The sequence below is a fragment of the Barbus barbus genome (genome assembly GCF_936440315.1).
Source record: "Barbus barbus genome assembly, chromosome: 29".
Taxonomy (NCBI): Eukaryota; Metazoa; Chordata; class Actinopteri; order Cypriniformes; family Cyprinidae; genus Barbus; species Barbus barbus.
In genome coordinates, this window is record NC_136757.1 from 12398331 (window position 1) to 12468629 (window position 70299).

The 70299-nt window shown below is 37.7% G+C and overlaps 3 protein-coding genes and 2 pseudogenes across 5 annotated transcripts in view; 2 read left to right on the top strand and 3 right to left on the bottom strand.

Annotated features, from left to right (window-relative positions):
• LOC306849070 (DLA class I histocompatibility antigen, A9/A9 alpha chain-like) overlaps positions 1–2243 on the top strand; it is a gene marked incomplete at both ends in the record, with an annotated part of 10638 nt that extends 8395 nt beyond the window's left edge. The window contains 5 exons of the mRNA XM_079383930.1: positions 1039–1311; positions 1422–1712; positions 1834–1956; positions 2073–2117; positions 2227–2243. Of these exons, the coding sequence (XP_079240056.1) occupies positions 1039–1311; positions 1422–1712; positions 1834–1956; positions 2073–2117; positions 2227–2243 (749 nt within the window). The remainder of the gene's footprint in view (positions 1–1038; positions 1312–1421; positions 1713–1833; positions 1957–2072; positions 2118–2226) is intronic.
• Positions 2244–11281: 9038 nt separating this feature from the next.
• LOC306849071 (DLA class I histocompatibility antigen, A9/A9 alpha chain-like) lies at positions 11282–23746 on the bottom strand (the record flags this gene model as incomplete). Its single annotated transcript, XM_079383931.1, has 5 exons — positions 23497–23746; positions 14611–14889; positions 14128–14418; positions 11454–11576; positions 11282–11331 (listed from the first exon to the last, which is right to left on the bottom strand). The coding sequence occupies exons 1-5, from the start codon at positions 23735–23737 to the stop codon at positions 11282–11284; spliced, it is 984 nt and encodes a 327-aa protein (XP_079240057.1). The 5' UTR covers positions 23738–23746.
• Positions 23747–32431: 8685 nt separating this feature from the next.
• On the bottom strand, positions 32432–38461 carry LOC306848895 (uncharacterized protein). The gene is made up of 3 exons (XM_079383686.1): positions 38413–38461; positions 37816–37925; positions 32432–35777 (listed from the first exon to the last, which is right to left on the bottom strand). Exons 2-3 carry the CDS (start codon positions 37898–37900, stop codon positions 34942–34944), a joined length of 921 nt encoding a protein of 306 aa, XP_079239812.1. The 5' UTR covers positions 37901–37925; positions 38413–38461; the 3' UTR covers positions 32432–34941.
• Positions 38462–48694: 10233 nt separating this feature from the next.
• Positions 48695–60462, top strand: LOC306849072 (histone-lysine N-methyltransferase SETD1B-A-like; annotated as a pseudogene). The gene is made up of 18 exons (XR_013786025.1): positions 48695–48737; positions 48871–49013; positions 49194–49292; positions 50058–50322; positions 50497–50618; positions 50726–52736; positions 52851–53006; positions 53190–53271; positions 53662–53717; positions 53840–53921; positions 54454–54876; positions 55283–55501; positions 56233–57405; positions 57545–57711; positions 58018–58143; positions 58304–58423; positions 59390–59527; positions 59899–60462. The product of XR_013786025.1 is annotated as a histone-lysine N-methyltransferase SETD1B-A-like (transcript).
• Positions 60463–63530: 3068 nt separating this feature from the next.
• On the bottom strand, positions 63531–69492 carry LOC306849073 (4-hydroxyphenylpyruvate dioxygenase-like; annotated as a pseudogene). Its single transcript has 13 exons — positions 69481–69492; positions 68395–68421; positions 68121–68182; positions 67662–67776; positions 67521–67535; positions 67350–67432; positions 67174–67251; positions 66690–66791; positions 66425–66502; positions 64742–64904; positions 64578–64649; positions 64327–64449; positions 63531–63584 (listed from the first exon to the last, which is right to left on the bottom strand). The product of its transcript is annotated as a 4-hydroxyphenylpyruvate dioxygenase-like (transcript).
• Between the last annotated feature and the right edge of the window lie 807 nt (positions 69493–70299).

A 70299-nucleotide genomic window follows, 5' to 3' on the forward strand; every position in this document is an offset into this window, starting at 1 on the left:
ACTCACTCGTTGCTGTTCTTGTGCCCGAGTCTCATTTGATTCAGTCTTGATCTTGATCTTACACTTAGTCTCTGACCTTGCTGCTTAACCTAAGCTGATGAATTTGGATCTTTTTGTATCAGCAGTCAATGAGCTAGCTGCTCAACATTCAAATACTTGGCTAATGCTTGCTGTAGCAATTGCAGTGAGCTTCAGAAACCCTCCACCTTCCCCAGCTCCACCTGTATAGATCTGCTACGGGGTGATTCATGTATGCTATTTATAGCGGTTATTTCATATATGTTATATGTGCACCAGAAGTATTTTTTGCATGCTCACAGCAGCATGTTATGGATGTACTGGCTGTAGGAAGTATCGGTACTTGCTCTACCGCAGCAGCATAGCCGATCTCTTCCGCCAATACCACACACATAAACATTGTCATGTACATTATGCCAAACCCTCCGAGAGCTGTCATGATAGAAATATATATACAGTATGGTTATTATTAATTCTTGATATTAGAACATGTCTAGACATTTTGTACGTTTTTTGCATTTATCCACAGGTTCTCACTCACTGATGGCGTTTGCAACATATATAGTTGGACAAACACCATTTCCTGAGTTCAGTGTTGTGCTGATGTTGGATGATGTGCAAATAGCATATTATGACTCAAACACATGGAGGGTTATACGTCGCATTCCAAGTGATTCAAAGTACCAAAATGAAGAGAAAAGCGATGCTGATATTGTATTTCTCAATATGTATAACAACATGAAAGAGCGAGCAATTTTTTTTAAGAAAGATCGAAATCAAACAAATGGTGAGAGCTGGCCAACACATTGATTATATTACATATAACTTTAATAACAAATGCAGAGTTTGTACATCATATTTTGTTATTTCTTAAAGAGATTTCGATGTATAAGTGTGAAAAGTACATTTGCTAGAGACATTTATGATTACAAGTATTTTCAGTCTACATCTTGTATGTATATTGTCAGTGCAGACTAGTGAGTCTTTTAGGAAACTAATTTTCTTTCTATTCATTTGAAGGTGTACATGTTCAACAGAGACTTGCTGGATGTGAACTGCTGAATGATGATAAACCAGGTCTACTGCAGAGATGGGATTCTTTTAATGGACAAGAAATAGGAGAATACACATTTGACACAGAAAAAAATGTCCAGACAAAAATAAAATGGGGGCCATGGGGCCAATTAACAAAACTTCATATGAAGTTTCTGATTGAAAATATTTATCAACCTATTTGCATTAAAGTTTTGCGTAGGTGCTTGAATATGAAAAAGAACCGTATAATGAGAAAAGGTGAGAGAATCAACCCAAATAACATAAGTATAATTACTTACTCATGCAATGAACCCAGCTATTTAATGTTAACACATAAACAGTAACACTTCCCATTTTTCTCTGTATAGTTAAACCCAGAGTCAGACTCATGAAAAAGCCCCTCTCAGACTCTCAGGGGCTTCAGATCAGCTGTCTGGCCACTGGTTTTTACCCCCGTCACATTAACCTGACCCTGTTCAGAGATGGTCAGCCTGTGGATGATGATCAGATCACAGGAGGAGAGATTCTGCCCAACGGAGACGGAACTTACCAGATGAAGAAGACTTTGGTGATCAGTAAAGAAGAACTACATGAGGAACATAAATACAACTGCACAATGAAGCGCCTCAATCTGGACAACAAACTGGACATTACATTTGGTAAAGAAAAATTAATAATCAAAAATGAAACAGGTTTAATGAAAATAAAAAACATTTATCTGTCCATTATCTTACTGTTCTTTTTTTCTGTTATTACTTTTTTAATTCACCACATTGTGAGATGTGGCTGAATATGAGCCAGGATCATCTACTCAGTCTGTAGTTATCAGTGTGCTGGTGTTCGTGTGTGTGGCTGTTCTCGTCATAGCTGCACTCATCATATGGAGGAAGATACGTACTGCTGGTAAATGTTCTGTACAGACCTCTTTCAAAGTTCACTGTAGGCAGTTTTATATGTTCCTATAATTTGTTATTCTGTATTCATCATGGACATTGTTTAACTGTGTCATTCTTATTCAGTACAAGGATTCAAGAAGTCACAAAGTGATTACTCTCTTACTGCTTGTGAGTACCCTTTTTTTAAATAAAGTAATATGAATGCAGCATGTTAATTCTTTGGGTAATTTTGGAAACTTTCTGGAAATGACTACCATTTTTTTTTTCTTCATTTCAGTTTCCACCCATGATTAAATATGACAAGTAAGTCTATGGTCCTACATTAAAGTCAAGACATGCAAAACATAAAAATCTGGCCTGAAAATCATATTGGTTAAAGTGCCCCTATTATAAAATTTTTAAGGTTCCTAATATTGTTTTGGGGGTCTCCTACAATAGGTTTTCATGCATCAAGTAAAAAAAAAATGCTTTAATTTTCTCAAAATATGCATTTAATACCACCTCGTTTTCCAGCAATTCTCAAACGATTCTCATTCTTCCAACAGTTCCAAGATTCAGTCTCTCTAAACACGTCCTTTACATGAGCCTATACTGATTGATCAGATGGCCCAGTCTGGTTTGATTTTTCTTCCACATAGAGCATGTCGGAAACAATATGCTAATTGCCTTAAAGGGTTAGTTCACCCAAAAATGAAAATTCTGTCATTAATTACTCACCCTCATGTCGTTTCAAACCTATGAGACCTCCATTCATCTTCAAAACACAAATTAAGATATTTTTGATGGAATCTGTGAATAAGGTGATGCGGAGGAGACGAATTTGAATAACATTTTTTTTTCTTTTGCACACAAAAAGTATTCTCAAAGCTTCGTAAACGGACGGTGGAACCCCTGATGTCACATGGATTATTTTACTTATCTCCTTGCTATGTTTCTGGACCTTGATCGTGTAAGGACCCTTGCTCTCTATGGAGGGTCTGAGAGCTCTCAGATTTCATAAAAAATATTTTTTAAAAGATATTTTTTATGAAATCTGAGAGCTCTCAGACCCTCCATAGAGAGCAAGGGTCCTTACACGATCAAGGTTTTTGGGTTTTTCATTTTTGGGTGAACTATGCCTTTAATTCCATATTTTGAACGCTCAATAGAAAATATAAACATCTCTTATTTATCATACTCAAAGGTTGTGATTTACTGGAGCCAGCTGGTCCAAATAAACTACTGAGCCATCTTTCAAAAGCAAACGTTTTGTGAATCCCGCATTGAACTCACCGAGAGTCACAGTCGTCAGTAAAATGACGGGAATACAAAAAAAGGTTGGGATTGTACTGCTGTAGTACAGTGAAAAGAAAAAAAAATGGAGAGTGGAAACTCACCCCATGCTGGATTACTGTAATGCTCTTTATACTGAAATTAGCCAGTCCTTACTGTCATGTCTACAACTGGTACAGAACGCCGCAGCTCATTTTTTGTCAGAGACAACAAGGAGGGAGCATATTACACCTGTTTTAGCAAAGTACAGAGTTGATTTTAAGGTTTTAGTATTTGTATTTAAAGACTGCATGGTCTCGCTCCTACCTACATCTCAGATCTTCTTCATCCTTAGTCTTCCCAGAGAATGCTCAGATCATCTTCTTAGTTGTTATTAACGTTTCTAAAATCTCGATTTATAACTAAAGGTGACAGGGCTTTCTCAGTTCAGGCTCCAACGTTTTGGAACAATTTACCTATGTATATTAGATCAACCTCTACGTTATCTGTATTCAAATAATCTCTTAAAACATTTGTATCTTCTTAGGCTTATATGTAATTTGTTTACACCTTCAGAAGATTTTGTTATATGTGTTTTATGCTTGTTTGATGTTTTGTGAATTTCATCAGTTTTTATAAGGCTTTCTTTTGTATGGTGATATGTCATGTTTTGTCTGTTGTGCAGCACTTTTGTCAGCACTCACACTGCTTTTAAGGTGCCATATAAATAAATAAACCTGACCCTGACCTTGACACAAAACTATTGTATTCTGTCACAGGACTGTGACTGCAATGCATCGTCTTTTGGACAACTTTTTGTACTGCTTTTGACATTTTTACAATGAATAAATTGTGATTGTACTATAAATTGTGACTGTATGTCATGTTTTTTTTAATTGTACATATTTTTAAGATACCTTTTACAATTTTCTGCAAATTGGTGTCACACCAAATACCAGATGGAAGCAAAAGTTTTCACTTTTACAATGCACAAATATATAACAATGAATCATTTTTCTCAAGAAATAATGAGTTGACTGTTCCTGTAACATTATACTTTATCACTTTGCTTTGCAATGCATGTGCGAGCATTGGGCGTCCTGCACCAGAATGGTGAGTAAAATGCTCCCAAACACCTATCATTCATATTAATGAACAATATCAGAATATCAGAACAATGAAAAAATATCAATTATATAAAAAGTGCCCTCTAGCGCATGATTACCTGTTAAGCCATTGTTTTCAACTAGAAACCTAAATGTTCTTATATTCTCATATTTAAGAAAAATAACATTTTAGAACTGGACCAACTGGATGTCTAAGATCAGCAGTTGTATCCAGCTTATCTGATGTCATTCTTTTAATTGTAGAGGCAATATAACGATTACATTGGCACACGTTACACATAAGGAAAAAAGGAATAGAATTAAAAATAATGACAAATTTTAAGAAGCACATATTAAATATTACTACAAAATTTAAAAAATTCAAAAACTAGAGACAACATGGATGATCATAAATCAAATCCTAGCGCCATCCAGCCTAAAGCAGGCCTAACCAACCAACTCTTTCAAAGATTTGAACAGCTTGCAACATTAACACAAAAGAACACCTATTGATAAACCCAACTCAGGAAGGAGACTGTTCATTTTGGGAGACTTCCTCGGATTGACTTCCCCCACTCAGGACAAAGACCAGATTCGTTCAAATCAAAACATAAATAAACGTAGCATATCCATGTGGTGCAGCTGACACAGAACAGCGTACACAGTTTGCGTCTAGCTCCAAAATGGCGCTACGGTGACACGGAGGTGACGAATTGTTGAATAAAGTCGTTATTTTTATTTTCATTGCGTACAAAAAGTATTCTCATTGCTTCATAAAGTTCAGATTGAACCACTGATGGCAGATTGTGTTCCAAAGACGAACAAAGCTTTTACGGGATTGGAACGACATGGGGGTTAGTGATTAATGACAAAATTTTCATTTTGGGTGGAGTAACCCTTTAATGCTGGGTTATTTTTTCTACCCAACCACTGGGTTGAGCCTTTCTCTGACTAAACAACCCAGCTGCTGAGTTACAGTCAGAGCATGGGCTTTTTGCATCCTTTACAGGAGAGAGTGATTCTCAGCACCGCCGACTTGTTGCGGCATTCTTCAGCAAGCTGTAAAGCCACAGTCCTGTTCCGGAAAAGGGGCGGGGAGCATTTAAAGATACATGCACGAAAACAGCATGTTTCATGTGCCTTAACAGTGTGTGGACACAACCATCCAACAATTATAAAAAAATGAAAAATGGTGTGTATACACTATAAAAAAAAAAAAGTTTCAAAAAGTTTTCAACTTAAAATAATAAGCTGACTTAAAATTTTTAGTGTGTCAACTTGAAATTTTAAGATACTCAATGTTAATTTAAGGGACAACTGGAATATTTTAGTTGACTAAACTAAAAATTTTAAGTCAGCAGGGTAACAAATTATTTTAAGATGAAACAAAAAAAAGTGATAAGTTGACTTAACAAAAAAATTGAGGAAACCTGTTGCCTTAAAATTATTAAGTAATTAATAACAAAAATTAATAAGTTAAGTGAATTGTCAATTGTCACTTAACTTTTTTTATTATTATTTACGTAATAATTTTAAGGCAACGGGTTTCCTCAATTTTTTTTAAGTCAGCATCACTTTTTACAGTGTATTGATGTCTTTCCACTTTGAAACAAAATACCTTCTGATGTTCATTCATGTTTATTTCGCGCTATAACTAGTAAAGAAGAGGAGGTGATCGGTTCACATGCCGTTTGAACTGAGGAGCTACAGCGTAACCTGCAGTTTCTTGTCTGTCTGCGCGTTGTCAGTTTCCTATTTAGTCCGCAAAGTGTTTTCCACTGCGTGAGAACATGATGTGTGGTGTGAGAGCGGCATGACTTGTCAGACATAGCAACAGTAGCGAAGGGGGGGGGGGGGGGGGATCTTTGCGAAGGCTCAATTAACAAGCTGTTTTGATTTTCTCAGCAATATGATGTCATATATTAATCAGTCTCGCCCACAACCGCTAACAGACTGTCCTGTATTAGCATAATAGTTTCCGTCCTCAGCCAGTGCTCCATCTGTCATTTTCTCACGCTAGAGCAGCTGTAGCGTCAATGTCTCGTAAGCAATGCAGGTGTTTTGTTGCTGGATGTAAAAGTGAACATAAGAATCTTCATTTTCTCTCGACATCAGATTCATTGATGATGCAGAGGATTCATTTTATTTATGAAAGGAATGTGTCCAAGAATATAGCTAAATTCGTATGTTTGTGCAAATCATCACGAGACTGCTTTGCAAACGAGGGACATTGAAACGCAATAGGTCTGGGCCCGTATTCACAAAACATCTTAAGACTAAATGTAGCTCATAACTTGACGATTTAGGATAAAATCTTAAAAATAATGGGCATGTCAGTCCTAAATGTAAGACTCCTAAATTTTTGCTCTGAGAGTATTTCACAAAGCATTTTAGCGCTAAACCTAGCTCCTAAATATGTGAAACGGTAGGAGTAGTGAAGAGGACTCCTAAGTTACTAAGACCAAACCACAAACTATCCTAGGTTGCCAGCAATCTGCCTCGGAACATAAACATTTGACAATAATGAGCTTTTAAAAAGGCATCACCTTTGGTTTTGGAAGTTATCCCATCTCCAAATTTTCCTTTGATTATATCCTTGTATTCATTAACCAGTTAGGTAAGAAGTAACAGCTGTTCTTGCATCCAGTTTGGTTTTCTTTTACGTTTGCACGTCTTACTATCAGCCATGATTATTCTACTCTGATAATTAAAAGGCTGACAATTAGCTAAACATATGCTTGTTTAATTAGAGACACTTAGCCTGCATTTTACAGTCTTTATTTGAATGTGGCAATTAACATTTTTATTTTTAAACCTTTATTTGAATATGGCAACATAATACCACGCTCTACAATATTTCTATGAATAAATCTCTGACAGAGACCCCTCCCCTCTCCTATCAGCCAATCACTGTGTGCACAGATAGTAAGTATGCTGACATCATCCATAGCAATGAGATCAACCCCACCCTTACTCTTAGCTTAAGATTTCTCCCAATTCCTTAGTAAAAGTTTGTCTCGGCAGCTTTGTGAATAGGTTTTAAGAGAAAACTCTTAGCTAAAAACTTTTACTGCTATTTATGAGAACTCTTAGTGGTTATATAAAATGTTTTGTGAATACGGGCCCTGGTCTCTATGAATATTAACACGATCACTAAAAGTAAAACTAACACTAGCTTTCTTTTTTCTATTCCATCTACTTGTTTCTTTAAAAAAAATAAATAAAAATAAAACACCTTTATTGCGTTAGGCTAACTGAGACTTGTCATAACACTTGCATGTTGTTGCTCTTTTGTTGGTTTTGATTGCTTCTATTGTCCTCATTTGTAAGTCACTTTGGATAAAAGCGTCTGCTAAATGATTAAATATAAATGAATACTGCGGAGTCAAAATATTATATTTGCATAATATCCTTTATCCAACATCAGTACAACACTGAACTCAGGAAATGGAGTTTGTCCAACTATATATATACACTATATAAACAAAAATTAAAAATCTGGGCCCGTATTCATAAAGATTCTAAGAATCCTCTCAGAAAACTCTTAATTTAGCTTAAAAACTTTTACGTAGGAGTCTTAGCTTAAGAGCGATTCGGGACCGATCTGAGAGCAACTCTGTGTAAGGAAAAGACAAACACTTTCATCTTAGTGAGGAGGCGGGGTTGACCCCGTTGCTATTATGACACAATCTTTTGAAGACTGTGATTGGTTGGTTGTCAAGAAGGAAATAAAAGAGTGCTTTTAAGAGTAGGGTATATTATAAGCCTTCACTTTGAAATTACAGGCGGAATTTTTCCTCTCGCTCTTTCTCTCACACACACACACACACACACACACACATTATATATGTATATATATTCTTTATTTTTTTATTTACCATGCTGTCATACTTACAGAGCCAGCGCCAGGGCACCTCCATCGGGAGGCATTTAAATTTCTAGGGGGGGCACAAATCACGTTGTGTGTGTGTGTGTGTGTGTGTGTGTCTTTCAAAATCGATCGCGTTCAGCAAGGAGGGGAGAGGATGGAAAGTGGGGGGGCACAGTAACTCGTTTGGGCGCCTTGGTGCCGGCCCTGCATATTTACTGTGTTTTATAGGAAATGAACAGAGACATATAAGCCTAATAAGTGCTGTAAAAGACCCAAATCATCACTGCTGCATAGTTGCATTTTTCCAGTTGCCAAATGTTTTAATGTAGTGATTTCTGGCGCTATGGCAATTCTGCGCGGTGTCTGAGATGTTAGCATGTCTTTAATAAGATCAGTCACAAACATGATCCCTGCACGAACTAATGTGTAGTGTCTTATTAACTCACTGTCATGCATTGTGTGCAACACATTTCTTCTCCCTCTTCATTTTCGTCCATTTTCTCCGCTGTTAAAGAAACTCTTAAGCCCCTTAAAAGTCCTCGTCCATACTCCTAACAAGTTTGACCTTAAGACCTCTTTTAAGGGTTAAGATGCTTTCTGAATTACTTTTTTCTTTACTAGGATTTTTTCTTTAATTTTAAGAGTAAACGCCCACATTTCTAAGAATTTTCTTAGAATTTTGTCACTAGGAGCTACTTTTTGCATTAAAATTCTTCATGAATACGGGCCCTGTTCTTGTTTACTCACCCTCAATGCCACTGTCAGTCCTTGTCTTGTGTTTCCCCTCCTCTCGTGTCCCTATTTGGCCATCCTCGTTCCTTTTAATTAGTAGTTAATGTGTCCCCAGCCCTGCATGTGATTGCCCCACACCTGTTTCTGTTCTTCCTTGCTAATTTCCCAGTGTTTATAAGCCTTGTGTTTCCTAGCCCCTGCGTCTGGTCTTAACGTCATTGATGTTCGTCTCTCCCCAAGCGCCGCGGCTCATTGTGTGTCATCAATAAATGGATTATTGGTACTCCTACGTCTCCTCGCTCCTTGTATCCCGAGAGGGAATGTGACAGCCACCTGTATAACCTTTAAAAGAAGACATTTAAAAGAAAAAAGTCATTGAAAAAAAAGAAAAGAAAATCAGTCGTAGTTGTGTGGCAAAACATGAGGAGAATTAAACTACATTGAGGAAACCCACACTGAGAACATGAAAACTCCAGACAGAAAGCCCCCTGTCTCAATTGGAACTTCAACCGAGGAACATTTTGCTGTGAGGCAACAGTGCTACACACTGGGCCACTGGGCCACCCAGTGCAAGCAATCTTACAAGACAAAGCAGCCACCCTTTACCTATACAGCACCTAGATGACCATCTGTGATACACAATTATTTTTGCGGATTCCATTTTTACGTAATGTTTCTTCTTTTAGGTCTGACAAGCACATGTATGTGTATTTGTCCGATAGATACTGTCCTAAGCTGTTTCGAAAGAGTTTAATATGCACACATTCAACATTCTCTGATTGTCCACATGGATCAATGGACTTTTTGAATGAAATAAAAATAATAGGAAAGCAGTAAATTAACATACCTGCATTGATGACTGCCAAGAATGCCAGAAGCTATAGTCTCTATTAATTAATACTGGTGCCTCCCCTGATCATTATTGTATATTGTTCCTCTGTAGCAATTGCAATCTCAGAACAGGGAAAAAATGGAAGTGTTTTTCAACTACTTGGGGAAGACACACAACAGGGTGTGAGATAGAAAAGGCTTTGCAGTCTAAACAATAACTAAATAAATAAAAGTCTTTGCCTGAGCCTAATTAAATTGTTGACAGTGGTTCTACCTGAATTGAGCAAAGGCCAGTAAATGAGATCAATCAAAATAGTCAGCAGTGGGACACACTAGCCTGCTGAATGCAAATATTCTTTGTTTATATACACATCACTGTGTTTACTGGGCTGGTATTTTCACGGTAAAGTGCCCAGTAAACCCTCTTCACCACAGTGGTAAACCCCAAAACTTCAACCTTCTGTTACAAAGGACATTTAAATTCCAACATAGCAGAACATAAAACAGTTCTCATGCTTTTTTTCACCTTGCTCCAGAAGCTATAAAATATTGCCTTATCACAACATAGTTTACCCTTCTCATAAAGTCTTGTGCATGCTGGGAACTAGCAATTTCATGCTCATTTTCAGTTAATGGCAACAAAACTTATTCACTTAACAACACAAACAGTTTAACTAAACATCTGTTTTACAAATTTAAGTGGATTGACCAAAATTAAATTATTGTTGAAATTGTGTTAAAACATTGAAGAATTGAGTGAATTAGGATTAAGAATTAGGTTTACATGTCTCATGTCTCATTAGACACAGATAGACATCTCACTGTATCTCACAACCCCAGTGAACTGTAAATCATTAACTTTTCTGTGATATGCTCCATCTTATACAGAAAGTGAAAACAACCAACTTAAGAGTTTTTTATTGAGCAATAAGGTGTCATATAACACTACATATGTCAGGTGTTCAAGGTAGCGCACCAACTCCCATGTCATTGAAATAAATGTCTTTGCCACATAACAGAAAATGGTTCTGATGCAAATACACTTATGCAATGGCTCAATTACAAATGTATTCCTGTAGCTCTACTAATCAGTGTATAGTGCTAGCAATGTCCAAGCTTATCAGATTGTTTTCCTGGAAAAAACACATGGCAAAAAAAAAAAAAAAAAAAGTATACCTTGTTTGCACTGTAGCTGTTATAGTAATAATATTTTTTTTTAAACTCCTACATCATTGTGGCTCAATCAGTGTTATTTTTGAGCAGCGTGTCATACTGAGGTGCATATATCTTCATAAGCGGATACAGTTTGATGAGTCCATACAGGCTCGTTTTGTTCACGTTGCATCTTGCACTAAAGCAGAACAAAGATAAAGGCGTTGCTGCATAATTCAAAAGATTACATTTAAAGAACAACTGACATATAAATGCTATATTTATTGTATATGTTTTTGAAAAAAGTGTTGGAGAAGTAAACTATTTTTAAATTTTTTATTTATTTCATCACTTGCTAAAGTATTAAAAAAAATTAAAAATAATAATGTCTACTCACTTGGAGTCTGGGTGTAATGATGTGTTGTCTTAGAAACTGAACCTAAATGAGAATGAAGAAGGTACACACTTACACCATAATAAAGTTTAGAGCTTTTGTTGCTTCACAAGTTTACTTGAATGTCAGATAAATTTATCTTTGGTGCCTTTCTACTTAACATTTACCAGCAACTCGTATCTTCCTCCATATGATGAGTGCAGTTATGATGAGAACAGCCACACACATGAACACCAGCACACTGATAACTACAGACTGCGTAGATGACCTTGGGTCAGATTTAACCACATCTGAAATTGGGGTGAAGTGATAAAAAAAATAGAAATCAGTAATCTACAGTCATATAAAGTTAGTTTTGTTATTAAACCTAATGTCGAATTTAATTTCCAAAGAGGCATTTTTCCTTAAAGTGCCCCTAATATGCCATTTCCAATATTGCTTTTCATGCAGTGTGTAATGTAGCTGTATGTGAATGTAAACAATCTGCAAAGTTGTAAATCTGAAAGTGCACAATAAAAAGTTATTGTCTCCCAAAATATAGAATCGGCTCTATTCATAACTTCCAGTCAAGTGACCGGCTCGAAGACCTGGAGGGCAAAACATCCATAGAACTGCAGTACAAGCCTATTAATTTTCCATCTGTTTCACAGCCACAAATATTTAGATCACCTCTCAAAAGAATAAAACAAAGGTATGTGAACAAAATACAAGTTTTGTCCATTTGCAACCCATTTTAAGCACCCGTGGCAATATTTCAATTGCGACAAAACGTTGTAAAAACACTTAAAGATTCTTATTATATTTAAAACAGTAATATTACAATATCAAATTCAGTAATCTCTGTATTACTGAATGTATTATTACTGGGGCATTTATTATATATATGAATTTATTTATTACTGGGGCAGTCATGGCCTAATGGATAAAGAGTCGGACTTGTAACATGAAGGTTGTGGGTTCGAGTCTCAGGTCTGGCAGGAATTGTAGGTGGGGGGAGTGAATGTCCAGCGCTCTCTCCACCCTCAATACCACGACTGAGGTGCCCTTGAGCAAGGCACTGAACCCCCAACTGCTCCCCGGGCACCACAGCATAAATGGCTGCCCACTGCTCCGGGTGTGTGTTCACGGTGTGTGTGTGTGTTTGTTCTCTGCTCACTGCTGTGTGTGCACTGGGATGGGTTAAATTCCGAGTATGGGTCGCCATACTTGGCCACACGTCACATCCTATATATATATATATTAATGATGCTATGGGAAACAACTTAATGTGAAACTTTGCACGTTGAGTTTATATTCTGGCTTCATCTGCTTGCCTGTACAAAATATACATCAATAAGGTGTTTACTGAATTTCGGCTTTTAATATCTGTGTTTTACTACTACTTTACTACTTAATGCAAACTGTAAAAATAACTGGCGGTCTGTGGAGCAAAACTTTGTTTTGCCCTCAAGGTGGGCGTTCCTATAAGGGTGTGACGTCACATGAAAACTATCAATACAGCCTCAATCAATACAACGAGTCATTAGTAATTTGAATCCCACTTCCGTGATGGCTACACGTCACAGGGTAACACATTTGCATAATTCCCGCCTATGTTCTACATTGGCCGGTGGTGAACAACTTGACCCCGCCCACAAACACGTAATTTTACTGATTTCTTCTCTAATCTCTGGGAGTTCAGCGTGTCATTTTTTTTTTTCAGTGAAACAAATGTTAAATGTGTTCAGAAAAGTTATCATAGTGACAATGACATAAATTGTAAACCAAGTATGAAAAATGTCCAGTTTTCATGTTATTAGATTTTTAACAAAAATTGAATTTGTGCCAGAGTACAGGCAGTTTTAGCTTAAAATAAAAAAAATAATATATTCAATAGTTATGAATTACAAAATTATAATAGTCTATTTGAAAAAAATTAAAAAGTTAGCTGATGATAATTGGCTAGCTAACTAGCTTCCTGATGCTAACTTGAGGTAATATTTATATATAAAGTCCAAATATTTTTAATTCAACTAACTAGTTAGAATTCAGTTGATGGAAAAACTAAGGATTTGATGTTCAGAATATAATAACTACAGTGATTGCCCATTGCCCCCTGGGGGCGTTTTACCCCACACACTATGTTTGAGAAAAAAAATTATGTCATTCTGAAAATATATTTATATTTTTATTAAATAACACGTGCTCTCTATCTACAGGGCCTACTGTTCTCATATCATATATAACTGTGATCTTCTACAAATCAACAAGCTTTAAAACACTTTTTTTTCTTACCGTTGAAAACTAGATCATTTCATGTGAAATCGGTTTTCTCTCCGGTACATCAACAGTGTAAACTTCATATTAAAAACATCTATATTACTCTTGTCAACGTAGTCCATAGTTACAATAAAAATTGATCTTGACTTTATATAGTGGTTATTTTGGGAAAAACAGTAGGCGTGGGGGGGCTTTTACCCCACTCTACCCTTAGTATGATAAATAATAGATGCTTATATTTTCAATCGAGCGTTCAAAATACAGAATTATGGCAATGGGCCTATTGTTGCCAATACGCTCTACGCAGTAGACCAATCACAACAGACTGGGCCATCTGACCAATCAGAGCAGAGTAGGCTCATGGAAAGGAGGGGTTTAGAGATACTGAATCTTAGAACTGCTTCGAACGAATCGTTTGAGAATCGCTGGAAAATGTAGTGATATTAAATGCATATTTTGAGAAAACAAAAGCATTTTCTCACCTTGCATGCATGTAAAGCTATTGTAGGAGACTCCCAAAACAATATTAGGAGCCTTAAAAATGGCATAATAGGAGCACTTTAATTGTAAGTTTTTCTTTACCAAATGTAATGTCCAGTTTGTTGTCCAGACTGAGGTGCTTCATTGTGCAGTTGTATTTATGTTCCTCGTGTAGCTCTTCTTTACTGATCACCAAACTTTTCCTCATCTGGTAAGTTCCGTCTCCGTTGGGCAGAATCTCTCCTCCTGTGATCTGATCATCATCCACAGGCTGACCATCTCTGAACAGGGTCAGGTTAATGTGACGGGGGTAAAAACCAGTGGCCAGACAGCTGATCTGAAGCCCTTGAGAGTCTGTGAGGGGCTTTTTCATGAGTCTGACTCTGGGTTTTACTACAGAGAAGGATGAGAAGTGTTACTGTTGCTAAACTGTTGGGTTCACTGCATCAGTCCTTCATTTATCATAGGCATGTTTCATGTAGTATTCAGAGGCACCATTCACTGTCAGCACAGCTGTCTGGGTTATATTTTTTGATCATGCTTTCTTCTTAATTATACTCAAGTTAATAAGGTTGATCCTCTCACCTTTTCTCAGCACGTTGTTCTTCTCCATATTCAGATACCTTCTCAAAGTTTTAATGCAAATAGGATGATAAACATTTTCATACATAAAGTTTTCATGAACCCGTTTTAGTTGGTCCCATGTTATCACCCACGGCATTTTTATCTGGATAGCGTGTTTTCCTACATCAAAAATAAACTCCTCCATATTTTGTCCACCGAAAGCATCCCAGTAATGAAGTTGACCTGGTTTATTGCTATTCAACAGTTCACATCCAACAAGTCTCTGATGAACATGCACACCTTCAAATGAATGAAAAAAAAGTTAAGATGTATTATTCTTCAATAACATAGTACAATATAAGAATTGATGTAGAAGCCAAAAATCTACATGTACTAAAGAGTACAATGATACAAAATTGATTACTCCTGCATTTGATTTCGCTGTCGCACTCTCTTATGATCAGTAGGACTCCTGTGGAGAGGGTGAGTAACTTCAAGTACCTCGGTGTAAACATCTCCGAGAACCTGACTTGGACTACACACATCCAAACACAGCAATCCTGTAAACTTTCTATTCAGGGACCATAGAAAGTGTATTGACTCAGTGCACCTCAATGTGGTATGGAAACAGCTCAAATCAGGACTGCAAAGCACTACAGTGAGTTGTTCGCTTAGCTGAGCGCATCTCAGGGTCTGCTCTCCCCTCTCTGCAGGACATCTACCTCAAACGCTGCAAAAATAGAGCTGTCAAAATAATCAAGGACTCTAATCACCCTGGTCTAATCAACATACTGAGTTGTATGATGACATCACTGAATTCAATGATGAACTGCCTTTAACTGAAAATTGAGTGCTTACTATTGTCCTTTTGCATTACCGACACACTATTTTCCTATTTGATACTGTAAAGCTCCTTTGACACAATCTGTATTGTTAAAAGCGCTATACAAATAAAGGTGACTTGCCTTGACCATCAAGTTATTTTTATTTGTTTGGTTAGAAAAGCCAAAGACCACGGAAAGAAAAAATTGCTTGACTTGTTGGCAAAGGCTGTTTACATGAACTGCAATGCACATCCACTACAAGGCATGCAGCTCATTTTAAATACTCAAAAAACATATCTCCTTTCTTTGACCTTCAAGAACACCTTTACTGATCTACAGATTCAGGTTAGGACTAGGAGTAGGTCTAAGGGTGGGTTTAGTGATAAAATAAGGTGACAAATAAGGTATCTACATGGCAACATCAATGTATTATGTTAATAAAAATTATCATACACTGATTATGTTGATATTATGCCATTACTGTTTTATAATGTACTACAACACACTGAAGTGCAAATACTATCTCTCATTAACACTAATTATAAATAGCATCTAAACATTTTTTACACTTAGTGGTCACTATTTTTGTGTAAATAACAGTGCACATAATGCAAAACAGCCTCTGCAAAAAACAAACAAACAAACTCATGCATAAAAACAGCTATAAGATGTTTAGGTAATGGAAGGTGAACAACGTTGAGAGGACGAAGACCCATCTTTCTCTCACATTACAATAAATCTACATTTCTAAATATAGCATCATATATTTGTAAATTGCAAAGTGCCAGAACTATTATGACAGCGCCGGTGTACCGACAAGACATGCTACCTATCAGATTGTGCTACCAATAATATATTTGCATTGTTTTAAGGGTAAGGGTAGGTTTATGGTAGGGGTAGGTATGTGTAGTGTTTAGGATATGCAGTATGAGGTTTACGACAGTGACGTTTGACGTTATGACGCACGGGGGTACGCCTGCCGTATTACACTGTGTAAGAACAACAGAGCACTAGCATTAAGCCCACGAGGGACGACGGCTGTCTGTGTAATAACTGTCAAGATATCACAGTAAAGTATACTGAATGCACACGTCTGTTTTCTTGTCAAATACTCAAACGAGAACATCACATTGGCGACGAGGATAAAAAAAAAAAAAAAAAAAGATGTCACTGGGAAACACCGTCGCTCTACAAGTCGTCGTGACGTATTGTCAAGTATGGTGACCCATACTCGAAATTGGTGCTCTGCGTTTAACCCATCCAAGTGCACACACACAGCAGTGAGTAGTGAACAAATCCACACACACACACACACACACACACACACCGTGAACACACACCCGGAGCAGTGGGCAGCCATGCTGCAGCGCCCGGGGAGCAATTGGGGTTTCGGTGCCTTGCTCAAGGGCACCTCAGTCGTGGTATTGAGGGTGGAGAGAGCGCTGGACACTCACTCCCCCCACCTACAATTCCTGCCGGCCGGGGGCTCGAACTCGCAACCTTTCGATTACTATTCCGACTCTCTAACCATTAGGCCACGACTTCCCCTGCTTCAAGAACAAGCCTTTGATACCGAAACGGATCCGAGCTCAGTAGGACCACGCTGGACAAAATGGATGCAAAGGTTTGAAAACTATATTACAGCAGTGAACATTACCGGAGATGCAAGGCAGAAGGCATTATTACTACACTTGGCGGGAGAGCGCGTGCATGACATCTATGACACGCTAGCAGCAGAGGAAGATAAGTTTGCTGATGTAAGCAGAAGTTAAGCACGTATTTTACGCCTAAAAAGAACGTCCAGTATCAAGTATATATATTCCGAAAGGCAGTACAGCAGCCGGGCGAGAACCTAGACACATACTGTACCAGACTACGTATGCTAGCAAAGAATTGTGAATTTGCCGACGTAAGCCATGAAATAAAAGCACAGCTGATCCAAAGCTGCAGTTCAACCAGGCTACGTAGAAGAGCGCTCAGAGAACCCGAAAACAGCCTGGATGACCTTCTCGAATACGGGAGAACTTTAGATCTGTCCGAGCAACAAGCAGCCGGCATGGAGCAGAGTGTAGCTGCATCAGTGAATGCAGTGCTGCAGGATAGGCGAACAGCTGCCAGCCGACGCACCGGGAGAGCAAAGCCCAACGTCCAGTGCAGGAATTGCGGTGGAAATTATCCACATGACGGAAACTGCCCAGCAAAAGGAAAAGACTGTAAAGCATGCGGGAAACTAAATCACTTCGCCAAGCAGTGCAGGACAAAACAAAAAACACCTGGAAGAGACTTTGAAATAAAACACAGAGACAACAGTAAGCAACACAAAACGCACAAGAAAGTGTATAACATCACCAGCACAACACAGAGTACCACACATGACTCGTCCAGTAGCGATGAAGCTTATGTATTTGCTGCCAGTGACAACAAGAATATCACTCAACCACGCACACACATTTGGCTTAATAGTGTAAAAATTGCAGCAATGATTGATTCCGGAGCTGCAGTGAAGATTATTAGTGAATCAGTCCTCCGTACCCTGAGACCATGCCCACAGCTCAGCCCAGCTGATATAAAGATATTCCCATATGGCAACACTGAACCACTGCCCATAACCGGTGCATTCACATGTAGCACAGAGACAGATAATAAGAAAACCACAGCCGAGTTTTACGTAATGAAGGGTGATAGCTGCTCTCTGCTGGGCTACAACACAGCTAAAGAGCTAGGCCTCATCAAGATCATCAACACTGTGTCTGCTACAACCGGTCAAACAGTAGCTGACGAGTTGGTACAAAAACACCCAGAGCTGTTCGAGGGCATTGCCATGCTGAAAGACTTTCAGGTAAAGCTTCACATCAACACTGACATTCACCCAACCTGTCAGCCACATAGGCGAGTGCCTTTTCACATCCGACAGAAGGTCGAAGAGGAGCTGAAACGGCTTGAGGATGACGACGTCATCGAGACAGTCACAGGCCCTACGCCATGGGTCTCCCCCATCATGACACCACCCAAGCCAAAGGATCCGGACAAGGTTAGAGTCTGTGTCGACATGAGACAGGCCAACACCGCCATACAACGTGAACGCCACATCACTCCCACCATGGATGACGTAATTCACGAGTTGAATGGAGCTACAGTCTTCTCCAAGCTTGACCTGACTGCTGGTTACCATCAGCTAGAACTCCACCCCGACAGCAGGTACATCACGACCTTTACCACATATCTCGGTTTGAGACGATACAAGCGCCTGAATTTTGGGATATCTTCAGCAGCAGAGGTGTTCCAGAATGCGATCTGCCAGACGCTGCAGGGCATCAAAGGAGTAAAGAATCTGAGTGATGACATCATTGTGTATGGTAAAACACAGAAAGACCATGACGACAGCCTCAGAGCTGTGTTCCAGAGACTGAAAGACAGAGGGCTCACACTCAAAAGAAATGCAAGTTTAACAAAAGTAAACTTGAATTCTTCGGATTTATTTTTTCAGCTGGTGGAATCTCAGCGGACCCAAAAAAAATTGCTGCCATTCAGCAGGTGAGTGATCCACGAGACCAGACTGAAGTCAGGAGTCTGCTAGGAATGGCGAACTACAGTGCTCGTTTTATCAAAGACTTTGCTTCCATCTCTGCACCACTCCGTGAGCTGACCAGAAAAGACACACCATGGCACTGGACCCCTGAGCATGCCAGAGCACTACAGACGATCAAAGACAGCCTGACCAGCAACATGGTAATGTCATACTTTGATCCAGCCAAAGACACAGAGCTTGTGGTAGATGCTAGTCCAGTTGGTCTAGGCGCTGTTCTCTACCAAAAGGATGGAAAGGGAGAGAGGCATACCATTGCATACGCCAGCCGTGCTCTCAGCGACGTAGAAAGACGTTACTCACAAACGGAGGAGGCGGCACTGGCCATTGTGTGGAGCTGTGAACACTTTCACTTGTACCTGTATGGCAACCCGTTTATCCTTGTCACTGACCACAAAGCTCTAGAGGTCATATGGAACAACCCTCGTTCAAAACCACCTGCAAGGATCGAGAGATGGGGACTGAGACTACAGCCCTACAACTTCAGGGTAGAATACAGAAAAGGTGCAGACAACCCTGCTGATTACATCTCCCGTCACCCCATCCCGATACAGACGAGCGAAAGCACAAGAGCAGTGAAAGTGGCAGAGGAGTATGTCAACTTTGTAGCTGAGCATGCCACACCAAAAGCCATGACTCTCCAGGAGATAAAAGATGAAACACTAAAAGACCCAATCCTGCAAAAGGTTAGTGCCCACATCAGAGACAACACATGGCACAAAATTACAGGCGACACACAACATGCTGGAACACTGAAAAAGTACAGACAGATTGGTGGGGAGCTCACGGTGTCCCACACCGACGACATCATCCTGCGAGGTACAAGAATTGTCATCCCTGCATCCCTCGAGCACAGAGTGTTACAGCTAGCCCATGAAGGACACCAGGGCATTGTAAAGACTAAGACACTGCTCAGGTCAAAGGTCTGGTTTCCTAACATAGACCAGAAAGCAGAACTGACGGTCAAGAACTGTTTAGCATGTCAAGCCAACACGCCTATAACACAGTCCGAGCCACTGAGAATGTCTGAGTTGCCAGAAGCCCCCTGGTCTAACATCAGTGCAGATTTCTACGGGCCACTTCCAACTGGAGAATATCTACTAGTTGTCATAGACGAATATTCTCGCTACCCAGTTGTTGAAATTGTAAGATCTGTCTCAGCCAACACAGTCATCCCAATCATCGACAAAGTGTTCTCGATGTTTGGAATTCCCAGAGTTCTAAAAACAGACAACGGGCCCCCTTTTAACAGTGACCAGTTTTCTAAGTTTGCAGGCCATCTAGGCTTCCATCATCGGAAAATAACACCTCTCTGGCCTCAAGCAAATGCAACAGCAGAACGTTTCATGCGCACGCTTGGAAAAGCAATCCGTGTGGCAGAGACACAGATTACCCCGTGGAAACAGAGACTCAACACGTTTCTCCGTGAGTATCGCGCCACACCACACAGCACCACAGAAGCGTCACCTGCTGAATTGTTGTTTAAGCGCAAAATGCACACCAAGATCCCGTTAATCACCACCACCTGCGAATATAACAATGATCACATCATCAGGGAGCGGGACACTAATGCAAAAGCAAAGATGAAATCCAACTCAGACGCGCGCCGTCGTGCTAAGCCAATCACATTCACCCCTGGTGACAAGGTACTCTACCAACAACCCAAGCATAACAAACTCACTACCCCATACAACACCAAACCATACGCTGTGGCAGAGGTCAATGGCTCCATGGTCACAGCAACCAGAGATGGACATTCCATAACAAGGAATTCGTCTTTCTTCAAAAAAATAATCTCCAAGACAAAAGATGAGCCCACAGCTCTGGATGAGGAGGATGAGAGAATTGTTGATAATGAAGACACTGTTGCTGTGAAACCAAGGTATCCCTTTCGAGTTAACCGCCAGCATCCATCATACCTCAAAGACTACGAGCTTGAGTGAAGAATACTTACACCCAATCCAGCAATAGATTAGTCTAAAGATTTCTGAATGACTGTTCTTTCTCTTTTCAAAACCATTTGCACAATGCATAAGTGTACTTCAGTGACTATGAAGTACTGTTGCACTTTGATACTGTTCATTCTAAGCACACTTGATAAGTTACCTGAATGTGTTTGTTCTAGCAAAGTTCTGAATTTTATGTTTACATTTGTACTGCCGAGCTACGTATGAAAAGTGATGTTGTTGTTACAGACGACAAGTAAATAAGTCACATATGTCCAAAGTAGTGGATCTAGTGGTTAAAAAAATAAAAAATAAAAAAATATAAAGGAGTGATGTAGTGTTTAGGATATGCAGTATGAGGTTTACGACAGTGACGTTTGACGTTATGACACACGGGGGTACGCCTGCCGTATTACACTGTGTAAGAACAACAGAGCACTAGCATTAAGCCCACGAGGGACGACGGCTGTCTGTGTAATAACTGTCAAGATATCACAGTAAAGTATACTGAATGCACACGTCTGTTTTCTTGTCAAATACTCAAACGAGAACATCACAGTATGGACATTAAAAAAAGCCTCAGACCACATGAATAAGCTGCTGGTAGCACAATCTGATAGGTAGCATTTTTCGCTATCGATTTGTGCTACCTATCTTTTTAATGGGGGGTAGCACAAATCGTCAAAACACCAGAACTTTTATTTTGACAGCGATAAAACCCAGCGCCTGAGCAGACGCACAGTGACAGAAGCTCACGTTATCCGTTAGAAGACAGACGTAAACAAATAAAGTAAACGGTCCAGTAAAATGTGTGGTCATTCCGGTCAATGTTTTACTTTACCACTAAAGGGTACTAAAACTCACACAGACTACTAAATAATTAGGCAACAATTGTTCGCGTGACTTTACAAATTTTCAGAAGTTACAGCTTTTTTAATTAATTAGGCACTAAACAACCTTTAACCAGTATTTTCCAAAAGAAAGATTCTCAAAATTGCACTATCCCCAAAAAACTTAACCATAAAAAACCAAGCTAGTATTTGCACCAAGATTTAGTGCACAGACATTCAAAACCAGATCAGCATCTGGTTGAAATATACAGGATAGCAGCAATAACATATCTGCGTTAACGACGGGCCAAAACGACAACATACACAGAAGAGTGAGCATCCTCTCAAATAATTAATACCGGTGGCTCAGAAAAAAAGCACAGGCGAGGTGTACTTTTAAGAATGTCCTCTTATCGTGATTACTGTCCGTTATCAACAGTTTGTTGTTGTTTTTCTTCTTCGTGTTTGGCGTGTAACAAGGCAGTTACTGCCACCTGTCGGTGTGCGTGGAGTGTCATGTAACTATGACGTCACTCTGTAGGCGGATCGGCTGTTAGCATGAAACTGGTTCCTCGACAAATACCCATAGGCTTTTGGATAATCGCAAAAACTAAGCTCTGTGTTCAATCATAGTTCATGAAATTTACACGTTTTGACCATCGAGATAATCTTTGCAAAGTAATACAAATTTTATGAATTTTGAAGCCTAAATACAAGCGCCAGAACTAAAAAGCTAACATTAGGCTATAAACGAACTACAGCACCACGGTCGCTCTCCTTCAACGTCACCACCACCATGTTTCCGACCAGTTTTAAACTTATTTTTAGAAACATTTTTCATGATAATTATTTACTCTGGATGAATTTTAATCCAAAATAGCATGAGACTGTAAAAGCGGGTTAGAATGAGTTCCTGTTCGGCGTGATGACGTTGAATGTCTCCGACAGCGCCTGTAGTCCCATTTAGCAACTTGTTAGTAACCGTCTTTTTAAAGAAACGTAACAGCTTTAAAAAATCATGAGTGGGGTGTAACTGGTGTGTTTTATGTCGTAGAATAAAACGTGAAAGTATCTTGAGCCTGTGTAAACCACGGACCTTATTTAAGGGATTTAACCAAAATCCCATTCAAAAAACCCATTGACTCTGGGATGATGGAACCGGAAGTGCTAAAATGCTAACTTGCTTCCGGGTTTTCGCCTACAAAGTGACATCATAGTTCCACCACTCTATTGTGGTTTCACAGGCCAATGTTGAATCCAACGTTTATATTTTTTTCTACGAATCTTTGAGTTAACATGCACTAAACATTGAGTGGAATGAATTTGCACCACAGCGTCCCCACACCTTGATGCTCATGACAAGAATAGCATGTATAGTTATCTTTATTGAAGTGAATTAGGTTTAAATCGCCGTCATGCATGAATGAATGATATTTTTGCCATTTTACACATAATAATCCACGATCACATTACACAAAACTGAAATTGCACATCAAAATAACACAGTCAATATTTTCACAAATCACGTTTTCAGGGGAGCCCATGTCTTATTAAGGGGAGCCGAGCTCCCCCTAGCTCCCCCGTAGTTCGCACCCTGGGAGCCAGTACAATTATTATAGGCAGATTTTGCATTCAGACACTGCATTTTATGTATAAACACATAAAAGATACATTTGTTATTCAATGTATTGTGTTATTATCAATTTGTTGCTTGGACTAACCTGTGAGATTTAAGCGATCTATCAAATATAATGTCTCATATTTCAGGTTGTTATATATATATTGAAATACAACACCAGCATCCCTTTGCTCTTCATCATAGTATTTTGATTCACTGTGAGAGCGATACACAGGTTTCCATGTGTTTGAGTCATAATACCCTATTTGCACATCATCCAACATCACCACAACACTGAACTCAGGAAATGGTGTTTGTCCATTTATATATGTTGCTAAAGCCATCAGTGAGTGAGAACCTGTGGATACACAAGGACAAGCATGTAATATTAGCATGACCTCAAATTATACCATTACATTCGTTCGTTCCTGATCACATCTGTAAATACAGAAACAAAGGTCAAAAATAGAAATACCATAAATAGATGAGTCTTTTATAATTGTATAGTACTTTTCACAATTCATGTAATAGCTGCGTACATTTTATAGTGTCACATAGTTTTAAGTATAGAAGTCAGATGTTTTCATTTAGTACGTGACATGAAAATCCATGCTGGCCTAAGCTGTCAACAGGATTTAAAATGCAGACATTCAAAATCATTTGTGACCATAAACATCAAATGGTTGAAATTGTTTAAGGTATCAGAGAGTACACTAATTTACCTGCAGTGACGAGTGTCAAGCATGACAACAAAATCAGAATCAGAATCAGAATCAGAATGAGCTTTATTGGCCAAGTATGTTTACACATACAAGGAATTTGTTATAGTGACAGAAGCTCCACAGTGCAACAGAAAGACAGTAACAGGACAGGACACAGGTAATGAAACAAAATAACAGGAAATAGCCAATAACCAATGTACAAAGCAGCAAAAAAAATAATAAAAAAAATACACAAGCACAAACATGTTCTCAATAAATTATCTTGTGTTGGGTCCGATATCCCACTACTTTCTTTTTCTACTTTTAGTTTTACACTTCCTCTTCTTCTACTTAAGTTGCCTGCATTGCATCCTGTATCCATATCGCCATCTACTGTTTTTGTTTTGGATGGTTTACTTAAGATCAGTTTCTTATTTCCTCTGTTTGTACTCTTTCCTTGCGAGTTATTTATTTATATATTTATTTCATTCACACACACACGCACGCACACACTGTCATATTACAGAATAATGACTGAAGATGATTTAACTGCTTCTAGACATATTCTAAGAACTGTATGTACTGTGTACTGTATTGTACTCTTTAATGATGTGACTGATGCAGCACCTTATTTCATGCATCCATAATCAATACTGGATCTAATCAAAGCTTGATAAACCATTAACATGGTTTATCATTTTCCTGTTATTGTTCTCATCACATTTAAGCTCTTCCTACAGTTTTGTCTACTTCTTTATGTTGTTGTTTTTTTTGTTTTGTTTTTATCTACTATACCGCCACATTCTAGAACAATAGGCTACTAATAGATAAACACCAGCAGGAATTTATTTTCCCCAGTAAATAATGTTCTAAATCTTATACATCTTTTCTTAAATTCTTGACCATTTGCTATACTTGCATTCCATCTCAATACACTTATTACCATCAGGCAAATCATATATTTGACAAACATCTGTTGGTACTAAGCAAGTCTCTCGTGTGTCATAAATTCATGAAATCCTTAGGAATTCTAATGAAGCTTCTTGAATAGTTTTGATCTTGGCTGATTATTATTTTTTTTTTTCAAGCATTGTATTTTAGGACAATTTAATGGTTACCTTTCATCTTCTTTGTATTTTCTGTTTCCATGTTCCTTGTGTCTTGCTTGCTCTTAATTATTGCTTCTTCCCTGCTTCAGCATAAACTTTGTGTTAAACCATGTATCTCTGAATAAAGAATAATGTGTTGTTTCATCATTATTATGGTTTCTATGGCTATATGACCTGCAGTTCCTAAAAGGATTTAAGTTTACTACTAGACTAAAAACAGTTGAAGTTAGCAGGTGCATAAGACAGCCCTACGTCCCACTTCAAAGCACAATATCCACTTTTGTGAATAATTACCTGCCAGGGTCTTTGGGAAAACGATAAAAGGTAAGATTTTTACTGTCACACTTATAGTTTTTCAGGTGGACTGCCCAACATTGCGTTCATTTATTCCACTTTGACTTCACTTTCATTGTTATTCTGTCTATTTCTGTGTATCTGTACTGTTGACCAGTTGGAATGTTTGTTGGACAGTAACCGCAACAACTGATTATGGGTTCTCTTGGTGTAGACATGGCTTTAGATACAGATTAATCCCACGGAAATATCCAGAATTCCAGAAACAAAGGTGTCCATGGGAACGGAGCTAGTGAAAACACACGCCATGCATTGAACATATAATCATCATGCTCATCCAAACAGCGCCTGTCATGTGCTCTCAGCTTTCTGAGCTAACAACATTGACAGCATCAGAAACAAACCCATAAACTAATGTCCAGGGGCTTTTTTTTTTAAACCATATTAAATGTATGCATAGTTAACAGAAATGTATATGGCAAGATGTCTTAAAATATATTTATTTTTCTAACATTTAAACTTAGACCACATTATTAGTGGTCTAAGTTTAAATGTTGTGCAAGTTTATGATTGAAATTCCAAGTCTTGTTTAAAATTTGACATTTTCTGATTTGCAAAATGAGTCCATACATAACCTACAGTTTTGGTTATTCGGATCAAATATCAAAGAAAAGTAGAAAAGGCAGCACATTGAAAAAAGGTACAATATGAACAGTAGCATACATATGCATAAATAGTAAAAAGTACAAAAGTAGACTACATGAAACATTCTGATGGTAAAAAGACATTTAGGCTTTGTTTAGACAGAATGAAAAGCATGTAACCGATTTCACATATACAGTTTCCTAGCTAGTCAAACAACACTATTTATCATAGCAACATGCATCACACACATAATAACTGGACAAGTGTTTATATAGATGACGAGAATATACAAAAACAATGTAGGAAATGAATCTGATCTGAATCTGATGAATTAATATTATAGGCTTGCCACAGTGAATTGGGATAAGGCATGAAGATGAATTTGGACACTTGTTTTATGTACTTGCTCAATTTTCTTAATAAAAAAATCACATTAAGGGTCTATATTTGAAATTCACTCATGACATGAGTACCAATAGCATCTATGAATCGACAAGGGGCAGATTCTGGGTCGTAGCACTAGCTTACATTATATATATATAATAGATATTATGGTTTTTCCGTTAATATGTTGTTTGTACTTATTATGTTAATCACTGAACACATACAGACACACTTTTGGAAGAGGTCTAGTGTCCTTGTGCAATTCATCCTGAGGGTGGCACCGTAATGTTGACTGACAGGCTATCCACCAGTGCATAAAACGTTATATGTGTTTGAATGTTGACTTAAAATGTTAGGAATTCGAGAGAAGAAAATGAAGCCATGTCAAGTCAACAAACATGAAACAAACAACAGAATGGTTTACAGGCTATTCATACGAGCACATGCAAGGATTTACACTTTAACTAAACGCTACTCCACACAGCCTCCTACCCACTGTTAAAGAACAACTGGTTTACTAGTTGCTAAACTGATGCAGACTAAAGTCAGATGTGAGATTTTAATATATCCAACTCACTAGAAAGTTTGAAAGATATTGGTTGCAAAATGCTACTGAAATACATTTACAAGTTAAATGTAGGATTGATTATGCTTATATAAAAGGTCTATGTTTTCAAGTGGATTAATGTTTTGGTGGGGCATTGCCCCCCTTGCCTCTACAAACGAGTAAAACTGCAACAAAAAAATACCCTCACTCATAACCCCACAACAGTATCAGAAATGTCCAACCATGACACTTTGTAGCTCCAAAGCATGACTTAAAACTGGTCAAGAGCAGTAACTTTAACACAATTAAGGTGCCATCACATGACCACCACTCTTTACAGTGTCGGGTTTTTCTCCAGTATGAATTTGTTGCATTCGTTTCAAGTAGGTTGCTTTGGAAACAGGTTTACGGATATGAAATCTCTTGTGCGATCTTAAATTGCACAGCCATTTAAATCTCTTTTTACACAAAGAACACAAATAGGGTCTCTTGTCTGCATGACTTTTCAAGTGTATCTCTAAGTGTGCTGGCAAAATAAATTTTTTATTACATCGATCACAATTAAATGGCCTTAGTCCCGAGTGAATGCGCAGATGATTTTTGAAATTGCTTGTTTTTGCAAACTTCTTGCCACATTCAGAACACTGGGAACACTTCTCCCCTAAATGAGTTTGCAAATGACTTTTCAGCTGTCTTAGATAGGCGAAACTCTTCTCACACTGAACGCACATGTAAGGCCGGTCTCCAGTGTGAAGCCTCATGTGAGCTGTAAGGTTTCCTTTAAGTGCGAAACTTTTACCACAAGGACAGGAGAACGGCTTTTCTCCAGTGTGAATTCGCATGTGAATCTGAAGTTTAGATTTGCTTTCGCAAATCCTTCCACAGTGATGGCACGTAAAAGGCTTCTCATTGGTGTGAACACTTCTCATGTGACCATTAAGAAGTCCTTTATATCTGAAACTCATTCCACAATGATGGCAGCTGAAGGGCTTTTCTCCAGTGTGAAGCTTCATGTGATAATTAAGGAGACCTTTATGTATGAATCTCTTTCCACACTGAGGGCAAGAGAAAGGCTTTTCTCCTGTGTGAACTTGTATGTGAATCTTAAGGTTTGATTTGCTTTCACAAATCCTTCCACAGTAATGGCACACGAAAGGCTTCTCCTCGGTGTGAATGTATCTTATGTGACGACTGAGTTGTCCTTCAAGAATGAAACTCTTTCCACACTGAAGGCAGGTGAAAGGCCTTTCTCCAGTGTGAAGTCTCATGTGGTAATTAAGGGATGTTTCGTGTTTTAGACACTTTCCACATTGATGGCATTTGAAAGGCTTTTCCTCGATGTGACATCTCATATGCGCCTTTAGGTTGTTTTTTATTTGGAACCCCTTTCCACATTGCTGGCATTTGAAGGGCTTCTCTCCAGAGTGAATTATCACATGCCTGTTAAGGCGTTCTATGTCTTTGAAACTTTTTCCACACTGATGGCAAATAAAATGGCTCTCTCTTAAGTGAATTCTCTTGTGTAAGTTAAGGGTTACTTTATGTATGAAACTCTTTCCGCACTGATCGCATTTGAAAGGCCTTTCTCCAGTGTGAATTCTCATGTGATCCTTTAAGGTTTTGCTTCGTATGTAACTCTTTCCACACTGATCACACTTAAAAGGCCTTTCTCCAGTGTGAATCCTCTTGTGATCCTTTAAGGTCTTGCTTCGTGTGTAACTCTTTCCGCACTGATCACATGTAAAAGGCTTCTCTCCGGTGTGAATTCTCATGTGGTTTTTAAGGCTTCCGTTCGTAGTGAAAATGTTCCCACACTGTTGGCAGGTGAAAGGGCACTGTACATTGTGCATTAACTCATGTTTTTTAAGGCTTTTTTCATAAGTGAAATTCCTGCCACATTGAGGGCAGATGTAACAGTTTCTAAAACTTTTCTTTCGAGATTTTTTTTGAGAGGGCTCCTTTTCAGTCTGCGAGCAAAGTTTTTCTCCATGACGTTTATCGTATGGATCTTCCTCCTCCATTTCATACAGTTCTTGACTTTCCACTTTCATCACCACCAGGTCTAAGGTGGAAAAAAATACAAATACAAGTTAACTCAGTTAAATGGCACAAAGTAACTGACATCAAATATATTTATTCAGTGTACTAAAGGTGAATTCTTCCATTAACATATTAATGGCAAATAAGCAATTCTAGATACCTGCAACAGTTATTGTATGATCATTTAGATCACTGATGAAAGGATTTTTGGATTCTAAATAAATTGCTATTACATATATGCATAATATGCTATTATAAAATCAAATAACCCTTTTTTATTATAAAGCTAAAGTGGTCTACAGCATGTAAATCAGTGTTGGGGAGTAACAACTTACATGTAACGGAATTATGTAATTTAATTACAAAATAAATGTAACTAATCTGTTACAGTTACTGAAAGAAAGAAATGTATTACAGTTACTTATGAAAATGTTAACGATTACAAAGGAGGATACATCAGAATTATTTTACTAGCACACACCCACATACAGATTTAATTGACTTCATTAACTGCATTGACTGCTCTAAAATATGACACACCAGTGTTTCAGGATTTTAGGAATAATAGAATAGGACACATGCTTATTCAATAAATGTTGTATTCCTATTTGGGCTTATGTATATGCTTTATTTTTTAAAAATTAACTGTTTTTCCTCATGAAGCATTGTTAAATGTCAGTGTTTCCTGTCATAGCTATGCAAATTGCTAAGATTTGATTTCAAAAACATAGATATTAAACTATTTTTTTGTCATGATTTTAAATCCATACTTAACCTCAGGATGATCTTAAAGCAAAATGAGGTGCTAAAGTCCGGTTTTGTGATGGCTGTGCTTTCAATTCAATTATTGTACTCTTAATTGAAGTGATGAAGGATTTTGAAAGTCTAAAAGTAATCAGTGTTGAGTCCTACTGTAAGGTTAACCCTGCCTGCTTTAAATGTTTGAAAATGATTAACAGTGGAAAACATTACAAATTTAGAAAAGTAATCAAATGTAATCAGTTGCATTACTTTAATAAAGTAACTGAAATAGTTACACTACTTATTACATTTTAAATAGGGTAACTTGTAATCTGTAACCCATTACATTTCCAAAGTAACCTTCCCAACGCCTATGTAAATTTCACTGATGTAAACCCATATTCCAATGTCTGTGGTGAATGATATGAATCACTTCATTGATATTCATTGAGCAGTCTGATGTCAAAGCTGTATTTAGTTGATGACAAACCAGTTTGACTTGTAAGAGTTAATTCGGCTCAGACAACAAGTGCAATATGACAATACATTAAATCTATACACTTTTTTAAGAAAAAAAAAATCTAAAGGGCACCAGATTAAGGTTCTGCATCTTGCAGCAATACTTGTAATGAAAACACTTGTTATAAGGTTCCTTTTAAATAACAGTTTAGTTTTATTAATATTAGTTTTTAATTATTAATATTATGAGTTTTTTACACCTCTATCTGCCTTCTCTAGGGCCGTTTACACATTGCATCCTCGTATGTTTTTTTAAAAAAAGACAGCAAGTATGTCAATTATGTTTTTATTGACACAGGAAATTATAGCAAAAATTACAATGCTCTAAAATGTAATTACATGAAAGCATAAAAAATATGCTTGATATTTGAACATAAATGAAGACTAAGTAAATAAGTAAATGAAACATAATAGAACAATTAGGCACACAAATACAAATAGAAATGGAAATATCTTTCCAGTTCCCTGTGACATGTCTTCACGGCCATCATTATGTGTATTTTTGTAAAAATGAGTGGCAGTTGATCTTGGCAGATGATGAGTCTGTGGGGTGTGACGGCATCTGTCTGGGTAGAGATACACAGTTGACTTTAGAAACACACTCTTCTAGTTGTTTAAGTACAAGAAATTATGTCTAACTATGTCTCTCAAACAATATGGACCATACATTCTGTATCTTTCACTTACCTGTTTAGTGGAGAATAGGAGTGAAGTATCATCAACTGAACAGAGCATGACACACTTACATGTGCTGTTAAAAAACTAAGAAAAAGAGGACAGTATGAAGAAACAAGTTACAATTTGAAAATGAAGATTTAAAGACATTTTAAAAAGGATATCAAGTACCTGCTGAGAGTACGTTGACAGTCTGTTTAGCTGGATGGCTGAGCTCCAGAAAATCGATAATGATGTGGCTTTGAAAGATTTCTTTTTTTTTGATAGTTACAGGTTTTTTTTTTTCTAAACACAATTAACCATTTCAGCAGAAAACGGTTCTCCAAGATATATTTCTAAATAGAACTATTACTATTTGTAAAGAACCTTTAAAGAACTATGTTTTTAAAGAGTATTAACATAAAACATTATATGGTCATTTTCTTGTCACCCCTCATGTTAGAAATTCCCCAAAAGAAAACAAAAGTTCAGCCAGCTGTGTACAGCAGACACAACCTGTAACATTAGTATCTTATCTTTACATGTAGCTACACAAATGAAGCTTAAACATTAAACTTATATTTGGCATTATGACCATTTAAATGATTGCAACATTTTTTTTTTTCAAATGTATCATTCATTTGTTTAAAGGCCAAAAAAAAAAAAAAAAAGACAAATAAACCAGTAACTAATAAACCAACCTGTGTCATCCTCCGCATCTTCATTTTTCACTATGAATGTTTCTTGAATGCTCACGTCTTCAATCTCCTCTTTAATTAATGCCATCTTGATAATAGGCCTAGTATGTCACATGGATCTCAGATGTTCTCAGTTGCTTGTTCCTGTATTTTTGGACATTTTGTCTTGTTTAATATGAAGAAAACAATTAACAAAAAGAAATACAAATCCGAATCTGTTATTTACATTAGAATGAATGCGCTTTACTCAACAATCTGGGCCATTTACGAGTTTTCCATTTACAAATTATCAAGGCTCGTGTAACGCCTTTGTTCAGTTTTCAGACACAAAAATACAATAATAAAAAGGCTGTAATGTAGTCAAATAATTTCTGATGTCAAGAAGATTAAAACTGAATGACAGGAGACAAAAAGGTTTGCCTATTAACTGAAAGCGTTACACGGCACCTCACATAATCCATTCATTCCATATTACTTGTTAAAACCACACATCGATTGATCGATTCGTATCGGTTTCAACACCTCAAATACTTAAGCGTGATAAAACTCAAACCTTTGTTGAGCCAGAGAGCGGTCCAGCCATGTGATGTCACTGACAGATCAAAATAAAAGTCCTGTTCACACACTGCCTAAAATCATAGACCGGGCATAAAAATGTATAGGGTATACATTGAAAAAAATACAAATTAAATATGTCAAAGCAATTCTGCGTAAAATTCAAATTTTATTCTTTGTAAATCACATTCACAACATGCTGTCCACTATTGTGCTGAAAAAAAAAAACTACCAATATAAGAGTTAGTACAGCATCTGCAATGCAAGATTCTGTCTAACTGCAAAATACTGATGTTTAGGTTCAGAAACTATGCACTGTTACAGAAACTTTTTTTTTTTTATCAATAAATTATCTTCAAATTATCTTGGTCTAAAAGGATTACACCGTTTGAGCAGCAAATTGCGTTTGGTTTGAACTCATTCTTCCATTTTGTTTCTTTGGGTAATTTGGGCAGGTACTTATTTTCTTTCATTTAATAATAATAAAAAGAAAAAACTGGTATCTGTGTCATTTAGATGTATTTACAGTTTAATGTAGGCTACTGTAGCTCAGATGGGACATGGATATATTTGACCTGCAGTTACAAATGCATAAGTAGGCCTATGTTTTGTTTAAAACATAAAACGTTGAAACGCTATTTGAAACGATTTAAAACATGAAAAAGAAAAAAAAAATAGTTGAAATGTGAAACTAACACCGCCAGGTGGCAGCAAGTCGCTGTTAATGAGTGAGACATTGAGATTCCACCGATTCATTCAAAAGGCTGATTGATTCAATAAGGGACACATACATATCCTGTGTGTTGCTCAAAGATGCAAAACAGTGTTGTGATCTTTGTTTGGAATTGTTTTTGTTGACAATATTGAGAAACAACAGGCAATATCATGTCTAAAATGTAAGTTACTTAATGCTAACTTTAAACTTGTATAAAATCAATTTGACATTTGTTACGCTGATAACTGGAGAAAAAAACACTCTTCATGCAATATAGATTAACTAAATGATAAATATAAAACAGATGTATTTTTGCCGCCTTTCATGAGTTTGCCTGCCCTTCCAGTCCTGATGGTTAATGGTAAATGAACTTGGCTTGCTGTCCTTAATGGAAGCTCAGACCCAAGGCTCTGCTTGAGCGTCGAGTTCAACCCCCCACTGCGGTACAACCTAGAGGGAGAAAAACAGAAATAGAGGAGGAGATGGGGAAGTGAAGGGATTCTGGAAGAATTGACGCTGGGACGGTGCAATGAGAGCTGCTTATATAGGCTCGTAATGATGATTGACAGGACTGAATGATTAGGCTCCTCCCGAACCTACGTTTGGAACTTTATATAATTTAGAATGCCTTGAATTTTGATGATTCTAAACGCGTCTGGGAAATGTATCAGAGTACAAGTATACATTTAATTAAAGTATTATTACTTGGTTACATTACACTCTGCAGATTTCATTATTTTGGTAGGATATTAAAGAAAAGGCAGTGCATTGAAAAAAAAGTACATTACAAATAGTTGCCTCACACACGTTTACACAATAATGTAAGAACAAAATTTCCTGAAAAAAATTATTAATGTTTATCACAGTGACATGGGACAAGACATAAAAAGCAGCAGCTTTGCATAACACAATTGAGGCATCATCACCGAACCACCACAAAAGTCACCTTTCATGATGCTGAAACTTATCAGGCTTTTTTACAGTATGGATTTGTTGCTTTCGTTTTAAGTAGCAAAAAAAAACAAGAGAGGAAAAGTGGAACAAAAGAAGCCATACACCATGTCTACACCGGACGCAACAGTTGTGTCACAATGCGTGCCGCAACAGCTAAAGTCCATGTACACTACATGCAACAAAGCGAACATTGAAAATCATTTGAAATCTGTATCAATACGTCATAAATAAAACGCGGCAGCAGTTACTGTTGGGGATTTGTTGTGTCGTGGCATGGCATCCAGTGTAGACAGCACCACTGATAATAATGAGTTTTGCTTTGTTTCACAGAACTAATCGTTGCCTGTGTGGGGCGGAGCTTTCAAAATAGGGGCGAGACCCTTTTGGGGTAGGGGCTTGTTTGTTTTGGTGATTTCAAATATCAACATTGGCTACCAGAAATTACTTACCCCACCTTTAAGTGTGATGACAAAATAAATGTTTTATTACATAAATCACAATTAAATTACTTCTTGCTACATTAAGAACACTGCCATTTCTCTCCAGAACGAGTTTGCAAATTATTTTTCAGCTGTCCTAGATAGACAAGACTCTCCTCACAGTGAACACGTGTACGGCTTCTCTCCAGTGTGAATTCCCATGTGAATCTTAAGGCTTCTGCTAAATGTGAAACTCTTTCCACAATGAGGGCAGGAGAAAGGCTTTTCTCCAGTGTGAATTCGCAAGTGAACCTTAAGGTTTGCTCTGCATGCACAAATCCTTCCACAGTGATGGCACATGAAAGGCTTCTGTCCTTTGTGAATATTTACGTGCCATTTAAGATGTTTCTTGTCTGTGAAACTCTTCCCACACAGTTGGCACTTGCATTGTCTCTTTCGTGAATTTTCATGTGACTATTGAGGTGTCCTTTATGTATGAAACTCTTTCCATACTGAGAACAAGTTAAAGGCTTCTCTCCAGTGTGAGATCTCATGTGAGTCTTAAGGTTTCTTTTAAGTGTGAAACTCTTTATCTTTGGTGTGAGTATTTTCATGCATTTTCAGTTGTTTTTTGTCTGTGAAACTCGTTCCACATTGACGGCATTTCAAACTGTTCTCTCTCGTGTGAATTCTCATGTGATCATTAAGGTGTCCTTTATGTATGAAACCCTTTCCACATTGAGGGCAGGTGAAACGCCTTTCTCCAGTGTGAAGTTTCATGTGGTAATTGAGGGATTCTTCATGTTTTAAACACTTTCCACACTGATGGCACTTGAAAAGCTTCTCCTCGGTATGAGATATCATGTGTCTCTTGAGGACCTTATTTATTTGGAACCCCTTTCCACATTGGTGGCACTTGAAGGGCTTCCTTCCAGAGTGAATTATCACATGCGTGTCAAGGTCTTCTAAAGACATGAAACTTTTTCCACACTGATGACAAATAAAACGGTTCTCTCTTGAGTGAATTGTCATGTGTAAATTAAAGGTGCCTTTATGTATGAAACTCTTTCCACACTGATCACATTTGAAAGGCCTTTCTCCAGTGTGAATTCTCATGTGATGCTTTAAGGTTTTGCTTCGAGTGTAACTCTTTCCACACTGATCACAAGTGAAAGGATTCTCTCCATTGTGAATTCGTATGTGGACTTTAAGGCTTCCTGCAGAACCGAAAACGCTTCCACACTGATGGCAGGTGAAATAACTTTGGGAATCTGTCTCCTGCACAAGTTTTTGTGACTTTTCAGTCTGCAAGCCAAGTTTTTCACCAGTTATGAAATCATTTTTCTCATATTGCTCTTTCTCCTCCATTTCATTCAGTTCTTGACTCTCCTCTTTAAGCGGCATCAGGTCTAAAGTGAAAAAAGCGAACCCCAGTTTAATATAACAAAACAACAGAAATCAAGGATTCTGTTTTCAATTTGTGTTAGAAGTGTTTAACATTGTAGCCATAGACATTTATAACCAACAAAGTATTAAAGGCATTGTAAATAAGAGATGCGTTATGCAATCCAGACAGGCGGTTTTGCAAAAGTTATTTTTCATGCTGCTAAGTACACACTGCAAAGTTCCTGGAGTGACAACCATACTTAAGTTTGGATTTAATTGGAATTGCAATGAATGATAAGGTAACAGCTGAAGCAACAGGTGGCGGAAAAAAAAAGATATTTGCATTAAGTCTAAAATGAGTATGATTGCAGACTAACAGACTTTCCTCAAAAAAGTTGGGTTATTTTATTTTTTTAACCCAAATGCTGGGTTCAGCCAGTTGGGCCATTTTATTGGGTTAGATTTTAAATATTTTTACCCAGGTGCTGAGTACTTTTTCTGTAACTCAAATGATGAACCCCCTCACAAACCCCTTCACAACCCCTCCACCATGGCAGTTTCACCTCTCTCAAACAAATGCACAAACAGGGCTGAAACACAACGCCACATCGCTGTTATATGTAGCACAGTTTCTGTGCACTCCAGTGCACTAGCGTCACAACTGTGATAGTGCTTTGCATTTGACGGGTTGAAATTGAAACTTAAATATCTTACAGATGAGATGGCATGAGCAAAGTTGAAGATAACTTTTCAATCATAAATATCCATCGGCTGCTGTTGCATCCTAAAATATTTAAGCTACTGAATGTTTTTGAGCATTTTAAGATTGTAAAAGACTTGCCATTGAATAACAAATATTACATATGAAATGTTCCCGTCTTATTTACATAAGAGATTTTAGAGTGCTTTTTTATAATTTAAAATGACCCAGCACTGTCAAAAAAAAAAAAAAAAAAATTAATATATAAAACCCAACAAGCAAGGTAAAAATAACCCAGCATGTACTTTGTCCAATATTTAGTTGGCAAATAACATTTTTTAGAGTGCACTTGTTCTATTACATATCATCTGTTTCTTTGTTCTACTTATCATTGACTTTTCACTTGACCTTCATATTTTCTTGATTTAAAGAGGTGGTCTACTGGCTTTTAAGAAGGCTTGATTGTGTTTATTGGGTGCTCTGTAACATGTGCTCATGCTTTATTAAAAAAAATAAAAAATAAATGACATTATATTTCACTAAATTTACATTGCTTTTCTGTTCTCCTACAAACGGTCTGTTGACGTCGGTTGTTCGGTCAGATTAGTTAGCTGGCCCAGTGTGTTGTGATCGATAACCGCCTAGTGCACGCTTACTGCACTAGAAACGTCACACCTCTTACCATTACTGATAGTTGCATGTTCCAGGGGGCAGGGTTTATGTCAGGGTTTGTGATGCTCGTTTGTAGTCCTTACAAGCCATTTGCTAATTCTGTAAAAGACAATTTTTCCCTTTGCACTGACTTTGAGTGTCGTAACTTTGCAATGTTGTTTATGCTGAAACAACCACATAACACACTAAAGTTAAAAAAGTGAAATTGTAATCTATGACCCCTTTAAAAATAACTGAAGGCTACACGCTAATGTTTTAATGTATAATGTACTTAAATTAGCATATAAATACTTATTTTTTTATTTTCAAAAAGTTAAAATAATAAAACCGTGTAAGAGTCACAATAGTTTTGGTATATACTTAAACTGTTACTGAGAACAGTGAAATTTTACTGGTATTGGTAACAACTACTTCAATTTGGTATTGTGACAACACAATCTTGTAAACTGACATATCACTTAAAAATCATGAATGTAACCCTGTATTCCACAGACAGTGTCCATAGTGAATGATTATGACTTTATGGCAAAGGTAGGCTATTATTGCATTATTTTTTTAGCTAATTATCTTTACATGACCACCATTTTTCAAAAATCTAATTTGTTTCGATGTTATGATTTTAGTAAAGAACCATTTATATTTGTGAAAATAATAAAAACAATGTACATAATTCACATTTGAGAACCAACCTGTTTGTTCCTCAGTATCTTCAAGTTTCACTCGAATCGGCTCTGAAATGCTCATGTCCTCACTCTCTTCTTTAATAAACGCCATCTTAATAACAGATGGCAGCTGGTCCCTGTATGTTTGGACATTATGTCATGTTTAATATGAGGAAAACAAAAAATAGAAAGAAATATTATTCCAAACGATTAAACTGCAGACAAATAACATGCACAAAGGAGAAACGTTACACCATTAGGGTTCATGTAACGTTTAGTTAAATTTTATACCAAATTAATACACATGCAAAAACATGTTTTATGTTCCACATAATAAAGAAAATCATACATGTTTGTAACGACGTGAGTGTGAGTAAATGAGTTTGAATTTTATTTTTAATTTGTTTCTAAATTAAAATTGCAATATATAAAACGCCCAAAACGTATGGTTTCATATTTCATTTTTGTCTTTGTATTGATCTAAGTTAGTCTGAAAACATAACCGTAAAGCGGCACACGGAATAGCATTTCACATAACAATTAATTGATTCATTCCATATGACTTGTACACCACTACAAATAGATTTAAACACCTTAATTACATAACAGTTCAAAAACACAAACCTCTGTTGAGCCAGAGAAGAACGGCGCAGCCTTATGACGTCTTAACCTCGAGACAAAATAAAAGTCCTGTCCACACACGGTTCTCAATCGGAAGGCTTTTTTTTTAGGCTATATTAATTTCTTTAAGCATATATGAGATATGCTTACAAGACGAGATTTAAGCATACACAGGACAACAGTCCTTAATCCTTAATCCTTAAGACATTTACAGAAAGTGACATAATTGTGCAGCTTTTCCTCGCATATAACATTTATTATAGTTTTTTTTTTTTTTAACTATTGTCCCTTTACTGTTCTTCTGCTATTTTGTGCCATTTTAACAATAAAATGTGTGCCAGAAACAGGCAGGGAAAACCTGGTAAGGTTTGTAATTATTACAAAATTATTATTTTTTTTTTGTAATTATTTGTGGAGGCATTAAGATAATTACATTGACAGACTTTACACGGTAGGAACGACAATTAAGTAAACAGAATGGAATAAATAAAATAGAATATATGCGGCACATCAGAAATATGATTAAAAATGGAAAGATCTAAAAACTGTATTGTGCAAATTCTGTGTAAAAGATGGACCAATATGTCACACATACAGTTCTTGAAACATCAATTAAGAAATTGTCATTCTAGTTACACTTATTAATTAAAAGTTTGAAAATACACCTTTGTCATTTCAGCAGAACTTTTGAACCTCTGCAACAGTGAAACAGCTGACAGAGAAAAAATGTCCTGTCATTCAATGTTTTCACTCTCTAGGATTTTAATTACATGTACATCTTTCTATACATCAAAGTGCAATGTTTTTCTGAAATATTTGCATATTTGCCATATGCATGAATTTTCTAAAATATTTTCTGCATGTATAGTACAAAATAGTAAAAAGAAAACAGATCTCCTTAAACCAACCAAACAAAAAAAAAAACAGTAATTGCAGGAAATATAGGCCTAAAATGTATTGTCTTGACCTTAATATGGGCCCATATAGACTCACTGTTTATGTTTCACTTTGCACAAAGCTGAAACAGAGGAAGCAGTTTTTAGTTTCAGCAGTTTTTAGTTTTAGTTTCATTTCTAGAATGTTTTAAAATAAATCTTAAAATGAACTTGTTGCTGTATTCATATCTCTTCATAAAATAGTGTACTCACATTAAAGAGGGAAGTATTTACTCTGTGATGCCTCAGAGCCCTATCTTTAATACAAATGAGATAGTTAAACCATGATAAATAGAGGGTATCACTATAGAAACATAAACTGCTGACAGCGAACTTTGAAAGAGTGCCTCTAAAGTAATTGATGTTTGGTTTATTTTTCTAATTGTGTTTACAGAACATTTAGATCAGCAGCTCGTCTCTTCCTCCATATGATGAGTGCAGTTATAATGAAAACCACACACATGATCACCAGCACACTGAAAACTACAGACTGAGTAGATGCTCCTGGGTCAGATTCATCCACATCTGAAACTGTGATGAGAAGGGAAAAAACTAATCAACAGTGAGATAAACAACAGGAAAAGAAATCTGTAAGCAACAGATAAATCAAATTATAAGTTTCTATCTGACATTTTTTGTCAAAATTGAGTTATTCACATATTCTTATTTACATTATGTGATAGATTTTTTAATGTGTACATTTTGGGACTTTTATTTAAAAAACAAAAAGGTTCTATCTACACAGTCGAACTGCATGCAAAAACATTTAAGCTCAATACCTCAAAACTACTCGTAATGCAAATAGAACCTTATAATTCCAAGGGGACGAAATGTCAAACCAATTTAAATGTCATCGAAATGTTTAAAATTACAATTGTCAGAGTCACCGCAGTCTCCACCAACGACACTCACCAGATCCCAATCCCCTGATTTCTGATCACCGCCACCTGTCAGCACTAATCAGCAGCACTATATCCCTGCACTCTTCCCGTTCGCTCACTGTCTGGTCTCAAACATTCCATGTTGACTAACCTGACCCACTTACCTTTTGTCTACTTACCAGTTGCTCCAGTGTTCCTATCCCTGTTCTCCACCGCTCCAGTTCTCCACCGTCTCCATGCTCCACTGTTACCTCCGGATCCCCTGGAAAAAGAAAAAGGACATTCACACACTCACCATACAGGGAAAACCCGCTCGGGCGTGGACAAATCAAGTTCCGGTCTCTGCCGATCACTCTGCAAGTAGGCTGTCTTCATTAGGAGAGGATTTCCTTTCTGGTACTGGAGGGACCGACTGTCGATATCATCGTGGAACGCCCCTGGCTATCTCAACATTCCCCCGAAGTCAGATGGGATACCAGTGAGATCCTCCGATGGAGTAAAACCTGCATCCAAAACTGTCTCTCCAACGTCCCTGTACCCCTGGTTAGTAACCCGAAGCTGCAAGTTCATTCCACCCTAGTGGAGAGTCCCGAACCTCATGAGGTTCCGACGATCCCATCTGACTACATGGCGTTCCAGGATGTGTTCAGCAAACAGGCAGCCACGAAGTTACCACCGCACCGGCCATGGGATTGTGCCATTTACCTGCTGCCTGGAGCTATACTCCCCAAGGGTCGAGTATACCCCCTGTCCATCCTGGAGCACAAGGCGATGGAGGATTACATCAAGGAGGCTCTCCAACAACAGTTTATTCGTCCTTCCACCTCTCCGGCGGCCTCGAGCTTCTTCTTCGTGGGCAAGAAGGACGGAGACTTGCAGCCCTGCATCGACTACCGGACCCTCAATGATCACACTGTCAAGCCCCATTTGTCTTCTTCCCCTGGTCCCAGCCACCCTCGAGGAACTCCGTGGGGATCGCATCTTCTCGAAGCTGGACCTGTGGAGCGCCTATAACCTCATTCGTATCCGGGAAGGCGACGAGGAGAAGACGGCATTCATTACCCCCTCAGGCCACTATGGCCTTTCTAACTCCCCGTCCGTCTTCCAGGGGTTTATGAACGAGGTGTGCCGGGAGTTTCTCCACTGGTTTGTCATCGTGTACATAGACGATATCCTGATCTACTCCCGGAACCTGGGCAAACATCGCCATCACGTGATGCAGGTCCTACGCCAACTCTGGAAACACCACCTCTACCTGAAGCTCGAGAAGTGTGTTTCACCGCCCCACGGTCCAGTTCCTCGGCTACATCCTCAGTGCGGATGGGATCCAGATGGACCAGGGGAAGGTCCAAGCCATCCAGGACTGGCCCCAGCCTCAGTCAGTAAAGGAACTTCAACGATTCCTCGGCTTTGCAAATTTCTACCGAAGGTTCATTCTGAACTTCAGTCTCCTCTCAGCCCCCCTCACTTCCATGATCCGTCAGAAACCCAAGTCTCTGTCCTGGAACTCTGAAGCTCGAGCCGCCTACAAGAAGCTCCAGGAGACCTTCTGCACTGCTCACATCCCGAACCCCAACTCACATTCATAGTGGAAGTGCATGCCTCCACCACCGGCGTGGGAGCAGTGCTGTCTCAATACCACGGGGAGCCTCCCCAACTCCACCCTTGCGCTTACTTCTCCAGGAAGCTTTCCCCAGCAGAGTGGAACTACGATATGGAAGGCTTTCTTCAAACTCCAAATTCAGGAGATTGGGAGATATCTCCGGGTCTACTGTCATGACAACCGGCACTGCTGGAACCGCTTCCTCCCGTGGGCCTAGTATGCACAAAGTTCCCTCAAGCAAACCACCACCGGCCTCACCTCTTTCCAGTGCATACTCTGCTACCAACCCCCTCTGTTTCCCTGGACAGAAGAGCCCTCCGATGTTCCAGCTGTCAACCACTGGTTCTGAGCAAGCAAGAGAGTTTGGAACGCAGCCCATGTCCAACTCCAGCAGGCAGTGCGGAGACACAAGACCTATGCAGATGCCTGTCGGTCTTCCACCCCCATCTATCGTCCTGGAGATAAGGTCTGGCTCTCCACCCGGGATCTGCGTCTCCGCCTGCCCTGCTGGAAGCGGAGTCCTCGCTATATCGGCCTCCTCGCTATATCTCACTCCTCAAGCCTGTCTCTCCCTCTGTCGCAGAACCCGACGAGCCTGCAGTACCTCCTCCTCCCGAGATCATCGAGGAGCCCCTAGTCTACAGGATGCAGGACATCTTGGACTCTCTGCAACGGGGTGGTCGCCTGGAATACCTTATTGACTGGGAGGGATACGGGCTGGAGGATAGATCCTGGGTGGCCCGGGACGATGTGCAGATCCCTCTCTCCTGGCCGAGTTTCACCAGAACCACCCTGACCGTCCCACACCCAGAGGCAGTGGCCTACCCCGTCGCCGTAATAGGGCGTCAGGAACCGCCCCCAGACCTCAATCCCCTGATTTCTGATCACCGCCATCTGTCAGCACTAATGGTGCGTTCACACCAGACGCGAATGAAGCGTTAAGCGCGAGTGATTTAAATGTTAAGTCAATGCAAAGACGCGAATAGACATCCTGCGGTGCGATTCGTGCGAATGAGGCGGCGCGAATGACGCGGCGCAAATTGAGCGTTTCGAGCGTTTGACGCGCGGAACACGCGATTCGCGCAAGTTGAAAAATCTGAAATTTGCCGGATATTTCACACCGCGTTAACCAATCAGGAGCTTGCTCTAGTAGTGACGTGATTACGAGCAGAGGCAGAAATCAAAACAACAATAGAGGACAAAATCATTGTCGCTGTATGTGGATACCCGGAGCTGTACCATAGACCAAAGATTACCTGTTAGATTTACGCAAAACAAATTATATCTTATGTTTATCCACTACAGAGACATCAGGGCCAGCGGCAAATGTCAGAAGGACTAGCCGAGGTTATGCTCCTCTCTTCGGGATACATGAGCACAAGCGCCCGGTGATTGCCTGGAGCTCACGGCTCCGAAATCGGCGAAGCACATTTTCAAATAGGGGCTATTTTTATAAATAAACCGCAGATTTGAGTTTTAAACAACTACATTCTCGGCTGAAATACACACGTCCAGTGTTTCCATAGCACATAAAGGGCTGATTTTATTTGCCAAATTCTATATATATGCTCTCTGTGGCAGTCATACCTGTGCCGCCTGGCAGAAGCCCCGCCCATGACGCAAATTCACGTCTGTTGTGCAGTGAATTTCACGCGCGAATGAAGTGAGTGTACCCAAAATGTTCACACGTCCAACTACGCACGATTTATACGCGCAAGTCACTTCCGGTGTGAACACACTGTAATCGGCAGCACTATATCCCTGCACTCCTCCCGTTCACTCACTGTAAGGTCTCAAACATTCCATGTTGACTAACCGGACCCACTTACCTTTTGTCTACTTACCAGTTGCTCCAGTGTTCCTATCCCTGTTCTCTACCGCTCCAGTTCTCCACCGTCTCCACGCTTCGCTGTTACCTCCGGATCCCCTGGAAAAGTAAAAGGACATTCACACTCCGATAAGCCCCTTCAGACATTCCCTGCCTGCTTACCTGGACATTCTGCTCATCTCATTCCCCTCTGCTGCTACTCAATAAACCTGTTGATTGTTTTGCACTTACCTCTGTGTCTATCTGCTGACAACAATAAAGTAAATTTAATATATTGAGTCTAATGACAGTTTACTTATTAAGTGCAGTTTTGTTTTGTTTAAATGTTTGTTAGTTTTTCTTTACCAAATGTAATGTCCAGTTTGTTGTCCAGATTGAGGCGCTTCATTTTGCAGCTGTATTTATGTTTCTCATGTAGCTCTTCTTCACTGATCACCAAACTCTTCCTCATCTGGTAAGTTCCGTCTCCGTTTGGCAAAATCTCTCCTCCTGTGATCTGATCATCATGCACAGGCTGACCATCTCTGAACAGGGTCAGGTTAATGTGACGGGGGTAAAAACCAGTGGCCAGACAGCTGATCTGAAGCCCCTGAGAGTCTGAGAGCATCTTCCTCATGAGTCTTACTCTGGGCTTCACTACAGAGAAGTGAAGTACAAAATGTTTTAATACAGATTTATGGTAATCATGATTTATAAAGCGAGAGGCACATGTATTTTCTGTCAGCGCTGCTGTCTGTCATTTATGATCTTCTCTGCCTTTATTATACTGAACTTAAAGTTGATTCTCTCACCTCTTTTCATCACATTGTTCTTTAAACTGTTATAAAAGCAAACATGCTTGTGTGATTATGATTAACTACAGTAGATCATAATGTTGTAAATATAACAATCAGAAACTCTGATAAATGATTATAACTGAATCTGCTGATTTTTGTCTAGACGGACATTTAATCTTCTGTCATGGGGTCTGTTTTGTTCTATTTGTGTTTCTGGTTTCTTGATTTGAGGGAAAGGTAACTTCACTGTATGGTCATTGTACACTGTGTGGACCCTTCCAATACATAATTTGGCACTTGCATGGTCTTGTTTTTACTGTTTCTTCTTCTTTCTGTTTCTCTTTTAGGTGCCCTTTGTGTGAAACATTTTTTATGCTTTCTATTGTCTATTGTCTTACCCAACAACTGCAGGCAACATTTGCTGTCTAAGCAAAGACAGGGTGGCCAGAGTTTATGGCAAAGAATAAAAACAAACACATTTGTTCAAACTTAGTCTTACTGCTGGAGAACAGAGTCCAACAGACATCTTTGGAAAATAAGATTTTGCCCCACATGTTTGTCATTATAGCTAAATAAATAAATAAATACAACTGTCATTGAATTGAATTGAAGCATGCCTTAATCAGCCAGTTATGACAATTTAACCCCCCCCCCCCCCCCACACCCAATAAAATAAAATAAAAATAGTTATTTTCATTATAGCTATAACACAGCAATATTAGGCGACTTTATCAACCATGTTGTGACTGTGCTGGAAAGTACCTATATTTTCCATTCCCAGGATATTTTATTCTTACTGATAGGGCACTTGTAAAATGGGGTAAGTTGTAATGGGTAAGCTGTAACACTGTCAGTTTAACCACTTAGAAATTAGCTAATGACATCATTTCTAACCAACCTGCTCCTGAGTTAATTACATTTACATTTGGGTTGTTGATATGGCATGGCATTTTCACTGTCACACAAGATAAAAATTAATATAATTAATATTGTCATTATTTAAAATGCAATAAATGGTTAAACTTTTTTTTTTGTCCTACATGGAACAGTTGTTATAAAAGCTACAGTGTTATTCAATTTTTTTTTTGAGCCAAATCTCTAAATTGTTAGTTTTTTTGTTTTTTTTGCAGGGGGCTAGAAGTGTTTCAGTAACATACTGAGAAACTAAATTTTGTTTATGAAAATTATTTTTTGTTTTGTTTAAAATAACGTTGATATTTTTGTATCAAAATGAAACTCTCTTTCTTCTTTGACATGTTCAAAATTAAACAGAAATTATTTAATAACTACCATTTGTGTCCTTTAGTGTGACGTAATGTCCTATGGTGTGACACACCTAAAAGAACCAAAATATTTGTTTTGTCTCAAAGTATATTAATAAAACAATTGCAATAGGGGAGATACAAATATCACTCAACTTAAAATGGTACAATTTTCAGCAGTTTTGAACGGATGACAGCAAAGTTTGCCTTGTTGTCAAAGTTTGTCTTGAAATTGTCCTACAAGTCATGGGGTAAAAAATTATGTTGATTATAATTTCATATTACATAAATAGCACTATATGAAAATAAGTGTCTAACAAAGAAGATAAATCTCTCTCATGCTATTTATGTATTATTAAAAGGTTTTTTGTTTTTTAATTTTTGCTATGTCAAATAGGACAAATTTATGGTACAGTTCAGTAAAAATGTAAAAAAAAAAAAAAGCAGTGAAAGAATTGACAAAGTTAGTGACCCTTTATATTTTCTCAAAGATCAGACTTCACACTACATAAAATATATGCATTTCTTTTTCAAAAAAGGTATTTTACAAAAAAAAAAAGCATTTTGTACTGCCTATTTGTCAACTCCCCATTTACATTTAGTCATTTAACAGACACTTTTATCCAAAGCGACTTACAAATGAGGACAATGGAACTGGAAGCAATCAAAATCAACAAAAAGAGCAATGATATGCAAGTGCTATGACGAGTCTCAGTTAGCCTAATGCATGCCTAATGTACACGGAGCAAGTTTTTTTTTATTATTATTATTATTTAAGAAATAAAAATAAAACAGATAGAGTAGGAAAAGAATAGAGCAAGCATTATGTAACTGGCCCCTGGTTTATAATTTGAGCTAATTCGAGTTAATGGGCATTAAATGAGCACTTATATCTTTATATAATACACTTCTATTATAGCATCATTACTATTTATTAAATGTTATTATTAATATGACAAATTAGTAATAATAATACTAATAACAATAACTGTACATACTAACTGTAATTAATAGTATTGTCCAATAAACATTTCAATTTCGAGCAAAGAGCAAAACATTCTGTATTCATTAATTATTGCAATGTAATTGTAATGATATAATTATTAGCCATTTAATTCTATAATTATTATCAGCCATTTAATCATATAAGCCATATAATCACATAATTTTTATGTTTTTATATATATATATATATATATATATATATATGTGTGTATATATACTATATATATATGTACACACACACACAGTGGTGTGAAAACGTATTTGCCCCCTTCCTGTTTTTTTTTGTGACACTTGAATGATTCAGATCATCAAACAAATTTTTATATTACACAAAGATAACCCAAGTAAATACAAAATGCAGTTTTGAAATAATGATTTAGTTTAAGGTCATGCCACATGCAGCTTCTCAATAGGATTTAAGTTCGGACTTTAATTTGGCCACTCCAAAACCTTAATTTTGTTTTTTTTGAGCCATTCAGAGGTGGACTTGCTTGTGCGTTTTGGATCATTGTCCTGCTGCATAACGCAAGTACGCTTGAGCTTGAGGTCACAAACTGACGGCCGGACATTCTCCTTCAGGATTTTTTGATAGAGTGCAGAATTCATGGTTCCATCAATTATGGCAAGTCTGGACGAGTCTGCAAAGCAGCCCCAGACCATCACACTACCACCACCATGTTTGACTGTTGGTATGATGTTCTTTTTATGAAATCCTGTGTTGGTTTTACGCCAGATTTAACGGGACACACACCTTCCAAAAAGTTCAACTTTTGTCTCATCAGTCCACAAAATATTTGCCCAAAAGTCTTGGGGATAATCAAGATATCAAGATAGCAATGGCTTTTGCCTTGGAACTCTCCCATGGATGCCGTTTTTACCCAGTCTCTGTCTAATTGTTGAATCATGAACACTGACCTTAATTGAAGCAAAAGAGGCATGCAGTTCTTTAGATGTTGTCCTGGGTTCTTTTATGACCTCCTAGATGAGCCGTCGTTGCGCTCTTGGAGTAATTTTGGTAGGCCGACTACTCCTGGGAAGGTTTGCTACTGTTCCAAGTTTTCTCCATTTGTGGATAATGGTTCTGATCGAGATTTGCTGGAGTCCCAAAGCCTTAGAAATGGCTTTATAACCCTTTCCAGACTGATACATGTCAACTATTTTGTTTGTCATCTGTTCTTGAATTTCTTTAGATCACAGCATGATGTGTTGCTCTTTAAGCATGCTTCACTTTGTCAGACAGGTTCTATTTAAGTGATTTCTTGATTCAACAGGTCTGGCAGTAATCAGGCTTGGGTTTGCTAGTGAAATTTAACTCGGCTTTCTAAAATAATGTGGTTAATCACAGTTCTTTCATGATTTAACAGGAGGGGGCAATTAATTTGTCATGTAGAGCCAGGTAAGTTTGGACAGCTTTTTTCCATTAATAAATGAAAACATCATTTAAAAACTGCATTTTGTATTTACTTGCATTATCTTTGTGTAATATTAAAATGTATTTGATGATTTGAATCGTTTAAGTGTGACATGCAAAAAAATTAAAAAACAGGAAGGGGGCAAAAACCTTTTCACGGCACTGTAAAGATATATCTTTTAAAGGACAGTTGGAAAGTCCTATATATCCAAAGGATATATGATTGAAGCTTTGTTTATATTTTCTCCTTGGGCAGCGACCTTGAGCTTGGGAAAGGCGCTTTATAAATAAAACTTAATCATTATTATTATTATTATATTTTAGACACAGTTAATACATCTTTTTATCATATGAATCGCAGGATTCTGCTGATCCGCAGTGATCTTCAGTCTTCTCTGTCCTGATGACAGCGCGGGTGTGGCGGCAGCACCTGTTGTGCAGCAGTGATGCGCTGCTCCTCTTGGGAGACACATAAGACCTACAATGTACTCCTGACAACAGCCTCCTGATATTTACAGGAAATATAGTTTTAATCAGCGTCATGTAAAGAGATATTAACTAACATTTTACAATGACTGCAAATCATGTACGAAAGCGTAGAAAAGGAGGGTCAACGGAAAGATAACGGTAAGAAATACATTTATAGCCTGTAAATTTATAGATACATCTGTTAGGCCTACTTATGTATTCATGACTCAGAGCCTCTGTTGTGTAGAGACGGTAGCTTGCTTTTCATTGTATGCTGTGAATCTCCATTTAGATGAATTAGTCAAAACCGGTAGTTGTGATCCCCTGGAAGACGTAGCTTCAAACTGGAGTTGTTACAAACTTATTATTGATCCGGATTTGAACGGCAGTAGTCAGAAACTGTACCGCTATGATGGACTGCGCTTCAGTGCACCGGTGAGTAGCTTACATTTGGTTTCAAGCAGAACAATAAAAACCTACTAATATTTATAAATGTTAATAATGATCAGTTATCAAACTTAAATGATCTAGTTGTAGGCTGATCTTTATCGTATTTACACTATCATGTTGTATTCTACATTGTACAAATGAAGCTTACTAAATTGTGTCTGCCAGCATCCTGAATGTTTCCCAGTGGATGTCATACAAGATCCCAGAATTGCACATTTTTGGACAAAATTCAAAGAAGCAGATCTCCCAGTCCCCAAATTTAAGGTTAGTACCAAGCACAAACTAATAAACATGTAACCCCCATCACATTGGTATTGACTTTCTTTGTGTTTGGGGTCCCAGAGAAAATAGCATTTTATATTATCATTCTTTAATATTATAATATTATTATTTTCCCATTTAACCATTTAATATATATATATATATATTCTTTATTTAACCTAGTTAATCTGGCCTAGATATTGTTGGCAGATATTAAAGATTGATCCCTTTTTTATTACAAAGTAGACGTTTGTTTAAAAAGATGATTGTGATCATGCACTATTAAAAAAAAAAAAAAAAAAACGTTGAGCCAACTTAAAATTTTAAGGCAACCAGCTTCAGCAGCTTTTTGAGTTTTCTCAAACTTCTTGTTTTAAGTTTATACAACAAAAAGTTGAGAATCTCCTACAAAAATAAGTAAGCTGGTTGCCTTAAAATTTTAAGTTGGCTCAACTTTTTTTTTTTTTCTTTTTTTTTTTGACAATGTGGTAACATTTGGAATCAGTTTGACACTAACAAAAACAAATTCTAAAACAATACAATATAAGTAAAATAAACAAAATCTGGCAACTATATATATATATCTCTACAGTGTGTACTGTACATCTACTCCAAGAATCTTAAAATCTAAACATTCAGTCAATAAAATGTAATTGTTTTATTAGTATCAAATGTTAATGTATGCTGTCTGAACAAAATTTCGTTGGGGTTTTCATCTACATCAGAACAATGAAATAATGCCATATGTCACTAAACCTCTTTTTTTAGGTTGATGATAATTATGTTGGAGCACCAAAGGAGTTGACATTTGCAAGGCTTAATGACAACATTAGAGATGGATTCCTATCTGAAATGTGTAAAAACTTTGGAGAGGTTCAAGATCTGAAAGTTTTATACAATCCAAAGAATAAGAAGCATTTAGGAATAGCGAAAGTTGTTTTTGAATCTGTGAAGGCAGCAAATAATGCAGTAAAAAACCTCCACAATACTTCTGTGATGGGAAACAACATCCATGTAGAATTTGACCCCAAAGGTAAATACATTGCTACCTCTAGTTTTTTTTTCTGTAATACCTTATTAGTATCTTTAATTTGTTTAAATGAAATTTAAATATTTCATGAATATGTCTATGCAATCTGTTTTAATTACCACATTTAATGTATTTGCATGCATTACTTGACTTATGATCTTCATTGACTGGTTTTAGGTGTAAAGAGGAACCGATACTTCCAGATGCTTGTTAGTGGCTTTTATACACCTTTCATTCTCCCTGTTGGAGAAGAGGCCTGGGGTCCCCAGTCACCATCCTTATTCACTGACTCTTTAACTGTGAGTACAAGACCTAGGCATTGCTTAACATAATCTTTTTTTTTTTTTCGGAAACCTGTCTGGATTTATGGTTTTAGTACACTTGTAAGTATCTTTCAACATTTCAGGAGTGTGAACCACTGAAGAAGCTGACATACACATTATCATCATCATCCTCAATATGCAATGGCTCCCCTTCGTTGGATTGTTCTACTCCTTTATCAGTGGATACAGACTACTCCAGCATGTATCAGGACACGCCCAGTAGCTTCTGGCAGACCCCTCAATACCAAGATACCCCCTGCACCCCTTCTCTGACCCACAGTAGACCAGGCACACCATCTCAGTGTGAGAAGACCCCAAATGAATCAATACTGACAAACAGTGCCTCCAGTGTCCCTTTTATTCAATCCATCCCAAACATCTCACAGCTTCAGCCTGATCATGTGACTCAACTAGCCTCAAGTAAACCTAGCATTATTCAAGGTGCTGTACAAAACTTTTGGAAGCTAGGTGGAGCTCCTTGTCAAAATGGCAGCTTCTCAAATAGGCAAAGAACTCCAAGACGCAATCCACACCATAGCAACCATGTTAGAGGACACGGGGTCAGACCTCTTGAGAGCAAGTGCCAAAATGCATATAATCATAGGCCACAGCACCATTATATACATAGGCCTGTGTATAGGGGAGCTCACTATCGCTCTGGATCTGCAGCCAATCAACTGCCTTTTAGAAAATTTCAGGATGCTCCAACCACACCATCGCATTCGAATAAGCTCACAGGCCAAACTTTTTCCTGGCTCTGTCAAGGGCCTCAGTGTTAATTACAGATTTATTGGTGAAGATCATCCATCACGTCCTAATTTAGATATACTGCCTCAAAAGGCTATTGGAGTGGATGTTCGTCACATTCTTCCTTATATACAGATTAATGCAAATAAGTTAGAAAATCATTTCAGTGGTACTCAAGAACCTTTTAAGACAACCCATGAGGTGAACCAAAATTATTGTCCACCACAAGGCCAGTCTTCTCACTCATATACTCCAAAACCGTGTTCTTCCTCTGAAACCACAGAAGATCTTTCAGAGCCTACAGTGCACTGTCCTTCTCCTGAATCTAAATCTCCTGCTCTGGAATCAAAGCCTGACAGCCTGGACTCTCGCATCCAGATGCTTCTTAGTGGTGGAAGTCCAGTTCTGCCTCTTCTCAACCAAGAAAGTTCAGACTCAGAGACTTCAGCTACTGAAGAGCATGGTCCAGACTATCATCCTCAACCTTCTCCCAAAGCTACCAGCCCCTCTCCCTCTCGTTCCACAGATGTTGTCCTAAACTGTGACCAAACATCATCTATTGTGAGTAATAATGGCTCTCATCCAAGAGAAAGTGTATCTGGCATTGATGATGTGAGTCTCACTTCACTCTGTGATGTGGGAAAAGAAGACCATGAACTTCAATCAGCTAAGAAGCCCAAGGTCAACCCAAATGAAGTTGAAGATACTTCAGATCAGCCGTGTAGTATACCAGTGATCTGCAGTAACAGAAGCTCTTTATCTCCAACTATTCCTCAAATGCCCCCACCTCCAATCCTTATATCACCATCTGCTCACTACCCCTCCCTTCCATCTCCTAATTTACCCTCAAAACTGTGTCCTCCTCCACCTATGGCTCCATTGTTACCTGGATACACTCTGCCTAGTTCTTCTTGTTCATTGTACCCTCCTTCAAAGACCCAGCAAGTCTGTAGGCCATCCAACTGGCAGGGTAGCCAAGTACCTCTTCCCATTCCTACTAGAATAACACAAGGGCAAACCTCATTCTCACCTCCCTTCCTCCCTCCAACCTTCAATTTCATGACTCATTGCCCACCATACCCTTCCGCTGGGTGTTCATCTACAATTTTGAGGTACAGGCCACCTTGGCCTCCACCCCCCATGCCCAGGTTTGACCCCTCAGTACCTCCACCGGGTTATGTTCCTATGAATGAATCACCCCATAAGGCAACAGTGGATGGAGTTCTAGCTGTTGTCGCTTCAGAGCTGTGGGCTATCGTAAAGAAAGACATACATCGCAGGATGGTTGAGATTGTGGCCTTCAAAGCATTTTATCAGTGGTGGGATGATAAAGAACAGGCAGTTAAGGTGGGAATTGCTTCTTATTTCAGCTGTAGTGATACATTTTGTAATGTCAGTTTGTATTTCCATTACATTTTAACATTGTTTTCATATACTGTACATCATGTTGTTCACCTCCAGGTATCCACCCCAACTGTTCAATCAGGAGGAAATAAAGATACAATGCTCAGAGCAATGGAGCAGGGCCTAAGAATGGGGAATGCAGGGATTGCAGGCTCTGTATTGGGCACAGGAAAAATAAGTCTGCATGGTGGCATCAAACTACCATCTTTTAAGGTACAAACTTGGTACTTCAGTAAATTTCAATATATACAGAAGATATCTTGATTATTATTATGATTTTACTATGATTTAGTATGTATTATGCACTTTAGTATTGCCTGCACTATCATAAAATTTAGATCAAACAGTAATATAAACGGTTTATCATATTTGATTTGTGTTTATGCTCAGTTAAAGAGGAAGGATCCATTAACTGAAGCATCCAGTGATGTCAAAAGGATCTGCCCTTCTCCTGGTCTTGAGCACTCAGAGGATGAAAGTTAGTTTGGAATGCTGTTTCACTTGGTTTTATAAAACCCCTTGATGTTTGATTGTGGAAAAATTATCTGTTTTCTATGGAATCCTGCTTCTACCTTAGAGATAAAAAGATGACTGGGACTCTATAGCATCTTCCGATTGTGATTCCACAATGTTACGTTATTTCTTAATCTCACCTTTATTTTTATCTTTTACTCTGAGGTGGAAACATGCTCCCATAGTTTTATAATATTAAACAGAAATGTACTGTATGAAGTTTAAATTGCCCTTTTGCACCTGTCTCCACCTGAATTGGCAGTCTACTTAATAATCTTACACAATGACGAAATATGGTAAACCTTTATTTTAAAGAATCAGAGCAGCAAATAGCCGTAGATAATGTTGAGAGGAGAAGATGAAGAGAAATCAGAGAATCCAAAATCTGAGGAAGCTCATGTGTCTACTCAGGTGTAGTTTCACTTTTTATAAACAAAGATGTACTCGTATAAAAAGTAATATTTAAGCTGAAATTCTGATCAATTCCCTGTCACAAATGGACACAATTTTAATGGTGTCATTGTGTTTTTCAGGAGGGTAAAGAGATGAAAGTTGATGAAGATGAGAAGAGTTATCCCAGTGGTATCATAGAGGATGAAGATCACTTAGATACAGGTATTTACTGATATCTGTTAATTGTAATAGAATAAATGTATTTATATACTGTATATATACATATAGTACAACATTCAGTATATTTTATACAAATATAAACACTACCATTCAAAAGTATGGGAACAGCAGAATGCATAACAATGAATAAAAGGGTCAGAAAATATGTTTATAAATGTTACAAAAATATTTTAAATAAATAATTTTGAACTTTCTGTTCATCAAAAAAATTCAGGGGGAAAAAAAATCAGTTTCTACAAATCAGCACAACTTAATCATCATATTAGCATATTAGAATGAATTGTGAAGGATCATGTGACATGAAGAATGAAGTAATGCTTTGCTTTCATGAATAAATTATATTTTAAAATATATTGAAATGAATGCTTTTACTGTATTGTTAATCAAATAAATGATGTCTTGGTGAGCATAAGAGACGACAACAACAAATAATCTTAATGAACCCAAACTTCTGTAAAGAATGATATTTTCTACATCTTGTATGATTCTTTTATGTTATTTTTATATATTTCAGATACTATCAGTCACACAACTTCAAACTCATCTGCTTCTAAAAGCCAAGGATACGCCTCCTTAGCCTCTCCCAGAACTGTCTCTGACTCTTCAGCTTCTTCTCCATCTGTTATTGACTCCTCAGTTTCCTCTAGATCTGTTTTTGACTCCTCAGATGACAGAAGCGATGATTCCTCAGACTCTCTATCTTCTGGGGAGGACGATCAGTTGGATGGTGAAAATTATTTTCCTGAAACTCCACATGAGGACAGAAAAATAGAAAAGACTATATGGATTTCTTCAGATGAGGATGAAAATGAATACCAGGAGATCATTCACACGCCTGTTTACTCGTCTTTTACACAATGGGAAGAAGATCTTGACCCCCCTGTGACCCCGTCTGCTCCAGATTTTGTAGAAAGTGATGTGGACCATGAATTGTTCGGTTAGTTTATAGATTTTCTGTTTACACATGAAACACAAATCAACAACAATGTGTCCAAATTGAAAATAAAACAATCATATATCATGTCCACTAGATGTCACTGTTTAGAAAAGACATGCATTTTTATCTTTATCTGTATTGTTATTTTTTAGAGATGATAAATCATAAGTTTTGAACTGGATATTTATAAAAATATCCACTCTTAAGACAACTGTTTTTTTATTATTATTATTTACATCATATTACAAGGAGAATGTATGTGTTTCAGTTTTCTGCGCATCAGATGTTTTTCTAATAGTTATATCAGAGATATGGTGATATAACTGATGTAGCAATTTAGCAAAACATTTCGAAATATCTAAATCATCAGTGTTGACAAATGTAATTTGTGGTTCGGCTCATGCAGATTTGGATCCAGCTAGCACAGAAGACCCAGAGGAGGAACTGAGCGTAAGAGTTCATATGCAAGGTCTGAAACTACCTGAGCTTCTCAGATACACCTTACAGGACCCAGTTAAACACTGTTTAACAAACAAACTAAAGCTCCCAGACCCAGTGATATTCTTCTCAGACCAGGACTCAGAGCTGCCAAGCCCACCGTCTCCCACATACAGAGGATTGTCAAGTATGGTTTACTCTTCACTGATCCATATCACATTTCCAACAACTATTTTTTTTTAAGTTTCTTTCATAACTTCTTATAAAATACACTTTTGTCAACAGCAGGTGTGCACAAAATAGCACACTTAAGCCAATAAAAGGAAAAGTCAGGGAAAATAGTGCCTTACAACCCCACAGTGAACAAGAAATAAACACATGCACATACATACACATAAATATAATTTTATCATTTTCTTTTTATAGTAACTGATTTCACATTTGTCTGACTATTGCTATAACTTATATATATCTAAATAATAATTATTATGTTATTATATATGTTATTATATATTAAATAATTTCTATATTTTTATATTTTGCAATTATATATAACAAACTTATAGCGCTGCCATTAGATAAAATCCTATATATATATAATAATAATAATCAATAATATTAATCAATAACTAATCAGGTTTTTGCTCCATAAAAAAGTAGTTAAAAACTATATGCAAAATAGTTACAGTATATGCTGTTATATTGTAATAATGTTACTTTCCATTATGCAGTATTACTGTAATTTTGGATAATTCAACTGCTTCAAACTTTTTTGTTACATTTGTTTTGTAATCTTTATATTTTCAACCATTTTTGCTTTTTATAGACTTACAGTATATTTGCATATTTGCGATAACAGACAATCAAATAAATAATCAACAGTTTATCAAGTAGTTATCTATATCTATCTGATTTCAGATGATTTGGAGACACAATACACTTCAGATTCAGAGAACCAGAGAGTCATTACAGAAACACTGGAGGACTCTGAGAACCTCAGACCCATCACACCCACTGGATCCTTGTCTGTCAGTGACCCTGAAATGGAGCTGGGACGGCGATTTTCTCCTCCTACTATTGAGGAGGTAGAGCTGCCTCACACACCTGGTGGATGTCTGGAAATGGAGGAGACTGAGGATCATTTTTTACCTCCAGGACCACCTACACCACTACCACCTCCTCCTTCTCCCACAGGCATCCAGGAACTTCCCTCCTCACCCATTTACCACTGTCCTCCTCTCCCTTCCTCATAACCCACGTACGAGGAAATACCAAAAACACCAGGCTGGGGCAATGGTCCACACCACATTTATCACTCTGAGGGAATAACACCAGTGGGATTACTGCAAGAGACCTCAATGAGAATGGGAAGCCCCTGTAACCCCGTTCTGTCTCCATGTGCTGACAGCAGGATCCCGAGGACTCCAGGGAGAGACATGTCTCCATCTCCACCTGTCCGAACCCATAGAGAGCTGTGGGCTAGTAGACTCCATCATCACAACTCTGGTTTTGCACAATCAGAGGTGCAAACTAATCATTTCGGTATAAATAGTAGTCATGAACCTCATGACTGTCATCTCCTCACATCGAATAGCTTGTTTAGACATGGCATGCTTGAAAAGGCGACGAGAATGGCTTAAAATGAGAAGACGAATGATTGAATTACAACGGACAAGACAATACACAAATATAAATACTCATTCGTCCTTACAAGTGAACAATGTGACAACAAAATGTTCATCAAATCAGGTTTTGGGGCCTTTGGATTGTGTTTCAAATGTTAGGACTGAACAAAATCCACTAGAAGCCCATAGAGAGAAGCGTTCACTAGAGGACAAACATCAACAGAATGAGAATCAAAGGCTTCAGGAGTCTTCTTATGTGTGGAGAAGGTGGAGAGAACCATCATCCACACGTCACCTCATCTTCTCTCCACGTTCTGAGAGAAGAGAGAAGCTGGTCCTCCATGCTGTGTGGACTAAGGGGGTAAATGAGGAGGAGATCAATCACCTGAAGGCCACATATGAGAGGCTTGTGGTGGAGGATAAAAATGTGATTGGTTGAACAGCACACGCTGGGTCCCACATCCTCATATCCTTAAACACATAATACACGTCACTACTTGATAATGTATTTTTTATCCAGTGGATTAATGTGTTAAAATATAATGTGCCAAATATATTTTCTATATGCATATTGCTCTGTTGTTTGTTCCTTGACTCTGTTGCACCAACCAGCACTCCTGATGACAGGCCAAGAAGATGGCAGGATGGAATCAGGAATCATGTGACAGGTTGTGCACGCAGTGAGGGTTATTACTTGATCAGCAAGAGGGAAAAGCTGCGATATCTCAGGGATGAACTTTCTGCTTCAGAAGAGTTTATTGCAAATAATCAGGTGAGAAAGAAACAGTGTTGTTATTGTTAACTGAAACCTTAACAGATTGTTTTTGGTAATTGAAATAAAGCTGAAATAAAATAAAAATAAACATTAGATGAAAAACTTAAAAATTATGCTGCCTTGGCAGCTACATGAAATAAGTTGTAGTTGAAATACTAAAATGATTGGAACTGAAATAAAATTTAATCAAAGCTATATAAACCCACCAAAACTGACAAGAAAAATGACAAATAGTTGTATTCTACCATGTCCACCATGTTATGTCATTTACATTAATTTGAGATTATATGATGATCTATGCAGGGGAGAAGTGTGCCAGCTCAGATTCCATCTTCATCCAGATCAGGATCAGAACTCAGAGCAGAACAGCGTCGCCTGTTGTCCTCCTTCAGCTGTGACAGCGACCTCCTCAAATTCAACCAACTCAAGGTGAGACCAGCTGTCGTAACGACAGCATAACACAATTTAAGAGATGCTGGAATCACAAGAAACACCAAAATCTTCCACAACCAGCACTATTTTGCTAATTAATTTTTTGCATTTTTTTAATATGGACCACAAGGAATGCAAATATTTTCCCTCTTTGCAGTTCCGTAAGAAGAAGCTGCGTTTTGGCAGGAGTCGTATTCATGACTGGGGGCTGTTTGCAGAGGAACCTATTGCTGCAGATGAAATGATAATTGAATATGTAGGCCAGAGCATTCGACAGGTGAGATACACAATACACAACCTGAAGTTAAAACACATATTTAGATATTTCAGCACTCATTTCTGAGTTAAACCATTAGTAATTTCTTTTTTAAAGGGGTCATCGGATGTGGAATGCACTTTTACAAGTTGTTCGAACAAAAATGTGTGTTGTGTGTACACAACCATCCTATAATGATAAAAATCCACCCAGTGGTTTTTTTTTTTAACAACTACAATCATTACCCCTTTCTCAAATCAAGCCATTCTCAGCTTTTTATCTGGCCCCTCCCACGACTGTTGATTGACACTAGCGTTTCAGTACAGACTGGACTGATGTCTTACCTTAGATCTGCCCTGAGTGAGCTGTCATCAGTCCACCATTGTTTCACCGCCGGCGCAGATGTAGACAAGAATGACTCCTAAGCGATTGAAGTGTTTTGTTGTTGGATGTAATAATGAACATAGCAGTCGTCATTTACTCCCGACATCTGAAGACGCAGTGGATTACATTTATTTCTGAAGGGAATACGCCCTCGATCAGGCCTAAATGTGTCTTATGTTCGCGCGAATCATTCGTGATCCAGCTTCACCTACAGAAGAAGCGAGTATATATTTTTTATGAATCTTTGCAAATCGCCTCTCCGAATAAGGTGCTAGTTAGCAAGTTTCATGATGAATGTGGCTAAAGTTTACCGTCTCTCAGAAGGCGGCTTGGAAGAGAGGGGCAGGGTGAGCAGAGCTCATATGCATTTAAAGCGGCATGCAAGAAAACAGCTTGCGCTGAAAAGAGCTGATTTTGACAGGGTAAAAAGGGTGTTGTTATACACTGCCACTGAGAAATTTTAACCAGAGTATGTTATTGACTTTTCATTAAGACCCTAAAAAAATCATATCAACTTGTGCAAAACGGGCATCCGATGACCTATAAATGTTTTGCAAATTCACATTTGCACATTTTTTATTATAATCCAAATTCTGCTTGTAGGTGATTGCAGACATGCGTGAAAGGTACTATGAAAATGAAGGAATTGGAAGCAGTTATCTGTTCCGGGTCGACCAGGACACTATCATTGATGCAACCAAGTGTGGCAACCTGGCAAGATTCATCAATCACAGTTGCAATGTAAGACCAAAATTTTTATTTATTTCATTTAGCAGATGCTTTTATCCAAAGCTACTTACAAATGAGGACATAAGAAGCAACCAAAACCAACAAAAGAGCAACAACATGCAAGTGCTATTACAAGTCTTGGTTAGCCTAACGCAGTACAGATAATTCTTCTTTTTTTTTCTTTTTTTCAAATAAAAAGACATTTAGATAAAAAAAAAAAATAGAATAGAGAGTGCTAGAGTTAGAGGAATAATGTGTTTTAAGTAACTAGTCATAATACATTGTCAATATGCCAAATAATTATTTTTGTTGTTTAGTATGAATGTAATTAATTTCCATTTTAGCATTCTATGTTTACTGGTTTTGTGTTTTTCCTTCCATAGCCAAACTGCTATGCCAAAGTAATCACTGTCGAAGCTCAAAAGAAGATGGTCATCTACTCTCGGCAGCCTATTAGTGTAAATGAGGAGATCACATACGATTACAAATTCCCTATTGAGGATGAGAAGATCCCCTGCCTTTGTGCTGCGAAGAACTGTAGAGGAACCCTCAATTAGACAAGGACTCATCTTGCACACTCAAAGTATTAGCAGTAAACAAGTTTCAGTTAACATGAACCTGTTCTTTAAGTTCGTGAGGAATAAGGGTTTTAATTACATTCACTAGGATATAATATATTCCTGACTGTCACAGACATTTGTCTGGGGCAAATGGCAATCTAACATGAAGGTAAATGAGTAATCATTTCCAGAAGCTCAGATTTTATATTCTGCATGTTTAAATTCAGAAAATGTCCAGAGCGAAAACTTCAGGGCATTTTTAAAGTTCACTGGTAAAATGTGATTTTCATCGTGTTAACTATTAGATTGTTTGGATTAAAGTTAAATATGCTTTCATGAGTTTTATTGTGAAATATAAATGAAAATAAAAAGTATATGTATTTTTCCAAATAAATGTTTGATTGTTTGTTTTTCTGCATGCTATCAAACTTTACTCTAAATACACTATTTAGTATTACACTTGGCAGTGAATAATTAAAAATATACCTTCATTGCAATAACGCAAACAAGAGATATGATTACCTTGTTATTTTGCTTCCGTATACATAGCATAAAGACAAAAAAAAAAAAAAAAAAAAAAAGGATATTTTATCGGTTTCACAAGTAGTGTTGCCAACTCATTTTCAGATAAAGTTGCTAAAGTAAGGTTGATTTGTTCATGGACATAATATGTCTATGGATTTGACAAAATTGCGTCACGACAGCAAATCTCAGCTAAAAATATATTTTATAAATTTTTATGTTAGATTTGTTTGTAAAATAATATGCATAATATAATATTAAAATATAAATAACTATTTTTAAATACATTGAATTATTGAACACATTTTTGAATGATTACGTTTTTTTTTAATAGCTAGTAAACTATTTAAGCCTAATACTACACATTTTCAACAATTATGCTTTAAGCAGTGTAGTAGTTAGCTAGTATGCTACACTCTAAGAAATGTCTGTAAAAATAGAGCAGAATCTACTATGTTAATATAAAATAATTTTCCGTGTTGTTTTTTACCTGCATTTTAAATACGCATTGTATTTTCGTGTTACAGGGTTACAATGGATAGGTCCTGGAAAATTACTAGTATCTTTTTCCTGTTTTCTTACGGTGTACTACTGATCAACAATCGTAGGTACAAGTTAGAAGCTGCTAACAAGTGTATCATAAATGAACAATTATTCTATTATTGTTATTATTAAATTTAACAATTGCAAATAGCAGCTCAATTCACATGAGGTGTATACTGCTAGGCATCTGGGATTTCCTCTTTTTGGGTAATTTGGATGGAAAATCTTTTTATTGTCTGAGTCACTATCAAAAGTTGCTAAAATTGCTAAGTTTGTTGCTAACTTAGGTGCTTTGGAAAGAAAAAGTTGCTAGGGTAGTCCGAAAGTTGCTAAATTCAACAACAAAATTGCTAACTTTAAGTTGGCAACACTGAGGCTAACCTTTTCGTGCTTCGGTGCCTTAACTCACCAGCTATCCTTTACTTTTTGTAATCTGCTTAACATTGTAAAGCCTTCACATTGTACTTTCATTCTCTGACTATTTTTGAAGGGGCCAAGGGGGGAAAAAAGCATTGGAGAATGCGGGCATCGATCCCGCTACCTCTCGCTTGCGCCTGTATCCCACTGATTGAGCCAAAGTAAGTACGCATGAGCCAATCGCGTTTCTCTCTCGTGTGGCTTACTTTTGACCAATCGCCGCCGGCCGCTATTATTGTAATCTTTAATCAAACATTTGTCTCCTTCACAGGTGGCGAGAAAACTCTTGTCACCAGTTAAACCCTGTGAGTAGAAGTTGGAATACTGAACTTTCCCTACAACAGTTCTACATGTATTAATTTATCATTATGGCAAACTTGTCCACTTTGTCTTTTTCCAGATCCATTACTACAGTCCACTTTACCTCCTCCAGCAACATAACTCCCAGCCCGAAGCTCCACACCGGCCCAAAGGCAGCTTTTCACTACTGGTAAGCAAGCACCATCTTACATACGTTTGTCTCTGTTTATTGTTCAGAGTAATAGTTTTAACATTTGTGCTCCAGGCGCTTCCGTTCCCACTGCTGCAGATGATGATGAGGAGCTGTTATTTGCTGCATCACAATGTGAAGCACAGCTAAATACAGGTGTGGCATATGACACAAATGCACATATTAAAAGAATGTTTTGTGAAAACACACTGAGAAGCATTATTTAAAAAAAAAAACTTAAATATTTGTTTACAATACAGAATTATGTCACATCAAGCCTCAAGCGGGATGCATTCTTTGAGTGCACTTCTTCAAAACCTTAAGGATATCCAAAGGTGTCAGTGTATTTATTTGCGTTTGCAAACTTACCCGTTGTTAAACAGCAGAAGCAGCCAAAACACCAGATCCTCCACATCCCAAGTCACTGGAAAGATCATCTTCCACCTTTCCAGCATGAGTGGATCCGGAACACTATTTAAAGCCAACCCGCGAACCGGCAAGCCAGAAATAGTGTCCCAGCTGATGGTGGTATCCTCCTCAGCCCCCTTTAATTCACTCTCAGCCACCTGCCTCACCCAACCTCTTCTTCTGTCGGCCCCTTTTCTTATGGATGCCGCTGAAGATGTGGTTGTTTCCTCTTGCCTGTGTTTGCCCAGACTGTGGTAAGCACAGACTTACTGCAGCAGGACTTTACTGTACCTTGCGCAAGGTCTTGGACATCGACGTCTGTCCACGTGCATCTTTCAGTGGGATCCAGAGGATGTGGCTACTCTTCGGCGTGCAAAGGAGGATGAGCTGGCGGCAAAGAAGACTGGCCACATCTCGGAAAGGGCGGTCAGTGCTCGCATTACCCGGAGGGAGTTTGCACTGCACTGCCGGAGGAGGACCAGGGGGCTGGAGGAGACCACCAGATCGATTGGATCACTGATCAATCTGTTTGACAGTGCGGACGGAAAGGACACTCTGGGAGTTCCTCAGCTGGACCACGAATGGATCCAGCAGATATGGAAGGAACAACGGAAGCACGTTCCGTGTATCCAAGACCCAGAGAACTTTCCACTCTATATGAAGACGGGGACACTGAAGAAAGGCGGTGTGGAGCTGTACTGCTACAGGTGTGCCCGTGGCTCTACCTCCTTGGAGTCATTCCACCTCCACCTGAACCGTTTTATTCCAGGTATTACATGCATATGAATTACTAATTTTTCTGTAAAAAATATAAGCACTGTAACTGCTTCCATTACTTTAAAGTAATGTCACATTAATAAATGCAGTTTATAAATTACAGTTATTTTACTGTAGTCTCTAGTAGCTCTGGTTACAATGACAATAATTTTTCATGCAACTACATTACTCTATTACATGTAACAAGTTACTTCATAGCACCTCATGTGTAGTACATATCTTGAACATATGTGACATGAAAGCCTTTTTTGTTTATTTAACTTTTAGGAACCAGTGCCAGCGATGCACATTTTCAGGCCTATCTCCTTGAGGGCTTGATGCGTTGGAATGATGAACCCCCATTTCGCTCGTGCTATAACAAGACGAACATAAGCATTTTGATCAAAATAGAAAGGAATACTAAACATTAGGATACAAATACATGTTTGGTCTTTATTTAACTTTATTCAGTATATAGATTTTTAAAGACACGATTATATAGACTCAAATTACAACTGTCGTTGTCGAGTTTCAGTGAGATTTCAGTGTGCTGTGTTAAAAATCGAAGAAAAATTTTATATTCTCATGAAAATAACCTTTCAATTATTTCCAATCAAGATGTAATATTGTAAATTATGCATACAGTTCTTGTGAAAGTACAGGATGCAAAACAATGAAATAGACCTCAAAAATATTTTATTCCAAAATATAATTTCCACTACCATATTATATTATTTCAACCACAGAATGCTGTTGAACATAATATAGAATTTGAGATATGTAAATGAAACTCTGGTGGAAATGTCCATGAGACATTTAGATTTTTCTAAAGGTCCACAAGGTCAGATGTGTCTGTAGTTGCAGAAACACTTGGGTACAAAATATATTGGCACATGCTTAAAAGCCAAACCAAAACAATGCCACGCTATTTTCTCATTCTGCTTCAGACTTGCTACAGAAATTTGCATTCATATTGACTATTAGCTGGCCAATAACACTTTTATTGCTGCATTTCCTTCAACTTAAATGTCAAATTAGAAATTAAGACTCTGCATTGCTTCTCCTTAATAGCAGATAAACCACTTTGATTACTCGAACTGGAAATATTGTCTTACCTCCAATATGCTGATATCCTCAACAGTTTTGACTTTGGAAAACTTCAGCTTCTTCTTGAGCTGCTGGTAGTAAGTGTCAGGCACTGTCATGAACTCCATACCACGTTCCTTTAGGTTACAGATCTGAAAATATATTCAATATACCAAGTAAACCTTTTCAGCATTCACAAAGAGCAACATAAACCTTTGCACACTACCTTTTGCCTTCTCTATCACTGTTGTAAAACCTCATATTGCTGTGGTTTATTCACTGCTGTGATGATGTCAGAGGCGTTCATGGCGATGTGTTGAACCCCTGCACCACCATAGTACTCCACATACTCCTAAAAGGAGAAAAAAAAATTGTCAGATGAATAGATGCATGCATTGTATAGATGAATGCAAGTACAGTAAATGTCATGTCTATAATACATACCTGGATCTGGGACTTGCGCTTCCCCATGGCCGGTTCATTAATTGGCATTTTCACAGTTTCTTCATAGTTGGCCACCACGATGGAGAGCAGTGCACTGTATTCAGTCTGTAACTGCTTGTCATCTACAGACCAGAATCTGTGGAACAACAGGTTCCTCTGATACCTTCAAACACAGGTCAATTTAACACAGTAATGCTATTGTAAAAAGCAATGGCAAAAATATAAGTGACAAGGGATCATCTGCGAAATTAATAGCAATAGTGACAAGGTTAGAGTCATTAAATGTTATATATATATATATATATATATATATATATATATATATATATATATATATATATAGTTAGTCACGGGCTGAAGAGTCACACAACCATGCCAGGTGAGATAAAGTCCCCGGAGGGTGGATTTATTAAACAAAACAACGGTGCAGACAATCGTGGAGAACGTGCGGTGTGTGTGTGTGTGTGTGTAGTCCCTCTTCGGCCCGGTGCTCTTCTTCCCTTTTTTCCCTTCTCCGAATGCCGTGCTCGGTGATTTGGTCTGGGTGGCGGGCTGCTCGGTCAGCCAGTGCTGTCTTGGGAGGACAAAGAAACACACACGTTAGCAGTCTGTTCTCTGGAGGCATTGCTCACCCGCTTCTGTCTTCCCACGCCTTTTGTAGAGCTCCCTTAAGCCGCTTCAGCTGGGACCGATCAGCCCGCAGTGATGAGGAACAGGTGTCTCTCCTCCGTTGCCAGGGTGACGCTGATTGGTCCCCGGGACATGCGCCACAATATATATATATATATATATATATATATATATATATATATATATATATATATATATATATAATCCCCTTAAATTTCCCTTTTAAAACTAAATTACTTAAAATATAAATCTCTAATAATTCATTCATATTTATTCCTTTATAATTTATTATAAGTGTTTATGCACAAAAAAGCCAAAAACAATACTATTTTCCCTTTGAATTACATTTTTAAATATTTTTCTTACCCCACATACAGACAGTTTTCCTTTTGTAAGCATAAACTTACTTAATTTTGATAATCTTCTTTAGAAAATAAGACTTAATAACACTTTAGTCAAGTAAATGTATCTTGGTTTAAGAATGTTCAGGTATTTGTTCTGAAAAATAAATCATTGTCTGCAGTGTATGTTCAAGAGCTGGACATCATAGAATGGGGTTTGGTTTAGATAATTTTGCCATTCCCACCCCTCACCACCTTCTTTTCCTCTTTCTCCCCCTCCGTGCTGTGTCTAAATGTCTCCAGATGGTGTCTCAGACCCTTTAAAAATCATTTTGCTGAGTCATTATTACTTTGTTGTTTTCTTGCATAATAATCCGTCGTCCACTACCACAGACTAAAATGCAACTATCCCATCTGCCGTCTCCATCTATTCTCTCTGAGACTCTCTTCTGATCTTTCCTCTCTGTCTTTACTCCATCCTCACCATGGAGACACATTGCTGATCACTGGGGAGGGGCTCTCAGTGTATTCTGACTGGATGGGATGGATAGGGAGTTTCCCCCTAAAGACTTGCGCTGTTCTGAGCGAGTATACCTTCGTGACTTCTTTTATGCCTCTTAACAACCCTGGCACAGAAGTTTGTTGCTGTCTGCCCGTTAATATTTACAAATTTTGAAATAAGTTCAACAATGTGTTTAGAAAAGTTTTATACCACTCCTATATTGGCACCATCTCATTATCTGACTGATTTCCAACAACATGATCAATGAAGTCCAGCTTCCCACTTGGCCTGTGAAAGAAAAATCAGGTTAAGAGACAAAGAAAATGACACTCCAAGTCCAAAACAATCCAAGTGTGATCTGAGATATGGACCTCTTATATGATAAGATGCGGACACATCATTTCACCACTGAACAATAGCAAACGCAATTTAATCATATTTACATGTTGTCATACAGTTTGAATACTACACTCACAATTTTGCCAAGAAAGGTTCATAACAGAGGAGCATGGAATCCTGGGAGGAAGATCCCATTATATCCTGCCCGCTCTACAAATGTATGAGTGGTATCACCATACTAAAACAATAAGAAAAGAGGAATCAGAGGAGAATTATGACAAAATTTAGATTTAAACACACACACTACCGTGTAAAAGTTTGGGGTCTGTAAGATTTTAAAATGTTTTTGGCTGCATTTATTCACTCAAATATACACTAAAAATATTTGAATATATTTTAAAATGCAATTTATTTTCTGTGATAGCAAAGCTGAATTTTCAGCAGCCATTAATCCAGTTTTCCATGTCACATGATCCTTCGGAAATTATTCTAACATGCTGATTTTGTACTCGAGAAGCATTTCTTTCAATTTGAAATTGAAATCTTTCATAAAATATAAATGTGACATTTTGATTAGTACATTCTTGCTGAATAAAAGTATTAATTTGTTTTAAAAGCACTGCCAGCTTCACCCTGCCAAACTTATCCTCCACAACATGAGGCTCTTTAATGATGAAAGCATCTCGTTCTCTCGCTTTCTGCAGAAAAATTAAGAAAGCAATAAGTGATTATTGCAAATGAAGCCCAGAAAACACTTTTAAGAAATAAAACATGAGAGGAATTCATCAGCATTTACCTCTGCCAGGAAGTCACAGTTTTCTACAGTGAAAGCTACATTTTTAACACCATCTCCATGTTTTACCAGGTGATCTCCCATTTCTGTTCAAATAAAAGGACAGATTATACAGTATGGAAGACAATCGAATATCAAGAATCTACAATACTCATTTACAGGAATAAGTCTTACCTTTATTACCAGGAGCTGATGACATAAATTATCTACAATAAATTGAAGACATTGACATTGATCGGAGAACATGACGGCTTCTACAGAATGTATTAAATGTTCAGTCCATAAGGAATGAAGAGGATGGACAGGAATAATGACACAATCTGATTCTCACCTGTTTTACCACATGACACACAACATCACGACTGCCAGTCTCCAGCCCATGATACGCCAGGGGCTCAAAACCCAGTTTGTTACAGTAATAAGATGCTGCCTGGAATGCAAAGAGAATTACAAGATGGGGAGATTTGAGAAAATTCTTTATCTGTATCTATATATTTTAAATTTGGACCAAAAATTATACTAACTATTAGCAAAACAGTATTTTACATTAACTACATGCATAGAATGGTAATGGCTCCATCTACTGGTGAGACCTAAGAATTGCCCAAAACGTCTCAATATGGAACACATTAGTGAGTGGAAGATGGTGGTTTCTGCAGCTGCATACTTATTTCTCTCACCCCTGAAAAGAGCCAATAGCATCTCCCTACAGGACACCTCCTCTGATATTCAGAAACAAATAAAATCTATAAACATATAATGTTAAAGAATGACCTGTTGGCATTTCCAACCCAGAAAGTTAGCTGATCAAAGCAGACAAACCTGCCCTGCTTGTGCTGTTGCCATAAAAACAATTACAGCAATGACCATGATCTGCTTAATTTTTTGGATATTTTCTATTTCAATGAAGAGTCTTATAGGATATCTAGAGACTAGTTTGAGTAGTGTAATGATAATCACAAGCACACAAGTTCAGAATGCAGATGACAGTGAAATATTAGCATATTAAGAGAAGGAAGGGGAGCAAGTTATTAAAATAATGACCTACCTTTTCACCTTTGTCAGTGTAGGATGTCTAGAGAAAAAGAAACGAGAATTGAAAGCATTTTTAAATTGTTCAGACAGTCAGTTTGCAAATCAAAGTCGTCTAAAAAAATAAGTCTTAGTTTTAGTGGTATTTGAAGGTAGCTTCCTCTTGGGTCAGTGGCAGAAATGAGGAGAGGTGAGTGCAGATGCTGCAGATGTGAACTTGTACTATGTGAGACTCCGCCCACCGGCGCTCCGGAGAGGAGAAGAGCAGCGATTAAGATGCTCTGCTGTTAAATATAAGTTATTTACTACACTGTTTAATATACTATTATGATTTCCAATGTAATCTTATTAAGTAATTATAAAATTAGTTTAATATATAATGATTACGATTTTAAAACTATAGCCTACTTGCAGTTTGTAATAAAGAGTCCAAAAAAAAAAAGTAAACAATAAAGTCCAAAGTAAACAAAGTAATCTCCAAGCATACAAAATCAGTCAAATATACCCCAAAATAACTGATCTTCAGATTGTTGTCTCTTTTAGAAGCTAAGCTTTGTTTTTTGAGTGATTTTTCTTTTTCATGTTTTGTGAAGCTGTTTATCTACAAGCAAAAGAGGAGGCACACAGTTCCTTCAACCCTATTGGCCAGTTGAGTTGCTTGTGTAGTTTTCCAGGTGAGTATGCAAGACCAACCATTCAGTTCTGTGGTAATGAAGTTTGACACACTTTTTCTCTCTAGGAAATTTTAATCAAATTTAAAGTTAAACTAATCTACTAAAGCTTAAATTAACAAAAATGAATAATAATAAATGAATTATAAATATAATAAATTCTACTATAAATCCAACCAGAACTAAATTTCCTTATATGTCCTCTTAATTTCCTTTTGTATTTCTATTTTAATGTACACTACTATTTCATTAAACAATAAAATAATTATTGATGCAATTAGTTATTTTAACTTAATTTTAATTAAATTAATAGATATTTGCCTGAGTTTATTTCAAAATGGTAATGAAGGAAATGTAAATGATTCTAAAGAACTGCAGTGTCAGTCTGATGTCTAAAATTTAAACTCCTCCCTGTCACTTCTCCTTCCAACTAGAAAAGGCATCTTAATAGTAAACATCAGGTTTACTGTTGCAGCCCCACTCCCCAATTTTGAATAGTTGCAAAATGCTTTTAACACACTGGGGACTTCATTAACAGTGTTTGAGATGATGCTGAGAACAATGTTGATACTCAAGACAGTTACTGTATATTAGGTGTGATGTAACTTACATAGAAATATTTGCATTTACATTTGTTCATTTAGCAAACACATGTATCCAAAGCCACAGGAATACAAGTGTTTCATTTAAGATAGATAGTAGATAGATAGATAGATAGATAGATAGATAGATAGATAGATAGATAGATAGATAGATAGATAGATAGATAGGTAGATAGATAGATAGATAGATAGATAGATAGATAGATAGATAGATAGATAGATAGATAGATAGATAGATAGATAGATAGATAGATAGATATGGTTACAGTACTACTGTTACTGTGAATCACTGTTGTAAATGTAAATGTGAAACATGCTAGGCCTGTGTGTTCTCAGAAGTCCAAGCCTACAGAGAGCAGGTATTACACCTTACACATACAGTACACTTGCAATAGCTGACATTTAAATGAGCAGATATGTAAGTGTTTGGGGAAAGGTGTTGATCCACATGAGGTAGGTTTCCCCAGAGAAGAGTGAGTGACAGTCTGTAGCCAATGCTGATTGGACAGCTACAGTTCTTGAGGGAAATAAAGCACTGTTGGTCTCTCTTAGCTCGACGTGATCTCAACACAAGTCATAAGAGAGATCAGAGGAGAACGAAGAAACAACGAGATAATAAACCACGAGACAAGCTATAAAACAAGCATG

What these genes read in the sequence shown, in the direction of transcription:
- LOC306848895 (XM_079383686.1), bottom strand. Translation starts at nt 37,900, where the DNA reads ATGGCGTTTATTAAAGAAGAGAGTGAGGACATGAGCATTTCAGAGCCG. An exon ending in AGATACTGAGGAACAAACAG is followed by an intron (nt 35,778 to 37,815) that starts GTTGGTTCTCAA and finishes TTTTCACTTTAG; the next exon opens with ACCTGATGCCGCTTAAAGAG.